This window comes from Panthera leo, chromosome D3 (assembly GCF_018350215.1).
Source record: "Panthera leo isolate Ple1 chromosome D3, P.leo_Ple1_pat1.1, whole genome shotgun sequence".
NCBI lineage: Eukaryota > Metazoa > Chordata > Mammalia > Carnivora > Felidae > Panthera > Panthera leo.
Window position 1 is genome coordinate 82347834 of NC_056690.1, and position 72089 is coordinate 82419922.

The 72089-nt window shown below is 37.3% G+C and overlaps 2 long non-coding RNA genes across 8 annotated transcripts; one reads left to right on the forward strand and one right to left on the reverse strand.

The window, feature by feature from the left end:
• Positions 1–1699: 1699 nt before the first annotated feature.
• LOC122204109 lies at positions 1700–12564 on the reverse strand. The gene is made up of 3 exons (XR_006195498.1): positions 12500–12564; positions 3824–3876; positions 1700–1848 (listed from the first exon to the last, which is right to left on the reverse strand). It is a non-coding gene; the product is annotated as an uncharacterized LOC122204109 (long non-coding RNA).
• Positions 12565–12680: 116 nt separating this feature from the next.
• Positions 12681–52297, forward strand: LOC122203570. Of its 7 annotated transcripts, none has more exons than XR_006195245.1 (7): positions 12694–12933; positions 13094–13182; positions 20556–20697; positions 21173–21252; positions 21409–21563; positions 27982–28175; positions 28263–28842. It is a non-coding gene; the product is annotated as an uncharacterized LOC122203570 (long non-coding RNA). The 7 variants fall into 7 exon arrangements; XR_006195250.1 differs by having other exon boundaries at positions 20556–20664; XR_006195249.1 differs by lacking the exon at positions 21173–21252 and having other exon boundaries at positions 12681–12707.
• Positions 52298–72089: the final 19792 nt, after the last annotated feature.

Below are 72089 nucleotides of genomic sequence, written 5' to 3' on the forward strand. Positions count from 1 at the left end.
GCAGACCCCCCTGTAGTCAGAGGCTCTCAGGGATCATAAACTTTTATGCTTGCCTGCACTTGTCCTTTAAGAATTCATTAAAATTTCATTTGATTTTTTCTAGCCGGGTTTATGGTCGCCCCCTCTCCCACCAATGCTCTGCCAAAGGTGAAACAATTTTATGTGACCTGTCTCTCTTCAGAGGGGCTTTTATCACCTTTGGAACCCAGTTCACCTTGTGAACTTCACTGTGATGGAATTTGAAAAATGACTTTTCCCGTTTTTAGGACAGCACCGATCTTCTCTTGTGGTTTTCTACCACCTAAGTACGAGCAGAACCATAAAACTTTGGGGCTTTGAAACTGCCAGCAATGTTTCTGCACCCTCCCCAGCCAGGAGGAGCCTGGAGGGAGACTAGGTGGGCTCCCCACAGGCCTCTGTGCTCCTCCAAAACTGGTCCCCAGTCTGGCAGCTGACGGTCAAGTACGTTTTGAAAGATTGAAAATTCTCAGCACAATGAATACAAAAATGGGTCCTTGCTAATAAGTGATGGGAATGATAAATGATAGGATGTTGGGAATCAGTGTTGTAAAAAGCAAACTAGTATTTATCCCACAAAATCTAATCCGTCCTCTGTCTCTAGGTAATTCCGAGGGCTTTTGTGAGGAGAAAGAAACACCTGTCACAGGTCCTACGGAGCCCTAAGGAACCACCTCTAAGTTGTCCACTGTCTTGTTGTTTGTGGTTTTCACGAGAAAAAGAAAAAGTGGTGCAAAGATCTCCGGAAAGATACATCCTCAGCCATTAACTCAGCAGCGGGGGAGGCTGGCTTGTTATTTAGTGAGTATCTGCGTGTACGTGTGTGTGCACACATGTGAACGTGCGTTGTGTAAGAGACAGAGTTCCTCATGGAATACTCAGTACCTAGTTACAAAACAAGAAAACACCTGTTAGCTTTTAAAGTGAGATACAACCCAGATTACATATTATCCGGAAACAGTTTATTTCTTCCATGGCTCTTTATAGTGCAGTGCGAATTACCATAAGTAATGTATTTTCTAAAGCAACTTTAAATGAAAACAATACTATATTATGAAATCTTATAAGCCTATAAAGGAAATAAAAAAGAGTACCCTAGCTTAGGAAGGACTGTAAGGGCCGCGGAGAGTGAGCCTGGAGTTTCTTCAAACCTTTAAGGCCAGACTCTGGCAGAAAAGACCTTCTTGTTCCATGAGCCAATCCAATCCTGATTATACCTTCTATGTGCAATTTGTTTAAAAAACCTAATCATCCTCTCCTGCTCCAGATATAACCTCTCCACCCCATGTGGTTTATATTATGTAAATGGAATCAGAAATGTAATAGCTCAAATTTGATTATCGCCGCTTGCTGCCCATGGTATCATTCAAAGTGCAGGTTGACACATGGGCTTCTAGTTTATGGGACCGCATGTCATAAGCATATTAGTTAAGGCAGTAACAGCTCCTGCTTGATTTTACACCAAAACTGGCAAAAGGCATATTTGTAAAATGTGCTAAGCGCCCTAACAAGTGACTTCCAAATCTCGGTGGCTTATGCAAGTTTCTTGTCTGCATCTCAGAGGTGGGTAGGTTGGCTGGGGGCGGGAAGGGTCCCGCAGGCCCCTCCTTGGGCTCTCCCCGCCCTTCACTGGGTCCTTTGGCTGATGAGCTAGAGGGCTTTCGCTGAAGACCTAAGAGAGGTGCAGAGAGGCCAGCCCGCTGCATCCGCGCTTGCGCACTTTCCACTGGGCACACCTGTCACATGGCCAGTCCTTCCAAGGGGATTGCAGAAAGCTGTCGCAGCACGTGATCGGGTCCCAAAGGGGTGTGGTTAATGGAGACACTTTTCCTGCAGGCCAATAAAATACAGACTTATCAGAGAAGTACCTATTAAAAATAATGTTTTACGTGGCCAGCGTTTTAAGCTTTTACCACAAAACATTGTCAAAACACAATGAATCACTAAGAAAGTGGAAAGTTGACTTCAGAAGTGGAAAATAATTTTTAAAACGGCACATAAAAAACTGTATTCAATACCTAATCCTCCAATCGTGTAAGTCACGGGGCAGTAGCCAAGTGGCAAGCAAATGAGAGATGAAAGGAAAATGCTTCCTTCTTTCTTTCCCGTCCTTGGTCCCGGGGGTAGAGTTTTCTAGCAAGTCTGCAGAGATGCTACAGATAATCACAGAGCCACTGCGGGAATTTGGAGTATTCACATCGCTACTGATCGGAGAATCCTTGAGAGCACACGTGTTGTAACCCAGTGAGACTATAAGGAAGAGTTTACGGAAACTGGCGGTAAGCACAATTGCCACAAGCCATGCAGGGCTTGCTAATGATTCACAGAGTAGAATCAGCTCCATGTAGGAGAAAAAGAACCCATTGCATCATATGTCTACCCTTAATATGAGATATTCTAGGTTTCCCATATGCATTGCTTTTTGTCGTTATTAAAGCACCCTAAATGTATTGTCATCAACATTATGTATCACAGATGATGATAGATTTTAGTAAAGGATGATTTTTTTTTACGTATTTCACCGCACAATAAATCTGAGGACACACAGAAGAGCAAAGTGTGAAATAGAATAAAATATCACTGATGATCCACTTCATGGACCCAACAGTTAGCGTCTAGGAATATAGTTTTTCAAAATCCTTTTCTCTATTTTATTGTTGATTGCACTATCTGTTGAGGATGATCTTTTGAGCAGTCCATTCATTTTATTATCTATTTCCTCTGGTAAATATATTTTAAACATTGTTAAAATCAATTTGATTTACTTTTATTTAGTGTATTACACAATTCATTAGTTACTTATCTTTACACAGAATAGACCTCTGGCAAAAAGAGGCACTGAGACCTCTATCCTAAACTCACCATTTCACAGGTGACTAAAAAAAAAAAAAATGAGTCACGTAGATCCTGAGCTATAAGGATCCACAAATGGCACCTCCCATTTCCTTAGGCTATAAAGAGCACCTAAATGCCTCGAACTCTCCCAAGTTCCCAAGAGCAAAATGTCTACTGGGCTCTTTTTTTTTTTTCTTAGAATTGCATATTTAGTCGTGTTTCTAGCAATCACGCTGTGTCATTTACAAATGGGGGCTCATAAATATTCCAGCTTGCACTGTCTTGCGTATGGAGCGTTCACATTTGATGGTGTAATTTCATTTTGGTTAAGGAAAATTTTATGCATTTGGGATCCTTTTAGTTCCCAACATGATTAAACCTAGTGTTGTAGCTAAAAAGCTCTTATGGCAATTTATCACTTGTTGGCTTAAAGAAACTTTCATTACTTTATCCCGTGACATCGTTTTCTTTCCTGGTTGCACAACAGATTTTTCACTTAAAGACACTTTTCTCTTCTCACACTCTATCTCGGTTACTGCCCACGTCCTCTTTCCTTCCAAATGTTTTGTTACATTTTCCCTTGCGCCAGATCCAAGAGAGTACTTCTACGAAGAAAGAGACAGTTTCTCCATTTCATAATTCAACAAAATTCCTTAGTCTTCCTTTTGCTATGCACGTCTTTTACTAAAATGCATTAGTAGTTACAAAAGATAATCCGCTCACCCACAAACAATTGTACTCAAATACAAACAATTGAAAATAATCTTCATTTCCCAAAGGCCTAGCATATACTTTGATTCATTTTTGGTGTTTGAAATTAATTATTTAACTTAATGTTTGTGGCTTCTAACCTAGAAGAGTGCTTATTTTAATTTATAAAAAGGAAACTGAGGATATTAGGGCTTGTATAAATTTCCTAGAGTTCAAATCTGATAAATAGAAGCAAATTTTACTTCCAGACTTGACTTACTCAAAATCTTCAACTTATTACCACCTTGCGATCTTGTCTGTCTCCAGAATGTCCTGACAGAAGTGTTGTTAGTAGAAAAAAAAAAGAGGAAAATCAATGATAAATTTAAGGAGTTGTGTCACCTATTATATCTATTAGTGCTCCTTTCTCAGACTATCACAAAGACTTGAGAGCTTCCTGTGCCCCAAATCAAGAAACTGTTTCGGGGTACAGGTAATGTAGCTTGCTGATTGCCTCATTATGATATCTATCTACTAATTTTAAAAATAGAAATGGTGAAAATATCTTAAAATATTTTATCAATAATTTTTTAAAGTTTAAAACACTTTCACAGATTCGCAGAAAAGCTCCTATGTTTTATAGTTCATTTTATCTCATTTTGTCTTTTGAGAGTATATATGGTTTTCAGAACATACCTGGTCTAGTTTGTTCTCTTCTTTAGCAGAGTTACCTTATTCATTTTAAATACAGTAGAATCTATTTGTTTGTATTTGTAGTGTACCTGTTTGTCACCCACATTGCTGATGTGACTTTATTTTTGTGTATGAAACCCCTGGCATGATTCTAAAAGAACTCTATGCGGAGGAAAGCTCTAAGCAGCGTCCCTCTCTCATCCATTTTACCCATTGTCCCAAGCTCCCTGCAGAGAATCGAGTTCATTGGGTACAGATTCAGCCTCCCTGTGTTTCTTTTCTTGCACAAATATGCATATACAGGTGTATTTCTTATCCCAACGTTTTTGTTTGTTTGTTTTTTCTTACACAAAAAGTAGCACCCGACAGATACTCCTTTGAATGTTGTGCTTACTCATATCTGGCTTTTTTCACTGCAGCCTGTGGGCCAAATAAAGCCCATCACCTGTAAGCTGAATTTTTACCTTTTTAAGCATTGTAGGAAGAAAAGAAAAAAAAAAATGTTACAGAGATTTAACGTGCCTAGCAAGCTGAAAACCTGACTATAAGTTTTCCTGCCCATGACTTAGCATACTTAATTTAGGCTCATCTGTGTTGTAGCTTATGCTTAAAGTTTATTCCTTTTTATTGCTGAATATGATTCCATTGCTTGGATAGATCACATCGTTTATCCATTTGCCAGTTGATGGGCATTCGTATTATTGCCACTTTGGAACTATGAACAACAATGGTTTTATTTCATACATACAAATCATTGTGGGTACATATGTTTTCATTTTTCTTTGGTGGATACCTAGAGGTGGAATTATTGGGGTTTATGGAAAATACATGTTGACCTTTTTTAAGAAAATCCCAAACTATTTTCCAAAGTGGCTGCAACATTTTCCATCCCTACCAGCAATATAGGAAGGTTTCTGTTTATCCATATCCTTGTCAATATTTGTTTTCTTTCTTTGCATGATTGCCATTCTAGTGGGTGTAAAATAGCATCTCATTGTGGCTTTAATATTCACTTCCCTAATGACTAATGATGATGACATTCTTCATTATTTTATTTTATTTTATTTTATTTTATTTTATTTTATTTTTTTAATGTATATTTATTTTTGAAAGAAGAGGGGGGAGAGAAGAGAGAGGGAGAACACAGAGGAGAGGCAGAGACAAAGGGGAACAGAAGATCCAAAGTGGCTCAGCACTGCCAACACGGAGCCTGACGTGGTGCTAGGACTCGAGAACTACAAGATCGTGACCTGAGACCAAGTCAAAGTTGGACACTTAACAGACTTAGCCACCCAGGCACCCTGATGGTGAAATTCTTTAAGAGCACGTTTTTTTAAAAATGTTTATTTATTTTTGAGAGAGAGAGAACATGAGCAGGGGAGGGGCAGAGAAAGAGAGAGACACAGAATCCAAAGAAGGCTCCGTGCTCTGAGCTGTCAGCACAGAGCCCAATGTGGGACTCAAACTCATGAACTATGAGATTATGACCTGAGCTTAAGTGGAATGCTTAACTGACAGAACCACCCAGGTGCCCCTCAATCTATTGGGTTCTAAATTTTAATTTTTTAATGGTTTATTTATTTTTGAAAGAGAGAGAAAGAGAGAGCAAGGAGGGGCAGAGAGAGAGAGAGAGAGAGGGAGACACAGAATCTCTGAGCTGACACAGCTGTCAGCACAGAGCCTGAAGCGGGGCTTGAACTCACGAACCACAAGATCATGACCTGAGCTGAAGTCACTCGACCGACTGAGCCACCCAGGCGCCCCCAAAAAAGAGCACTTTTAAAGTACATTTGGGCTGGATGTCCTCTAGTTCTTGAGCAGAAAGAGTTCTTGATGTATTTTGAATACAGATCCTTATCCACATTGTGTGATTTGCAGTTGTTTCCTCCCGGTTTACGTAATGGCTGCCTGCAGAGGATCCCCTGCCTCAACTGTCTCCTTCGAGCAGCTTCCATTCCTGCACCATCCATTTCCTGGAGAGCAGGTAAGAAGGGAGGAGAAGTACGTGTCTAGCCCCTGCTACCTTTACCTCCGCATATTCTAGTTATTTAGCGTCCACTTGAGTTGCCTTAGTTTTTTGTCGGGTTCTTCCATAGTCACTCAGTTGTGTTCATGCCTTGGGTCTAAGACTTTTAGGATCATGACACCCAAATTCAGGGTCGTGCGTTTTCTGTTTGAAGACTGAATATTTTCACACTTGTCCTCAGGCTATTTCCTCGCTCAAGTCTGGATTCTTCTGTTTCATGAAACTCAAAAGTATGGTAACGGTAACTGTGTATGTACTTATTTGTTAAAAATAGAGTTTTAACTTATTTTTATTTTTTGTTAGTAGGATTGTGGGAGAGTGAGTGGCACCTTTAAGAATGTTCTTCCTTGGGGTGCCTGGGTGGCTCAGTAGGTTAAGCAGCTGACTCTTGATTTCGGCTCAGGTCATGATCTCACAGTTTGTGGGTTCGAGCCTTGCATGGGACTCTGAGATGACAGCACAGAGCCTGCTCGGGATTCTCTGTCTCCCTCTCTCTGTCCATCTCCTGCACTGTGTCTCTCATTCTCTGTCTCAAAAATAAATAAACATTAAAAAAATGTTCTTCCTTGACTTTCCTTGCAAAATTTAGGAAGGAATACTTTCTCAATAAGGGGGCAGGAGATGGGGTTGGGGGAAGGGAAGAAAGAGAGAGACACAGAGAGATGTGTGTCCAATTTACTTTTTCATTGTATGAAGCTAGTTGGTGAAAAGCAGTGTCTATCAAGTTTTCTCTTCTGTGTATTTTCTCCACTTCTTGTAGGTTTTTTGTTCTACCAGAAGAAATGCAACGGTTTTGAGTCTCAGAGTAAGAGCATATCATTTTCTTACGTGGCACTAAGTATTAAATTCGCATTCAGTAGTAGACTTGGAAAGATTCTATACAGCAATAAGTCATAACGATTTTAACTTTGTTGATTTTTCCTTTAGTCTTTATTCCTAGTTTGTTGAATAAATTAAGTTTATTTCTTCTGGTAGTGATCTGTCAGCTTTAATCAATTTTCATAAGATTTGTTTTATGTGAACTCCAGGGGCTTTACCACTACTATGTTTGTAGTTCATACAACCAATTACCTTGATATTAGGTAGTATTTACTTAATTAGAATTATAATAAAATGATAAAAATAAAACAATATTTATGTGTTTAGAAGTAATATGTGTTCCTAAATGGAATTTTAGACTATATTTATTATGCCATAAAATGTCTTAACATCATTGTAAATAATAGTGACTTAGTAATTATATAGTCCCTGGAGAAAACTGTATAGTCCCTGGAGAAAAATAAAAATGAGAGGAAATTGCAATCACTTTAGTAATTTGTGACCCAATAATTTATTGGAGTTTGGTAAGATTACAGATTAATATTGTGTTTTTAGTTATTTGCAGGCAGAAATCTTGCCAAAACTATGCAAATAACAGGGGTGGTGAGAGGCTTAATATCATGTCCAAGCCTGATTGTATAGGCAATTTGAATATTAATTGGAGTAGGTAGGCGAAGTAGAACATCAATCTCATGAAGTCAGGTCACCTTGACAATGGACTTGTGTGGTTAGGAATTCTGTCTTCCAATTGATAAGTCCTCTTTACTGATTCACTTCTGTTGGGGAATATTTCTACTTGTGAGATTGATAAGAATTAGAATTTCAAACAGAGGGTTCACCTGACATTTACTTTTGAAACCGTACAAATGTAAGACTTACCACCTCTGGTCTTAATGGAATGGGTTACATTTGTAAAATATTTCTAATTTCTCAAATACTTAAAAAGTTGAACAATGCTTACTACTTGCTACCTTAATACATATTTAAATTTGTTATTTTTTTTTCAAATGGATGTTTTAGTTTTAATTTAGTTTTATTTGGTTTTTTTCTTGATTAAAAAAACACTTGAACATATAACAGTATTATATTTTCTTTTTAGATTTATCTTCTTCCAATCCATGTATTAATGGGTTAATTATCAATATCAATTAGCTTAGAACACTATAGATCATCATGTAACATGACCATCAATATTATATTAAAACGCTATTCCAATCAAATTAAATATGAAAAAGACTTATAGGACTTAGGATTTCTAGTTTTTCAGACTTATAGGATTTCTAGTTCTAATTAGTTAACTGCTAGCCCTTTCTTTGATTCCCCTCTAACATTAAACTTCCTTCATTTTTAGCTACTTTGGTTCCTGATCTGTATTTTCTCAAAATTCTACAGATTTGAGTCACTCCATTAATGGGGAGAAGAATAACCTTTGTGCATTTTCTGACAGCTTCTATCAGTCCTGTTTTTGTAATGTCAAAAAAATAAAATACCATAGAAAATCATTCATGTCAGAGGTAGATTTCAACTAATGTGGTCCAGTGATAAAACTTGGACTAGATTTTTATTTTGTAGTACGTGGTATGAATCTCAGAATAAGATTTAGTTAAAAAATATGTATATAATATAATTGTATTATATCCACATATGAGTGCATAAACTTTACATTGATATATTTTCAATAAAAGGATATTAATTTATCATGAACTAATGTGCATAAAACATAAGTTCTTCTCATTGTAATTATGTAATTTTCAGCAAACTTTTCCCTATTCATTACAAGATACACATGAACCTAATAAATAATATAAATCTGAATATCTTCATCAAACCCTGTTTCTTATCTTCTTTGGTCTCTGCATTACTGAGCCGCAGATTCTCAATTTGAAAGTCATGACAACTTTGAACACTTGATGAACATTTTTCAGATGTTGATTCACAAAAATTAAAAGAAAACAACAACAACGCTTCAGAAAAATTTCCTCTTGACTTATATTAGATCGGAAAGCTTCCTTGATTTTTCTGACAAACTTGTATTAAAAAAAAATCAGTAACCTTCAGCAGACATTCAGCAGGACTTGACAAAGTTTTGATTGAGGAAAGATTGATTCTCTAAAGTTTGAGTGGTCAGACATGCACTGAATTTGCTGCGGTTCATTGCTATATCCCAGAAAGGATTTCTAGCCATTCTCGCCTAATGAGCTTATTAGTAAAAGGCTGAAAGGATCACAGATTGTCTATCAAGGAAGATTGTCAGTCACAAGCTGTTAGCAACTCTGCTGTGATTTATACACCATGAGTAAAGAACAGAATGGTGCTAAAATGCTGCTTATTATGTCCCACAGCTTGTGCGGTAACACAAATAAAGTATGTGGAGCAAGGGTTTAAAGGGGAAAAATAAGTTCTGAAGAAGAAAATCAAAGGAGATTAGACAGAATAGTGCTTTACCACCTCCCATTTCCTTTAGTGGTAATTATAATGCAGAGGAGAAATCAAGGCAGCTGCAACAATAATAGCCAAAGTCCAAAATGACGCCATTAAGGTCGAGTTGGGGGAAAAAAAAAAACTAAACAAACTAAAAGTCTGATCAACTGCTGTTAGCAACAGGTAGAACTGAATTTTCTCCTTGGAGATATTTTTCCCCCCATATTTTTGGAATTCTCCATTCTACAGCCTTTCATTTGTGCCTTAGTTAAGCTTTAAAATTAGTATTTTGGCGATGTGTTGAGTATGATTATATATATATAATAATATTATATTATTATAATATAATAGTATTTTGGCGATGTGTTGAGTATGATATATATATATATATATAACACACATATGTATATGTAATTTGTGATATAATTATAGAACACACACACACGTATATATGTAATTTGTGATAAAAATTACAGAACACACAAAAAATTCAGACTGGAATATACGCACCAATATTTCCAGTGGCTCCCTGTTATATTTGTATTTACTGAGACTTTTAATAACTCCATATTCTTCCAGTAGCTAATGTTTTTAGATAGGCAGTACATTTTGGTTTTTTGGTAATGACATAAAAATGCCTTTGCTACATTCTGTCTTTTTTAGCTTAGCAACATTCCCATCTCACTGTGAGTTCTGTTGTATGATGTATAGGGAAGCCTGTGTAAGAGTAGGAGTTATATGGCTAAATGGCTCCCCCCCTGCCACAGCCACTAACTGAGGATTAGTAGTGCAGCTTGGTCTCATGGGACTGTAAACTCTCTTCACTGAGGGTGTTGAATTTCCTGATAAAAGAAGTCATCAACCGCAAGCACGATAGAGACAGCAGCCCAGGAGCCCTCAGAGAAAGATCAGAATCAGCTAAAGCTCATTTCTTCCAGACATTTCCATTCTCTCACCTGTTGGCCAGTGAAAGGTACTGTACTGCCCTGTCATCAGGCACTTGACAGGGATCTTTGTTAGAAAGCTCTCCTTTACATATAGTCAATGAGAGTCTATATTACTAATGCAGCGATTCGGAATTCTCTGAAATCACTGAAAAGGAGCCTGACCAACAATGAATAAATGAATGAAAAAATAAAGGATAAAGTGAAGACAGCTGATGATGCGCGTGCAGCACAGGATGTGATAACTTCATCATGGGACACAGTGGTAAATATGTGATAAAGCTAGAAAACGTTCAGGTTGTAAATGTTATCATGTCTATTATATGTGCTATTCAAGAATATGGTAGTCTTTGTTTTGTGTATATTGCCTGAAAACTCACAAATTATTGATGTAGGTTACTTTTGCAGGAGAAAACGCATATTACATTAACAGCAATCACATGTGCAATAGCCTCTTTAATTATAAATTTCTCTACGAATATAAAATCTCTGTAGATCCTGCTCATCTCATGTAAATATAAAGAAGTAATGTATACATTATCATAACATTTCTAAATTTAAAATTGGGTGTGGTTTATTTATATTTGGTAGAACTACTCTATCACCAGCCCCAGCCTCGATACTGTACAGAATGTGCTGGGAAGAGAGGACCAGGTTTAGCTAATGGACTTTACTTCTAATATCAAAGATTGACAGTAACCAGAGACTCTGCGGCAATGACAGCCTTGAAATTTCTAAAGCGGAGAGAATAGTTTGCACCTTTTCTCATATACCCAAGTCCTGACAGCATGAAGGGTTTCCTGATGGCTCTCCAAAGAGACACGATCGCCCTTCTCAAAGCTGTTAAGCTCAAACTTGTTCCACTAGAAATAAAACAAAACAAAACAAAAAACAAGGCATAATCGAAGAGAACATAAACAAAATGAATGTTTGGTGATAAAAGTCAAAGTTTCCAAAGATGATTAACAAGGTGACCCCACTTGTTGCTGATGGAGCAAATAAGAATATCATTCTGAAACAAAAGATAATTTAACCTCACTCTTATGAATTTTAAAGTACCGATGTTCTGTGTGACAATAAAAAGAATATACAGAATATAGCAAATAGGTCAAACTCCTTGAAGAAATATTGGCCTTTTCCTACTTCAAATTAATGTTTTCTGGAACATATGTCCTTGGTTGAAATCGAGTTTTAGCTGTTACTGTAGGTGTTATTTTTTTTTTCACCTATTGTATTGATATATAGCATTCCTAATGTGTTTTACATTATTAGAATTAAAATTTGTGATTTAGGTTTCCTGGTTCTCAGCCTCCTTCTTGAAACTACTTCTGAGATTATTTTTCTTTTTATACTGCATTGTTTTCTTATCTATTTTTTTTTACCTGGAATTTTGGTTTTTGAAATTCAAAGAGTCATTTTCCTAAAAGATTTTTTTCTTTTCTTTTTTTTTTAATACTGAACATTGAGGTGCTTGGGTGGCTCAGTCAGTTAAGTGTCCGATTCTGCATTTTGGCTCAAGCCATGATCTCACAAGTTTGTGGGATGGAGCCCTACATCGGACTCTCCACTGTCAGCAAGGATCCTGCTTGGGATTCTCTCTCTCCCTCTCTGTCTCCTCCTTGCTCATGCTCTCTCTCTCTCAAAACAAATAAATAAACATTTAAAAAAACACTGAGCATTGAAAATACACTACAGTTGATAATTTGAGTTTGTTTCCCTATTAACAGAACTAGCTTCATACACACGTGTCTAGGCACATTTTCATTTCAAATTGGACATTGAAAAATATTATTAAAAGATTTCTCTAGGGGCACCTGGGTGGCTCAGTCGGTTAAGCGTCCGACTTCAGCCAGGTCACGATCTCGCGGTCCGTGAGTTCGAGCCCCAAGTCGGGCTCTGGGCTGATGGCTCAGAGCCTGGAGCCTGCTTCCGATTCTGTGTCTCCCTCTCTCTCTGCCCCTCCCCCGTTCATGCTCTGTCTCTCTCTGTCTCAAAAATAAATAAAATGTTTAAAAAAAAAAAAAAGATTTCTCTAGTTAGCAAAATCACTCACAGTTGATCACTACGCATTTTGTACTGAGTTTTGTCCCTTCTAAAATTCACATGTTGAGGACGTACTAACCCCCAATGTGACTGTATTCAGAGACAGAGACTTTAGAGGTAATCAAGGTTAAGTGAAATCACAATGGTGGGGCTCTGACCCCATGGGTCAATTGTCATCATAGGAAGAGGTAGGAACCCCGGAGATCTCTCCCTGCCTGGTGAGCACAGAGAAAAAGGCCAACCAAGTAAGAACATAGTAAGGAAGTGAGTTTTGCCAACTCAAAGAGAAAAGCTTTACCGGTACTCTAGTATTGATGGACTACTGGTGGCTCCAAATCAAGTCCTTGTTGTATACTAAGAGAGAGAGGAGGTAGAGGCACAATGGAGCCCCCTCCAGTCCTGAAGGAGCTCTGGGCTAGCACTGGATTTGCATAAGCTTCAGATGTAAGTTCCTTCATGTACTTCCTGTTTTCACAATTGGAAATCATATACAAAATAGAAGAGGTCCGTTTGGGGGCAAACAGAATTTTGGAACTGTATGGGAATAGGGATGAGAGTCACAGGCCTTGTGCAGTATTTACTAAGCAATTTGGGGTCCTCTCAGGTGAAAGCTGGAGAGGGCAGTTCACCCTGCATCGTTCGCCAGCGTTGCCACAGCTCCTAGAAGAGACCCTACCGCACTCTGGGCGCTCGGTGAGTAGTTATCACATAAGTGGACTTTTGTTACTTTGATTACTTATGGGATCACACTGATATAAAACAAAGTTCAATTTGGAAATACCGCGGTCCCATTTGTGTTTGACAAAATTATCCCTAAGCCTGCGCAACATCAGTGGTTTTTCATCACTAAACCCACTTTTGAGTCCTTAAAGGACTCAAGATTTCTGTGTCAGCTTTACTTGCTTGTGAACTAATTAAGACATAAAATAAAAACAGAGAGGGAGGCAAACCATAGGAGACTCCTAAATATAGAGAACAAACTGAGGGCTGCTGGAAGGCAAGTGGGTGGGGGATGGGTCAGATGGGTGATGGGCATTAAGGAGGGCACTTGTTGGGATGAGCACCCCGTGTCGTATGGAAGTGATGAATCATTGGGTTCTACTCCTGAAACCAATACCACACTGTATGTTAACTAACTTGAGCTGAAATAAACACGTTAATTAGAAAATAAGTTAATTAATTGAGCTATGGCATTTTTGGAGATGTGTATATTTTTGTTCCCAGAGATATCTCCCCAAGTCACAGGGACCCAAGTTTGCATCAGGATGAAATCAGTGTTTTTCTCCTAGGCATCTTGCAGACATTCATGTGTGATCGCCACCTACCTGATAACTATTCTGTATATTGCATTTTAAGCGACTGCCACCAGGCCTGTTCATAATGACATCCGACACTCGTTATTGTGCAGCCCAGCTACGTTCCAATACGTCCCAAGAGTAATTACTCAAACTTAGTTAACATCTATTTGTTTCCTTTTTAGGCATAAGACAATCGACTCTGTACGCACCAAAAACTTGTGTGTTTTTAAACAGGATGCCTAAAGACCAATATAAATTTTCCCAAATGCGCATTGTCTTTTCAAAATGAAGGGGTTGAGAGGTCACCACTATAGTATGTGCTTTGTGAGAATTTGAATAGGAGTTCTTCCCCCAGCCGATGATTTTGTGGGAAAAAATGTACATTAATTAACACACACTGATGGCACAGTAGCACTGAGGCATTAATAATAGTCAACACTATGTGAATAAGTGTATATCTAGTTCCACCAATTTTCTTTTTTTCCATTGGCCTTTTACCTATCCCTCTTTTCTTCTCTTTTTAAAAAATGTTTATTTGTGTATTTGAGAGAGAGAGAGAAAGAGAGAGAGAGAGGGAGAGAGAGAACAAGTGGGGGAGGGGCAAAGAGAGAGGGAGAGAGAATCCCAAGCAGGCTCTGTGCGTGGAGCCTGACATGGGGCTCGATCCCATGACAGCAAGATCATGACCGGAGCTGAAATCAAGAGTCAGATGGCCAACCAACTTGAGCCGCCCAGGTGCCTCTATCCTCTTCTCTCCACTTTTTTTTCCCTATTTTTCTCCACATCTTGTTTACTTTTCTCATAATTTTGTTCCATAGTCCCTTTCTTGCTCAACTTTGTTTTTTAACCCATGGGCACCCATCATATACTTCTGTTTGGATTTATGAACATAAACATAATTCACATGTCTAAAAATCCAATATTATACATGGTTCCTCACACCATGCTCTGGATTGCCATTACCTCCCCACCCCCCAGATTCTCACGAAATTCTTCCTCTGTTATGATGTCTCTCCCATATCCTTGAATTCCCCTTTTCTCCTATTTTAATCTAAGACATGCAACGTGCATAAGTTTTTCTTGTTTTATTTTATTTTTAAAGGGACTTTCATATTTTATTTCTGTTGTTTTAATGTTTATTTATTTTTGAGAGAGAGAGAGAGAGAGAAAGAGAGACAGAGCATGATTGGGGGGAAGGGCAGAGAGAGGGAGACACAGAATCTGAAACAGGCTCCAGGCTCTGAGCTGTCAGCACAGAGCCTGATATGGGGCTTGAACTCATGAACTACGAGATCATGACCTGAGGTGAAGTTGGACGCTGAACCGACTGAGCCACCCAGGTGCCCCAAGTTTTTCTTGTTTTAAAGGGAAACAAAATGCAACACCCCATACCCCAGAATTTCCTTCAGCCGTCTATTCTATGTCTTTCTGCGCCTTTACAGCAAATTTCTTAAACTAATGGCTTACATTATTTGATAACACTTCCTCTCTCCCAACTCCTTCCGTTCCTGCCTCTAATCACTCCTAATCTGGTACCAGTAACTCCTGCATTACTAAATCTTTAAACATCATAATACTGGAAATTCTGACAGAGCTGACCACTCACACTTTCTTTAAACACTCTCTTGACACGGCACAGGTGACAGTCACTTTCCTGGTTTCATTCTAACTTGTTTCCATGTCACTAGAGCATTTTGGCTGCTCTTTCTTCCTTGCAAAATCCAGGTCTTTTTCCATTTGTCTCTTTGCACTCTTTTAGCTTAACTGTGCCTAGAGATACAAAGAGGCATCTCTACATCCATCATTCCAAGTTGTTACCTTGAGGAAAGTCTTCCCTTCTGACTAGCAGAATGTGGTGGCCAACTGCGTCGGGTATGCACTGTTCCTTGGTATCTCACTGGCAACCCAATCCCTAATTTATAATTCATAATATTCTTTAAAAGCTACATTTGCGTTAATGTTTCTTCTCTCCATCTGTGTTACCGCCATGCATCCAGCTACAAAAACTTGAACACTCTTCTCTTTACTCCACATATGCCATAGATCAATCAATGAATTCAACCTGTAAGTACCTCTCAAATTATCTACTGCACATGATCTCTGTACCTAAGTCCTGGTCTGCATAATGTCTGATTGAAAGCAAAAATTCTGAAGACAGTTTATTGTTTTCTCCCAGTTCGTCCACTGATCTGCGTTACGACCTTGAGCAAATTATTTAGTGTCGCTTGGGCTTCAGTTTCTCCATACATAAAAGTGATACGAGCAGTCTTTTTTAATGTTACCATGTGGAAATAATACCAAAACATTTTCTTTACACACTGCCTCGCACATAAAAATTTAGTGTTAAATGAGAGTAAGCAGTTACGATTAGAGTGCCCAAGTCATTCATAGACCATTGCTATAAATAGCTTTCTCACCAATCCACCGTGGTCGATTCTTTAAAAGAAAATACGATCCTTTTACCTCCTTTCTTAAAATATTACAGTGGTTTGCAATGTCTCCTGACACAGCAACGGAGTCCAGAATGCAGCCTGCCGATGGGCTCCAGCTAAAATGTGCTAGGGTCTCTCACCGCCCTCCGTCCCTCCCCTTGCTGTCCCGAAGCCACGTGTTTTCCTGAGCGCCACCTGCTTCCTAAGCTGTTTCCATCTAAGGCCTGAGGCACACATTGTTTCCTCTGCTGGGAACAATTTCCCCTTCACTTTCAGACTTATTTGAACATCTTTTAGGTGTCTATCCCCCGGAATAATTTAAGTACTTCCTCCGAGGTGACAGAATCTCTGTCGTTCTTCTTGTTGTCTGGGAGAGTTTATCTGTTTAGTTACTAATTTAAAGGTGATCACTCCGTCTGGACTAAGTTCTCTGAAGTCAGAGACCTTACCTGCCTTGTTTACTGCCAAGTCCCTTTGTAGAACATCCCACCAATTAAGCCATTGTATGTATCTTCTAAATGTATAAATGAATGAATGGAGGAGAGTAAGAATGAATGGATGAATCAAGAAATGACTCTTTCAGCGCTAACCTAGTATCTGCAAAACTCAATTTTTCCAGACTTTATTGAATCATAATTATGAAATGGGTATTTTAGTTGCCTTCCAAAAAATATCTACATAAGGACAATTTTTTTATTCGATTAGTTTTTTTTAATGTTTATTTATTTTTGAGAGAGAGGGTGTGAGCTGGGGAAGGAGCAGAGAGAGGGAGACGTAGAATCCAAAGCAGGCTCTAGGCTCTGAGCTGTCAGCACAGAGCCCGACATGGGGCTCGAACCCATGAGCTATGAGATCATGACTTGAGCCAAAGTCAGATGCTTAAACAACTGAGCCACCCAGGCGCCCCAATTAAGTAAGGACATTTTGTCTCAAATGCCTCTTTTCACAAATACAGTGCAATGAAAGTGAGCCAAAAAGATGCTGGGGCCAGCTTAGGGTCATAAAATAAACTCCTTCGTACATATATGATTAGTATACCCTGCTTCTAATGCAAAGTCTGAAATCCTTATTTTTATGATTTAATACAGTTACTCAAAATATATTTCATACAAAAACTAGTTAGCAACCATTTTAAGAAAAAATAGGGAACGGTTGCAGGCTTGCATTTTTTATGTCTACTATTACACATATCATATTCTAATAATTCTGGAAAGCACTATTTGAATTAGTGCTTTAGTTAGCAGGACTGGAGAAGGAAAAGAAAGACCAGCATAATAGAGGTGAAGGTTACAACATTTGTCATTTATATGGCATATTTTTTACTTCCTAAGGCAAATGTTAACACTTTCCTTCTGTTACTATTCAATGTGGGCAAAAAAATCTCTACTTTGAACATGTATTTTATTCAGACATTTTATTTGAGACTTCTTCACAACACCTTAGACGATTTCTATTTACATTTAAAATATAAAGATATAGACATAAGCAAATCCTAAAATCAATCCATGACTACATTTTGTTGTTGTTGTTTTTGGAAACCTGTTTATTTAGAAGTCCTACTGAATCAAACAGATTTTTGTTTTCTCATTTTTCTAGATCACTATAGCCTCAATAATAAATGCAAAAATCGTCATGTTGGATATTTTAAGATACTAAATTTAGCAACAGACCATTTTCCCCTTCTTCATCAATAACTCAGACATTATAAAAGTTAGGTATATGCATGTATACATGTACACATATAACTGTGACATACCCGCAAATATATATACATATTAAAATTAATAGGTGTACCTTCTATTTAAAATATCATCAATTTAGAAATTAAGGAGTAAACTGTGAAACAAAAATTTGCAACATACATGGCAGATAGGGGATTATTGTCCAAAATGTACAGCTAAAACCTGCATAATAATAAGACTAACTAAGCATCCCATTGTTAAGTTGGCAGGAATAGGGATGCATGACAAACCCATAAATAAAACACAAAAATATAATAAAATTCATTATTTATTGAAAACGCCAATTAAAACAACAAATTAAAATTCCTGAGATTGCCAAAAGCTTAAAGTTCATATCAAGTGTTGATGATTGTGGAGAAAAGGAATAATATCTGTAGTTATAAGAGCAATTTGGTTGTAACCTGCTGAAATTGGGAATGTGCATACTGTAATATACAGCATCTCTACTCATTTTGTATCCATACTACGGAAAAAAAAGCGCTGAGATATGCAGAAAAGTGTCAATAATGTTGCTTATAACAACAATACTTATAATTCAATACTGGGAGTATTTTAAAAGTTCATTATTTGGGGAATAGCCAATTCATTCATGGTATATCCAAAATTATGACCCATCAGGTGTTAATTAAGACTAACAGGGTAGCCTGTGGGGTGCCTGGGTGGCTCAGTCAGTTAAGCTTCTGACTCTTGATTTTGACTCCGGTCATGATCTCGGGCCCCTAGGCAGCTCAGTTGATTAAGCTTCCTACCGTTGGTTTCGACCCAGGTCACGATCTCATGGTTCATGTGTTCGATCCCCATGTCAGGCTCTGCACTGACAGTATGGAACCTGCTTGGAATTCTCTCCCTTCCTCCCTGCTTCTCCCCCACTCATGTTCTCTCTCTTTCTCTCAAAATAAATAAACTTAAAAAAAAAAAAAGAATAGGGTAGTCTATAACCTTACATGAAAAAAATCTAAAAATATTTAAAGTTAACTGAAAAAATGTAATAACAGTTTTTAAAATAATATTTAAACTAAACAGTTTTATGTGCATATAGGTACACATATTAACTAAATTAAAGTATGATTTAAAAAAAATTTTAATGTTTATTTAATTTTGACAGAGAGAGACAGAGCACGAGTGGGGGAGGGGGAGAGAGGGAGGGAGTTACAGAATCCGAAGCAGGCTCCAGGCTCTGAGCTGTCAGCACAGAGCCCGACATGGGGCTCGAACCCACAGACCGCGAGATCATGACCTGAGCGAAGTCGGACACTCAACCGACTGAGCCACCCAGGCGCCCCACATATTAACTAAATTCATTCCCTCCCCGCAAATCAACAGTCCAGTTTATTATTTTTATCCCCATTATGCAAGCAAGGAAATGGAGGTATACAAAACTTATGTAACTTGTCTGTTACCTATGTAAGAAGGTGTCAAGTTACTAGCCAATAGAACTGAAATTCAAACCCAAGTACACCAGCTCCAGCATCTATACTCTTAAGCAAACTATAGAATTGTAAATATACTAGGGAAATAATGCAAACCAAATGCAAACCAATAATACATATTGCATGTACCCATATTCATAAATATATACCTAAGCTAGCTAAATAATAAGAATATATCATATTGATAGCAACTGAAACCTCTGGGGGGGCGCCTGGGTGGCTCAGTCTGTTAAGTGCCTGACTTGGGGTCAGGTCATGATCTCGCTGTTCATGAGTTCGAGCCCCGCGTCAGGCTCTGTGCTGACAGCTTGGAGCCTGGAGCCTGCTTCACCGTCTGTGTCTCCCTCTCTCTCTGCTCCTCCCTAACTCATGCTCTGTCTCTCTCTCTCTCTCAAAAATAAATAAACATTAGAAAAATTTAAAACCTCTGGGAATGAAACATGTCAGAATTGGGGGGAGCTAGTTACCTTTATTATTCATGTTTTAATCAAAGACAAGGCGATCATACTCAGGTATATCTTTCTGAGTAGAACCTAATAAAAAAAAAATAAAAGTGTCAATTAATTTTAAATCGGCTTAGTAATAACGTAAGTTCATGCAATTAAGTTTCTAATTTTGAGAAAAAATTAAGGTATGTTTTGTGCACATAAGCAGAAAGTGAAAAATTATTGAGAATGTGACTTTTTAACAGGTTTTGGAGTGAAAATAATGTATCGACTCAAAATTGAGTGTTATTTTTAATGTGTATAACACATGATTGAAAATTTAAATCAATGAAGGTTACTTTTTCTTCTCTTTATAGTAGTTCAGAAAGATACTATTTACAGAATTGGGTGTTTTTGTTTTTTTTTTTTTAATTTACCAGATGCTAAAAGAGAGTGACAGTGAGTTCATAATACTGCTAATGTTGATGTACAAAATTTAAGAAAGAATGAAATGAATTCCTAATTGTTCATAAGGAAAAGGAAAAAAAATTGAAAGGATGCTTTGGGAGGAGTGAAATGATTTATTAATAGGATATCAGAAAGTTTCACAAACTCAGAGTTTAGGAGATGCATTTCGTTTTCGGGAATGAACTCATGTCAACTTACCATGTTTACTCTTAAAGCTCTTTTTTTTTTGTATTAATTCTATACATTTTTGTTTCCCTCTCTTTCTGTGTAGATGTCTTCCTGAAATTAGATTCATATACAAGGAAACACAGAGACTTATATAGCCACCAGATGGAGAAAGGGAGAGAAAGAATTTTTTTTCCCTTCATCTTAATCACAGAGTAAGGATGAAGATCCATCCATGTTTGCAACAGGTCTCTGTCCCTCTTCCAATCTATCTTGGACAGGATGCATTAGATATTGTAAACGTTTATGCCAGATTTCGTCATTTTAAGCCATAAAGATTAGGGGCTTGGCAATTTTCAGAAAAAGGAGCGCTCAGTAAATGTCTCCTACGCTTACAGAATTCTTACCTTTTAAGAAGACAACTTCTCGATCACTTTGGAAGGACAGTCAAAAGATTCGAAGGACATCCATTTAAAAGTCACATTTTAAAATTTAACCCACATACTAAAGTATTATTTTCTTTTTAAAAAGTAAATGCTTTCAAAAATTACTTCAAGAAAAATATATGACACTTTATATCTTAAACTTTACTTTTCTATTTAAAGAAAGCTTTATAATGGGGAAACATGATAACTTATTAGATAGGAAATGAGAAACAATAAAGCCCTAAGGCACTAATGAAACTGTGGCAAAAAACAGCTAATGAAATTATTGTCATTACAGGTACCATATCTGAAATTCTGAGGTTGAATTTATTCACAGCAAATGAAAATGGATCATCTCTCCACATAATGATTTCCCAGGTAGGGTGCTTTCACAGCAAGTAGTGCATTGGGTTGTGGAAGGAAAATATTAGAATTGATTTTAATATTTATTGCATATCTAACATTAGAAAGAATTTAAGCTTTGTAACATTTAATAAATGATTGACATCTATTCTCTCTTATTCTGTATGTCAGATGGTTTGCATTGCAAAGAAATTCCACAAAGAAGGATTACATGGCTTTGTAGATAATACTACTGCAGAATAGGAACAAATTATCTCATAGATTTATGCAGAACTCCCACTGCTGGCCATGACAAAGTCACAGATTCTGCATTTGCCTTCCAAAAAGTAAGTAGCAAAGTGGAAACAGTATCTAAGTTGATTCTTTACAAATATTGAACAACAGGTGGTTCAGGGTTGTGATGAAAACAATTTATAAGAACATGAACATCAAGGAAATTTATAAAAGCATGAACATCAGGGAAGAAAGAAAGAATTACATTAGTCAAAAAATAAAAACAACTAAACAGCGTAGCTCTTAAAGCTAATACCAATATTAACCCAGATTTCAACCTTAAGTCATTCATATCAAATCACTAACTTTTCACTTTCAAAACTAATGAAGTCTATTTAATCACATTGTTCATTTCAGAAAATGTTATTGATAGGCTTTGAATCATTAATATATGAAGTAAAAGGATTTAAATTACTGTGTATGAAATCCTGTTCTCCCTTTCTTAAAAGTCCCATGTTTGTATACGCTTTTAATGTGGCAAGATATTGGTGCAATGTTACATATAATGAAGACATTTTATAATTTTCAAGGAATGAGACCTGGTACTTCATTATCTGATAAAGGTGATGGTGATAATGATGATTGATTGATTGAAAAGCCCTGTGTAGCTTCGTGATGTGGACATATTTCAGATGTCCTCTCTTGCAACTATACTTATCAAGGCATAAATCATATAATGAATACACCACTTAAGAAAACATACAGAGCTGCGCTTTGAGGGAATGACTAATTTCTTGTTTTGCTTCAATTTGGGATCCTATCCAGTGGAGGGGGACATAGTAAAGCTCTCACATGTATCGATAACTTTATTTCAAGATTCCCACTTTCTCCTCTCCAAATATAGTGGACACTCATTAGCACATTTTTCATTTTCTCGATGCATCCCATTTTTTCATTTATATCAGATTAATTGGTTTACAATGTAGGAGGCCTTCTGAGCATGTTGGGACTTGAATACCATTGAGATAGTTCAAAATATTGTATTGTGTGCCTACAGGTTTCTCCCACTATCTAAAAGCAGAGTGTTCCTAAGAAATTGTTCCTAAGCCCAAATGGTGAAAAGCCAAGAAGCAATTACCATTAATTTATGTGGAAACTTTTTTTAGCATTCCTAGACCCAAAGCATAACCTATCTTGGGCTTTTCTGATGCCTTAGGACGCATCTTGCCAATGGATGCACAAAATAAATCCAGATAAAGCACACATCCTCAGAGACAGCTCAGAGCTCTGGTGACTTTTTGCTGAAATGAGGGGTGTAGTTCACGAGGGAGGAGCTGGGGTGTCGCTCTCGCTGCCGGGGTGCAGACTGCCTCTTTTGGGCTTGGCACAAACAAGCACTGATTATCTTTTGGCTTTTCGTCTTTTTTGGTTTGGTTTTGTTTTAATGTGAATCACTATCGGGTTTCTTTCCGATAGTGAAAACAGGTCCTACTGTAGGTCTTTCATAAAAGGAAAGGGGCATAATACGAACTTTTGAAAAGCAGGGGATATCTGTATTTGAAATGCGGAAATTCTGCCACCAAATTAGAAAATGTTTGGCCAAACAATAGAAGCCCTTTTATCATGGGAAGGATTGTGTTTTGCGTGTTCTTTTTCTTTTTAGCAGACAGAGCAATAATGCATAATTGAATGGCTATTAAAACAGTATTGGATTCTTGACTTAGCTTAAATAATTTTCATGTCGAAAGCTGCTTTTTTTAGTCTCTACTCTTAGTGACATTTCAAGCTAAAAGTATGCTTCGGAAACCTAAGTGAGTTGTGCGCTGAATCTCACAGCATGGACAAGCTTAATTTTCCGTTTCTTCTTTCATATATACTCTCTCTGCTCCTCTGACTGACTGGACGGTAAAATCTTTGTTCAGCCTCCCTGGGTGAGAGCTACCGGGCCATCTGCGCTGCCAATCTATAACCGATCTACGGCATGACTGAAGGAGCAAACGTTTATCCATTTGACTAAAACAGCAGCGATTCTCATCACTCTCGTACATTCTTCAGCCTGTTTCAGGCGCTGCCCACTAAGTTCATCCTCGTGAGTTCGTACTGGAGCGGCCTTTCTCCGAAGTGCATAGGCATCTCGGAAAGCCCCAGCTTCCTCTCACTAAACCGTATGCCCATCACCTCCCAGATACGTTCCCCTCCTTGAGACAAATGAAATTAACTGGGACCACACTTTCCCTCAGCCTGATGACAGGAAGAATTAAACTCCCTCCCTCCAGAGAGCGCTGATTCTATGGGAAAGCTTTCTCACTCTGTCTACGCGTGCTGTCATTTAATTCAATTAAATCCACAGCTTTTCACCTTTTAGCTTTAATGAAGTGTTACCCTTTACCTCTCTCCATACCATAATAGCTCCAGCCCAGGCTAATTCAAGACCTCTTCTCACCAGGGCTTCCCTCCAAGGGCTCCTTGATTCAGGGAAAGGGCTTTGGTCCTCGGGGTAGTCCCTCTTTCATATTCCACTTGGCCTGAGTAACACTCCGACTCTATTGGAAATGAAGGATAATAAGAAGAAAAATTATATTTCAGCGGAGCTAAAATTAAAATATTGATTGCTGTATAATTTATGTGTGAACACAGAGCCATCTTTCTTATTTCAAGTCCAAAAGATTCCAATTGACTCTGCTCTCACATACACTTCATGCTGTATTTCCCTTAAATGCAAGAATTAAGTGCACCATACTTCCCATCAACATCCTTGAAGGACACTCCTGAGAATAAACACACTGCTGCTTTACTTTGTTTATTAATTCTCTTCTTCTGGAGGGAACTGAACCACATACTATCTGTACTGCATAAGCACTGCTTTATTTTCAAACCTTTATGAGATTTTCACTTAATAAACCTTGACACATTTTGCAGTCAGTGAAATTAATAGCCACCTGAGAGCAGCTTCGGGGGGTCATGTTGGATGGCCCAGTGACTGGCAACTCCAGGATTGGTGACACTCCTGAGTGTCCCTAATTATCACACGAGCTCTTGTGAAATTCTAAAATGACTCTCAGAAGGAAATTAATTTTAACTGGCTTGATTTTTGAAAATACATCCTGTGCCACACTTTTCGTGGCCGAAATGTCCACAGTCAAACATGGAATGTGATCATGTTGAAATCCTATGTCGGGTTGCAATCAGATTCCGTGAACCTGGTTTGAGCACGCACTTTGCACAAGGTCCTGAATCCGGCCCAGTGAATGTTCAAAGATGCGTTAGAAATAGTCACTGCTATGGAGAACTTAAACCCTTGTGGGGGACATAAGCATATAAATAACTAAGTAAACCGTGAGAAAATTAATTTGCTAAATACAAGTTTTGCCATGGGAGTGCTGAGGAAGACACAATTAATTCTGATGGAACGTGCCAAAAAAGGCCTTGAGGAGGAAGTCAGCATCAAGGCTTTGAAAAGTGAACAGGATGCTAGAGACTTGGTAAGAGAGCGGAGATACTGTGAGAAGGGTGGCTATTGCTTGTAAAGGAGAAAAGGCGGAGACCTGGAGAATTTATAAAAGTATGTGGTAGAAACCTATGAGAAGATGATGATTTTGCAAAACTTGAACAATGATCTTCTCTTTTAAAATTAACATGAATTGGGATGCTTCACTGGCTCAGTTGGTTAACGTCCGACTCTGGGTTTTGGTGCAGGTCATCATCTCATGGTTCATGAGATCGAGCCCCGCAGCAAGCTCTGTGCTGATGGCAGGGAGCCTGCTTGGGATTCTCTGTCTCCCTTTCTCTTTGTCCCTCCCCCACTCACATTCATTCTCTCTCTCTCTCAAAACAAATAAACATCAAAAAACCCTCAAACATTGCAAAATAAATAAATAAGGAAATAAATAATAAATAAAACAAAATAAAATCAAAAGGAACCATGCACGGGATAATTCACAAGCAAGTTTCTTCCCCCCAACACATCTATTTAGTCAATATCCAACTTGATTGGAGAGGTTCTGAAAAGTGGGCGTTGAGTTCTTGTGGCCTGTTAGTAAGTAGAGGTGTCAGTGCCTATTAATGCTATTAAATGTATTATTACTAATTAGTTAATCATTAAAAATGTGTGCTTAGAACTTCCTGGGGCACCTGGGTGGCTCAGTCATTAGGCATCTGACTTCGGTTCACATCTTGATCTCACAGTTCATGAGTTCAAGTCCCACATTGGGTGAGCACGATCCCCGTTTTTGGGTAAAATGCAGGCCCTGTGTGAGCTCTGCTTCTCTTTCTCTATCTCCTCTCTCTCTCTGTCTCTCTCTCTCTCTGCCCCTCACTCACTTGAGCCCTCTCTGAAACTCAAAAAAAAAAAAGAAATGTGTTCTGAACACCTGCCACGTATACAGCACCATATAGGAGCTATTTATTTTAAATAAAGATATAACTCCCCATGACATCCTCTGACTTTTTGGTTCACACTCTCACACACACCTGTAAGCCCAGACTACTCCTTCTGTCATGCCTCACGCTTGCCTATGTATTTCTTCGTTCTGACAAAATATCATATTTGGTTGAGAAAGAGGACAAGTTACACTGCAAAAGGAAGGGATATTAGTTATTTATATACATCATTTATTAACACATATCATGTATGGTTGCATGTTAATTATTATGAACATAATAATGATCCCTAATAGAGGCCCATGGAAGTCTACTTTATTGTAGGGGTGTATCTGCATATTTGTAGGCATCCTGAAAATCATGGGTAGGTACAATCTCCATTCCATTGTATACATCCAAAGGAAGGGAGGGAAGTCTAGTTTGCCGAAGGAGAGAAACCCAGGGAAAACGTTCATGGTAATGTCCTTCAAACATTTGAAAGACTGCTAATGTGGATTAGGTTGATTAGGTAGCAGTCGAATAGAAACAAATTCTGGCTCACTAGATACAATCAATTACCGACAGAGCTATGAATCAAAGGTAAGTGGAATCTTGTAAAATAACGTCGCCTGCTATATACACAAAGCATAAAGCATAAACAGTCATAAGCAGATGTGTTGGACCGTGTATTCTTCCACTTTTCTCACTGGGGGGTTGGCCTTAAGTACGTGAATATGGAATTCAACTATAATGTCTCATAAATTTATGCTGTGTACCTGGCATATCCCACATTGTCGTGTATTATATGCCCATATCATTGGGATGACCATCCCCTGTGGCTGGCTTACACATATTTAGATACTCTTCTTCTTTGTCTTGCTAGCCTACAACCCAGCTTCTAAGTTGGCCCCAGCATGGGATCCATCCCTGAAGCTTCTTCCTGCATTGACTTTCATGTAATGCCAGGTTTGGGCGCATCGAGGCTTGAGTCTGTGCTCTCGCTCTAAACCATGGTTGGTGTTCTCTGTCCTGAGGATCAAATCTAGCATTCTGACTGTTTGTATAAAGGACGTTTTATCGGAACAAAGCCATTTCCATTCATTTATGTATTGTCTATGGCAGAGCTGACTAGCTACAACAGAAAGGGTATGCCCCACCGGGTGAAACGTCCTCTCTCTGGCAATTTACAAACGTGTCTGCTGACCTCTGCTGCAGACCACATCTCAATGCTTCCTCAGAAATGATTTTCTTTTTTCTTTTTTTTTTTTTTAAAGAAATGATTTTCTAATTCTCACGCCAGAATGCCGTCTGTTGCTAATGCTTCCAGATTCCCAGGAAAATTTTATTGATACTGTTAAACATGAAATTAGATAACTATGACTTATCTCCTTACTCCATCATTTGATTTTTTTTCGCTCTCTTTCTTTCCGATCCATATACTAAAATAAGCAATAACAACTACAGGGCGAACAAACATAAGTGCCCTTGGGATCTCATCACCCTGAAATCCACACCAGTGTAGGTCTCATGCGTGGAGACGTGGTTTTGCTGCTCCAAGGAGTAGAGCCCAATGCATTTTCCAATATTATCATAATTACAAGAGTCAGTTCACTTCTATAGTGTTATTTGCATCCTATGATAACAGAGGCAAAAGTTCCAGGTTGTACACTGGGTTTCAGTGTCCCAGAGATATGATAAGGTCATTATGAGTGCTTAATGAGACAAAACATTTAAAAAATGTCATAAAATATGACCAAAAATATGTCAGCCATCCTTCTTCTAGTTTTCATATTTTGTATCTGAGGTACTGTGTTTCCGTGGCAACTAGAACCGTAACTCTCTGCCCTGGGGAGTCAGAGGGACTCAGAAGCCCCCCTCTTTATCTGTGCGGAACTGGGCTTAGAAAGATTGCCAACAGTTACCTCTCAAACTCATGCAAGTTACACTTCATACCCAATTCCCGGTACCAGGGAATATAGTTGTTTATCGCATGGCCCTACTGACATAATCCAAAGTGCATGTTATTATCACATTGTGACACTCTAGAAATAATACAGAATACCACTCTGATTCTGCTGTTGCCGAATGCTAACTGCAGGTGCCGGCATGCTTCTGGAAAGGTGGTGTGTTTTCACACTAACCCGGTCTCTTCCTTCACCCCACCCCCGCCAGGCGTCCTCACCCCTAACCAAAGACTGTGAGTCCGCTCTGATAGAATGTGATGGCTCTGGGTGAGGAATGAAACCTCAAATCAAGAAATGCCGTTTAAGATGATTCTGTTCTCCCTCTGCCCGACATAAACTCAGGTGATACTTCAGGCTCTCTCTGGAGTTTTACGCTGACCTTGGATCACCACACGCAATTAGGTCAGTGTATTAAAAATAACCATCTGCCTTTTGGGATTTAAAAACAGGCCAGCACTTTGGTGCCAGTGTTTCTATTTTTTGTTGCAGTGTGATGAAGGATAATGATATTGGAGGATCCGATACCCTTCCTCAGCGAAACCTGGCTCTCTTCTCTACATGTTCATTGCAAAAGGAGAGGCCTCTTGTTCATGAGTAAAAGTGTGAAAGGAAACACTCACGGGCTTTAGAGCCAGACTGCCTGGGCTCATCTGAGGCTTGACTTTGGGCAAGGACCTTCACCCTCTGTGCCTCAGTTTCCAGTCTATAAATGGGGCGATAGGACATCCTTCCTATGTTCATTGTTACAAAGACGAAATGAGCTAACCTACCGAAGGGCTCATTCAGGGCCTGGTACTAAGTGTTCAACATAAACTATTCTTACCATTGTCATTGTTGTTCCTGTCCTGACAGAATTGTGTGTCCTTAGATCTTTTAAGCTTTGATCGCTTCGTTTCTGTAATGGGAAAAGTACACCTCCTTTGAAACAATTATTTTGGACAATAAGATCTCACCGGCTGTAGAACAAATAATCGTGTGTGAGCAAACAGCACCATAACGCTTTTACTCAGCATGCCACAAATGGTTGGAGAGACATACTCCCCGGGAAAGAGAGCAACCCCCATGTATACTCATCCTGCCATGGGAAGAAGAAATACTTCTCTCAGTGCATTAAAAAAAAAGTTTCCTTTGTGTTGACACCAATCTCAACAACTGCCACAGCAGCCCAAGAATCGATCAGGTTTTATTTAAACATTTTTCCATGTGACTAAGCTAAGAGATAAAGATGTGTCCAAATCATTTGGCATTTTAAAATGGGAACGATGTTCATTTGAAAAAACAAAATGAGTGTTGACTTGAAAAGTCAGGTGTATCAACTACGACTAGTGTTCCAAAATGATCTTAAAGGTTTCTATGAAAATGCCCAATTAGGGCTTTCTTACCTAAATAATTGTGTTTACATATAATACAAAGACTAATCATTTCTTTAAAACTTTTTTTTTAATGTTTATTCATTTTTGGGAGAGAGAGAGAGAGGGACAGAGTACAAGAGGGGGAGGGCAGACAGAAGGAGACACAGAATCTGAAGCGGGCTCCGGGCTCTGAGCTGTCAGCACAGAGCCTGACGCGGGGCTGGAACTTACGAACCACGAGATCATGACCTGAGCCAAAGTTGGACACTCAACTGACTGAGCCACCCAGGCACCCCAAAAACTAATAGATTTTTATCACCATTAGAAGGAAATCAGGACTTCTTTTTCTCCCAGTCATTATTTGTGTGGTTCTCTTGTTAGAAATTTAACATTTGCTTATCATGAGCTTTTTTTAAAAGTGGTGTTTCCATTCAGAAATCTTTTATACTAGTTCAGTTTCAAGATTCACACATACGTATGCATGTATGTATACATGTATGTGTACTTGTGCAAACTCATATTTTTTTCCACGAGTTTTTTTTTTATTCTTATAATGCTTCCTGCAGCAGAAAAAGAAAAACAAACAAACAAAAAACAAACAAAAAAAACCACAAAGAAAACAAAGGAATGTTACAGGAGGGCATATTAGCTTTACTTTACAAGAGGAAATAGTAATTAAGCAGTTAGTTTATTTGTTGTTACACCACAGAGTTACAACCTCCCTCTTTCCCACTTCCTGCTCTCTGTTCTAGGCGGATCTGCCCTTCTTTGGCTAATCAGTCTCACCAGCCTCCATCATGCCTCGGAGGTTTTTGCAAATACTTCCTCTCATCAGCCAACACTTTCCACGTCCCCTCTGTCTTTGCCTTGTACAAGTCCTACTCACCCTTCATTAGAGAAGACCCCATGACGTCCTTTTTTAGAAAAAGTTACCTGTTTTAGAAAAACACAGAGGCTGGATTTCTTCTTAGATCTTTTCATATGAATAGTTACATATCATTTGTGTCATTTCTTTTGGTTACTGCAAGGAATACGTATTTGTTAACTGGTTATATTCTTCATTAAGGAAACGTTTCTTAGCTCTCTTGGCCCAGAACCAACCACATTACTTCTGTTTACATCCCATGAGCAGGAACTATTAATATAGAACTATCCAGATGCAAGGGAGCTGAGGCTGTGAGCTATAACTTCCATTTGGGAAGCCACTTCTCACTCACTATTCCATTAGGGAAGCAAAATGAATTATTGGAGGACAGGAATATTGGGTAGCAGTTTACTAATGACCGAGATTTATAAAACCTGAGAGAAGCTCTAAGTGATAGAATTACTGCTGACCAATATAAGAAAAACAGATAATAATATCAACACTAAAATTAGGTCTTAAATTTGTGTTGGGCTTTTGCTTTTCAAATAGATTTTTCATTCAGTACCATGTCTCATCTTCCATAAAACAAGGAGGATGATTTCCAGAAAGATTAACAGCAAATCCAAGACTATTCAGCTACTAAGGTACCAATCAGGTACTTGAACCACAAGGTTCTAAAGGCAATTGTTATTATTCTTACAATGCCTCTTTCTAAAGGAATTCAGTTAACTTTCTTTCTAAAATTATTCATCATATTTCTGTACCTGGGGAATTGCAAGACGACTACTCTTCTCTGCAACAGAATAACATGAATCTACAGTATATGAGTCCATTGAATCTAGCACGGAGACAAATCCTGCCTAAAAAGTAGAAAACGAATACAGATACGTAATGTTTCTTTTCTAAAAAAACAAACAAATGAACAAAAAAAAACCCCATAAATTATTAGGAGCCACATGTATGCATTGGGAAACTGAGCTTCAGAATGCTTAACAGTCTAGTTCAAGATCACACAGTTAAATGAGGAAGTTGGAATTCAAACCTAGCAGTTTCTGATTATGAGTTCCACAGAATCCCATTATACCCAGACATGGGGGATTTATCATCCTGTATACATAAGACCAATGTTATTTTCTAAATGCTTATAACTTTTCATTTTCACTTAAGGGTAGCATTTGAGCATGGATACCTCTTGGATTATCTGTTCAGTACAGACAGAAAGATCTGGAAAAACAAATCAACTAGACTCAGTAGTAGATTTATGTAGATTTACAACATCTTCATGGCTCCATTCTTGATAAGTATTTTGGGCAAATGGAATCTCTAGTTCCATCAAATATTTTAGAGGAGTAGAAAAATGTAGAGATTCTTGTTCACTCTTAAGGATTGCAACAGTTAGTTATTCACAGACCAGTATGAGGAAGTTTACTGGTATGATAAACCTAGTGATCAATGAAATGAAATGAAATGAAATGAAATTAGCTACAGTTCAAATGAGGATGTTTAGAATGTATAATCAGTAAGTATGAACAACAGTACTGCCAAAGTCATGAGTAATCCTATCTCCTCTTTTAAAACTGTCAGGAAAGATAAATCACGTGGGCATTGGGTTTGTACATTCCTTAGACAAGGAAATCTACACAAATTTCTAAAGATAATTTATACTTGAGTAGGAACTCTGGGCTTGTTCAGTGAAAGACATTGACAATTCTAGTGGGTCTTTTTACAGATCCTCAATGATTAAAGGAATTTTGACTCTGGAATATTCACATATGGTACACCCATCAGAAATAGGAACACATCATCTCCTTCATTTCATATCAGAGAATGGGAATTTATCAGTATGAACTGAGAATGACAACAATATCAAACAAACCCTATGACTAAGATCCATGGGATAAAAGGCCTTTCTCAAATATTTTTGTTGTTGTTGATTAGACTTTTATCTTAAACTATGCTAATATTTGCCTAGGAATCAGAAAAGGAGAGTTCTAACTACTTAATCTCTGTTTTGTCATCTTTAATGAAAACACTTGCCGTGAGTTATTCGACTAATTGGAAATTATGGAAATTACAGGAGGGGCACAAACTCTAACCAATTGGAAAATCTGAGAGAGTACCAGACTATTGACTGCAATCACCGGCACCTAGCCATGATATGAAGATGGGCAGCCCAATTTATTTTCCACATTCAAGAATGCATTTTATTTTTTTTCCAGACTATTTTTTAGAGCAGTCTTAGGTTCACACAAAATTGATAGCCAGGTACAAATTTCCGATATATACCCCCTGCCCCTGCACATGCATAACCTGCACCATTATCAACATTACTCACCAGAATGACACATTGTTTACCAAGGATGAACCTACATTGATACTTCATAATCGCTCAACATCCATACTTTATCTTAGGATATACTATTGACGGTGTACATTTTATTAGGTTGACAACAGTATAATGATACATCAATAGAATATCAAAGTATTTTCACTACCTTAAACATCCTACACCCTCTGCTTATTCATCTTTCCTCTCCATGCCTAAAAATCAAAGATCCTTTTATCAACTCCATAATTTTGCCTTTTCCAGAATGTTATATAGTTGAGATCATATTGTCTGTAGTCTTTTTAGATTGGTTTGTCTCATAGTAATACGAACTTACGTTTCCTCCATGTGTTTTCATGGATTGATAGCTCTTTGTTGCTGTTGTTTGTTTGTTTGTTTTTTGCTTGTTTTGTTTGGATTTTTTTAGCACTGAATAATATTCTATTGTCTGGATGAACTACAGTTTATCCATTCACTTACTGAAGGACAGTCTCTGGGTAAATACCAAAGAGCGTGATTGCTGGATCATATGATAAGAGTACATTTAGTTTTGTAAGAAGCCATCAACCTGTCTTCTAAAATGACTGCACCATTTAGTATTTCCACCAGCAATAGATGGGAGTTCCTATAGCTCTCCCACCTCATCAGTGTTGGTGCTATCCATTTCTAGATTTTAACCATTCCACAAGCAGTGGAAAGGTATTTCATTGCTGTTTTCATGTGTGTTTCCCTGACAACCTATGACATGGTGCATGTTTATTTGCCACCACTCTATCTTCACCGATGAGGTATCTGTGAAAGACCGTGGTCTATTTTTTAAATCAGATTATTTGTTTTCTTATTGTTGAGTTTTAAGAGTTCTTTGTTTATTTTGGATAATCCTTTATCAGATGTCTTTTGCCAATATTTTCTCCTAGTCTATGGTTTGTCTTTTAATTCTCTCAATCCTTTCATGGAACATAAGTTTTTTATTTTAATGAAGTCCGGTTTATCAATTATTTTTTTAATGGATTGTGTCTTTGGTGTTGTATCTAACACCCAAGGTCATCTTGATTTTTTCCTATGTTTCGGCTTCCTTTTCATCTCTATTCACCTATTTTAATGTCCTCCAAACATTACATGACAGGGATGGAATGAGATGATTTCTATGGTACCTTGCTTTATGTATTTTAAATGACTAGGATTATAGTTCAAAATATTCATTTCCCATGAGAAGCTCATGGTGCTTCTGATGTAAGCAACAGAAAACAACATGGCTCAAGGGAAAATGAATATTTCACTGGCATGAAAAGGTTCAGATAGTCGAAGGGGAATCCATAACCAGTGGGATACAGGTGTCCACGTCAAGATGCCTCAGATCCACATGTTTTCACTCCTTGTAGTAAACTGCATGCATTGTACAAAGTCCAAGGGAAAAGTGATAGAAGGGACTTTTTTGAGTGTGTCACGTTTTCACTCCTTGCTTCTAGAAATGAAGAGCATCTTACCGATCTTCGAGTGTGACATGAAGAATTGATGCAGGGGTATTTCCTCAAATGACACCGAACATGTTAATAAAAATATATTACAACTTCAGGTAGTATATCATGTGTCTACTGCACTCATAATGACATTGTTGCCTATTAGTTTTCCATTGATATGTAGCAAATGATCTCAAATGTGGCAGCTGAAAACAATATCCATTTATTATCTTCAATTTCTGTAGTTGAAAAATCTGGGCAGGCTCAATTAAGTTTTCTACTTACAGTGTCACAAGGCCAAATTCATCATGGAATGTTCTTCCTTCCCTCCTATATCTTTTCAAACTCTACCAATATCTCAAGACACTTTGAAGTATCGTCATGAAAATTTTGGGACTTCTCTAGGAATCGCTGGTATCTTTCTTCTAAGCAAATGCAGTATACATAGTTTGTAATACACAAAGTTGGAAAGTATTAACATTCCTTTACTATTCTCAAATTTTGGCACATTTAAAAAAAACTAGAGTATGAGCTATCACAGGGTGTCTATTTTGCATAAATTTTATATCACCCACAGCATTGACCAAAGTTTTAAATACACAGCAGACAGCAGTTGTTAATTTTTACCCATATATTGACATTCCCAAGTAAAATACGAATGAAAATAAAAATCATTCCATCTGAATACTTTCCATTAAACCTGAGATATTCCCCTCCCTTTACATTCATTGAAGTACTTTTTGCAAGCTCCATTGTCATTTACTTTCTCATTCTCTCTCATTCCCGTCCATACAAATATTCCCAACTGATGACAAGGTTAAATCTTTAACAGGAAGGTTAACAATTGTAGGCACATGAAAAAGGCCTGAATATGAAGACAAAACAAAATTGCCGAAAATTCAGTATCACACAAAACTATCATGTGGATGCCTCATAACCGTCTTTCTATGCCCTGGGTGGATATATTTTGGAACAAAGCAGTTGGCTTAGTAAGAGATCTGGCGCTAAATAAAAGGTTTTCAACCTTCAGGGTTTAGCATCTGAACATACTTTTCAGGTGCCAGATTGGCCTGCCCTGGAGTTGATGGGGATTTGATGAACCTGTATGTATGTACAGCCTCAGTGGATGAAGAGGCAGGGCCTGGGAAGGAGGAAAAGCCACTGAGAGAGAGAAATGATGGGAAATAGCATCAGAATGTACGGTCATATGACAAAATTCAGTGGGTTCAGAGCCAGCCCATTAAGAAGCAAGGTTTGAGCCATCAAGCTGAGACATCTGGCCATTTTAACTTGGCCACCGATGGCGAAATAAAGGCAGGCTATCCTGGATTCAGCAATAATTAGGATGACTTCAATGATTCCTGATATTTCCATTTCAAGACTATATCTGAACAGTTCTATGTTTGGTGTCTCCTTTTCCTTTCATTTTAATCAGTTTTATATATATTTTGATGGCATGTTTTCATGAGTATAGAGGTCATCTATCAAAGAGAAAAATGGCCTTACCTTTTTCCTTGCAAGAGATTTGAAATAATGACTAAGATGGCCATATCTAAACATCTTTTCTAGTAAAACAGTTGAAACTTCCTTCACCTACGGACTGTTTGCATTTAAGTGGAAAGCACAATGGGTAAATATTGGGTGAGTGTCCTAAGTCGGGCTTATTACTTTGTGTTCTCTGAGGAGTCACTTGTCCTGTCAGAGCTTGTATTGTGACTTGTTGAGAGCCCTGACATGTTGTCTCCTCACTGAGGACCTCACCCTTGGATGGTAGAGAAAACAGCTTATGTTTTAGGATTTCTTATGAATGCAGATTCTATGGTCTCATTTGGAAAAGAGCAAGCACAAATAATTTTGAATGTTTTGGTTTAGGATATTTTAGGATATTAACATATACTATTTAGTATGTGAATTAGAGACAGCCTTTTCATGGTCAATGAGCAAAGCAACAAGAGTATTTTCATTCCTCATTTGCATGAAGTTTCGAATTTGCAACCAATATAAATCATTTAAATTATTAATGGTAAAGCACACTAGTTATTTGAGTAGACCTAAAAAAGGAAATAAGCCAATGAAATATAGCCTTTAGTTTCTAATAGAAACAAAACATCCGGCTTTGGAAGTGGATGAACTGGTCTGAAGGAAGCCTCATTCTGATGGAAAGAGGAATCTGGGGGCAGGCATCCTCAACAATCTGAGCCCAAATGATGGCTCAAGGATGTTGGATCTGTGTAACCTGCATCTTTTTTTTTTTTTTTTTTTTTGGATAATACCATAAGGCACGATCTCATTCCTTCTCTTTTGTTTCCTGGCATAAGAGCCAGAGTCCAGTGAGAGAGACTAACTGTTGGTTGTCACGAGTCACATCATTTCCGGGGAATAAGTGCTACTCTGGGAGGGGAGCAGGATAATATAAAAATAAACAGTTGCTTGTGTTTCCTTAATCCAATATGTCAAATCAGTAAGTCCATTTCCTTAGAAATAGCTCAGGCTTTTTGTGTGTGTGCTAGGTGGGTGAGAGCCAGAGAGTATTTCCTATCAGCACTTCTGGTCCTTCCCAATCCCTACACGTAACTGCAGGAAAATCCTTGAACTTCTCTATCTGATAAAGTACATGTTTACCTAGCAAAGTAGATATATATCAGTAAACTCTTATGCACCAGCATGTCAGATCCAGAATTTTCCTCATTACCCTCAGCTTCATGCCAGTGTGACTGTGTAAGTCTCTGGTTTAGGGGCCAATTCTGCCGCCTCAATCTCCTCACCCCACTGGGCAAAGCCAGTGCTTACGACTGACCTCCTGCCTTGTTCAGTGAGAGTTCTCCACTTTCTCTAGAACTTTCTCTAGAACTTTATCGTCAGTTCTACTGGAACTGAAATCTTTCTATGCTCTCCATCTCACTTGTTAGAACATTGATTTCTTAGTTAGGACAAAAAAAAAGTGACATGTATTTTTTATACTGCCAGGAATTGTGCCAAGATATTTTTGCATTTATTATCTCATCAAATCCTGAAAATGAAGTTGAGATACTAATATTATCACTGTAATTTTATCAGCAAACAGAGGGGTAGCCTCCTTAATAGTTTGCTCAAATTCCCTGGCTGCCAGATTTTGGGTTGGAGGACAGATACACAATCACCTAAGTTCCCAGTGTCCCCATCTCTGAGTTAGCTTGAATTTTAGATCACAGCAGGTCTTAAAACTGGCAAGTCTTTATAGATTCTAGTAATACTACATTTTAAAGAATGAGCTCGAATAATGAGCCTATTCTTCAACCAGTAAGGCTGGCTTAGTGGTAGGTCATCTGATGGCAAGATCTGAATGAAGTAACTGAATATATATGAAATTAATATAAATAAGAATTTTCTTCAATATTAATTAATCTATGAGAAAAATTCACAATGGTATAAATTGCATTAACATGTATTTTATAATGGCTTATTTTTCTGGAAAACTATTAGAACTGTCAGAAAATACTCCCCAGTGGTAGAAACATCATTTTCTTCCTGTTCCAATTTTTCTGACCCAAAAAGAATCACAGAAAAAATACTGATCTTGCTAATTCAGGAGAATCTCAAATATAGAAGAATCTGTATATAGAAGAATCCAGCCTCTTGTTGAGAAAATATGGCATTAAAGTCTATCTTAAATTTGTAAAATCACTTGTTAATTTTCATAACATACAATCTAATAGATTAGGAGGGGAGTGATATTTGTCTACAGCATCTTATGTAGTCATTTATCACAGCACTTCGTTGAAAAATTTATTCAACAAGAGTTAATAAAGTAACTAGTAGCTTTTAAGCAGTGATCGGTTGTGTTTTAAAACACCTAATTACATTTTATTGTACGTTTTTTTTCTAAATCTACAATTTTAAGAAATTCATAAAATATCAAAATCAAAATCATAATCAGGTTATTGTATTCTATTGTTTTCTCATCAAATTTTATCTGTAATGTATTTTATCAAGTTAATTTACTGCCTCTATTAGAGGCACCTTGACCAGGGTGATAGTGGTTTGTAGATTTGCTCATTTGAGATGGAAAACTCAGATGAGACTTGACCAAGGCTGATGCTTCATGACATTTGGAGGTGGTACTGCTTTTATCTTTTGAGGGTAGGAGTAGTCAACGTCTCAAAATTCACACCTGTGCTCTGGAAAGAAAAACAAAAACACTAATAATCAGAACATAATTTGGGTCCAAGATTCTCATACTTGGACTTTATTCCATATGATAACCTTTATTTTTCACTGTTTAACAAAACAGTTCTGCGTCAGGCATTTATACGTTTTCTCTTTTTCTTTATATCCCCCAATGCTACAAATGTCCCCAACTCCTACACAGCAATCAAGAAACTGTTGGACTCTCTTCCATTCCATGGTTGGAAGAGAGATATTTGTCACACGTTTGGGCTTCAATGGTGCTTTCCTAATAACATAGAATGATTCTAGTCATTACTGGCCACAAAAATTTCAATGTTCATTCATCCATTTCTGGTATTCATTATGTGATTTGATTTTTCACAATTCATTCAAAACACTATAAGTTACCAGTTTAATTTCAAGAAGCTACACTTTAAGTCTTATTGTTTGTTTTCAATGTGTTCTATGCAAGATCAATTCTAGAATGTTCAGTAATGCATCCTTGAAGTTCATGCAATAACTTCCTGATTTTTCCCCCTCTTTTGGCACTTGAGGATCTTCTTATAATCTTTTATTTCCTGAAAAACTTCTACATTATTTTATATAAAAATAGATATTCCTTTTTTCTGATTATTTAGAAAATGAATTGAATTTGAAGGTGAATATAATAGACATTGAACAGAATTCCTAGAATATAAGGAGAAAGAAGATAGGAAGTCAGACCACAAAAGACAGAGAGTCCAAGGTATTCCAACCCTGTGTGCAGAAAAAGAGCTGTTTGATTTTCTTATCAATTTTTACACTTCATTTTTATAGACTTAGTGTTTCAAAACCCTCCTACTGTGCTTATGCATTAAAAAGTTGAGTTAATAATGCTGGCATTAGAGTTAGAGAAGAATATGAATTTAAGTTATTCACAAATGTTAAAATTGCAATGCAACCAGTGTATACAATGTAAGAGAGTTATGCAAATGAAAATAATGCAAAACCACTTTAAATGTTACAAATGAATATTTTCGTGGCATTGATGAAAATGTCCAAAGTCCAATATTATTTATTCTTTCCTACAAAGTCCATTTCTGGCAGTGAGAATTCCAGGAAATTACAAAATAATATCAAAGAGTTTTTAAAAGGAGTTACAAGTCACATGAGCTAGTATCATGAATACCAATTTTAATTATAATATTCCCTATGAGATAGCCCAGAGATGAACAAAGAGAGAGGCAGGAGTTTTAGAGGGAGGATAGCAGTTTATACAGTCACCTCACAGCAGGTACCTCTTGTATCATTGTCCCTCTTTCTCTCTTTTTCTGTCTCTCTTTCTCGTCTTGGTTGTCCGTACTGGAAAGGGGGAACCTCTTCCATCCCCCAGCACCAACATCACCAACAAAGTACCATGCATAGGTTACATATTCCAAGGCGGAGGACTTAAACCTCCTAGTCTGTGCAAAAAGAGCCTGTCGGTTCTATGATCACTAGCAAAGTTCTGCAAGTGGAGAGTTTGTGCAGAAAATCGGTTTTGGTGTCAAATCTCCGAGTATTACAAAAAGTCACTCTGCTTGCTCTAGTTCTGTTGTGTATGCCTTTCTCTGGCTCCTCAGGAAAGGCTGAGACAAGTCTTAGAACTAAAGATTTAATCAATCTCTATTACCAAAAATATGACTCACAAGAGCACTGGAAATTGAGATACTCTTGAGTGGTTTGGACAAGTCAGCTTGTATCACTGGCTTTCAGTTTGCTCGTCCATAAATGACAGTTTAAACTCAGTGATGTCTAAAGCACTTATAGCCCTAAAATCCTTCTAATTTCTTCTCTCTCCTCTCTGTTATGTTAGAAAGTTTTCTCTTTTATGTTTATTTCCAAATGTGTGTTGAATCAAATTTCCATATGCTATTATGTTGGCACTAAAATGCAACACAGTCAAACTGTATCAGTTTGCACAAGCAAAATAATGGTCACCAGGAATTTGCTAAGAAGTATCTGAGTAGAGACTGCCATCCATATTTTCATGGCAATTGGGGCCCTGCATTGTGGGGTATAGGAAACGGTAGCAAGGGTAGTTGTGCATTGCGGTAGGCTGTAGAAATCCATACTAGAATTTTTGTCTTGAAATTACTTTTGATGGCTTAAAAAAAACCAAACTTTGGTTTTTGTGCCATTTGCAAATAATGTCACATCTCTCAGTGACATTCAAAATCCAAAGAGGTTCATTTCCATTCAACAGTAGCATGGAAATAATTTCAAATCAACTTTGGGACAGCGAGAGCAAAATGTTGTTTGGAAGTCATTGTGCATGGAGAATCATGTCTTACGCCATCTGTTGACAAAATGGAACTCTGCAGCCTGGATGCCTCCTGAATAAACCCAAGGAGGGTATTCGTGCTAGAAGCTAATTTAGAGAGGAGAAAAACAACAACAACAAGGCAGCAACAACAAAAAGCCATGGGGTGTCCTCATAAAAAGGCAAACAAAAGAAAGATCAAGAAGTACAAACCCTGAGCTTAGATGCTTCTTTCTTTGCACACATCTGCTTACTGAACACATTCCAATTTAATTATATAGCCAAATTACCATCCCCTTACAGAACTATTGTCATGGTTTTCAGATTCTTCCAAGTGTCAATTTCAGTGTAACTCCCTGTATATTTCAAAACAATGCCTGGAAATTTTCCTCTCTCTGCAATTATGCAACATTCAAAGATACGAGAATTTCTTTTCCCCCACCTAATCAAATTTTTCATGTTAGCTTCCTAAAAAGCACCTCCCTTTATGTACTATCTGCCTAAGTCATTTGTCTCCAGATTTTATTTAGACAATTAAAAAAATCGATACTTAATTTTCAGAGATGTTAGAGATGTAGGATATGTATTTCCTTTACTTCAAACTTAAATGAGCTAAAATTTCTGCCTATATAATAAACGAAAACTTAAAAAAAACCCTAATCTACTCACTATGATTGTTAAATCTCTAAAAGTATTATGAAAAGGTTTTGTTTTTTACAATAGTGGTGTCTATATTATAAAAGTTTTTGTCCAAAAAAGAAATTTCCACGGAAGCCCTATGCCATCAGAAAAGGAATTCATTTGGTTGAGAAGTTCTCTCATCATGTGCTTCTCAATGAAATGTACTTGTTGTCTACAGTGACATAGACTTAATTAGAACAATTATTGAGGCTTTAAATATATGCCTATAAAAATGATCAGCTTTACATAGAAAAAGGAACAACTTTATTTTTATCAAAGATGACTTTATATTCTTTGAACTGATTGGTAGAATATAAGATATAAAAACTAAGAAATAGTCCAGAAACTATATAGTCTACTTATAAGACTAATTTACTAAATCAGCCACCTATTTATATTCATCAAGCATTTATTAAATGTGTACTTTGTGCCAAGGAATATGCAAGATGATTTTTATATCCATTATTATATTAAGTTTATACATGAATCTTTTAAGGCAAATCCTTCCTCCCTGTGGCAATAATTCACTCAGTATTCCATATTTTAATTATCAATGGTTTGGATGCATTATGTGAGTATTATCGTCACTTTTCATTCATAGTTTGGGGTCTCTCAAATAGAATATAACAACCAAACTAAAACAAATCAAGTTGCAATACTAATAGGATTATGAGGACTTTGAATTCTGTTGATATTATAGGAGTTTGACTTGCATTAGCAGGAACAGAGGCGAATTTTGTGTGGCCTGAAGTTTATATAATTTTTAGTCTTTCTAAGCTTCGTCTCCTTAGAGTAAGTCCTTCTCTGTACATCACTCCTTTCCTTACTCAGAAATATATTGTTCCTAAATGTCACAACGTGCAAGAAATCAGCATGATTTTTAAATCTTATAAAAGACAGAATAAGTCTGATGGAGATCTGAATGATGGTTAGATTATTGCAAAGACTACATGCTGCCCTGAGGTGCTGGGGAAAACAGCCAATGGATCCAGGCAGAAGCTCATCCATTTAGCAAATAATTGGTTTCTCCAGTGGAGGCAGCTGCTTTGCTGCCCTTCTGGCTGAAATGTACTGGCAAAAGGTCCCTATGGATGCAAAGGAGGACAAAAATATTGGTGATACAGGAAAGATCTAACAAAATAAGTACCTAAAGCCAAGAGAAAAGCAGTTTATAACAACCTGTTTAGGAAACTGGGCCCAGATCTGTGTAGAGAAATGCCAGTTGCCTTGTCTTCCTTCAAATGCCAGTTGCCTTCCTTCCTCCCTTTCTAGTCTTCCCAAGCTAGTATTTAAAAGTATTTAACCATGAGCTCTCTTTCAATAACACAGGGTAAGAAGGAAAGCTGCTCTTCATTGATTCAGTCATGGATAATTGTTCAGAAAGTAGGAAGTGCTTCGGTAGAGAAAGAGCACCCCTCATTGATCAGCATGGCAGTTCACTTTGTCAGCATTTATATAAAAGCCATCATCCATAAAAATTTCTCAGAAGAGTTTGTTGTAGAACCAATTAGTAATTTGAACAAATGAGAGTGAATGAATGCCAAAACTCTATAATGTTCATTGTACTGTCTCGTGTATGACTAGGTGATTCTGAGAGTGATAAAAATTATTTTTACTTATCTAGAGCCAGGATATCATGCCAGAAATATTTTTCTTTTTTTGTAAGTATCTGGTTAAAAAAAATTAGTTGTAGATACTTCATTGTGAGGGAAGGCCTCTTTACTGGGAAGGACAGAAGAATGTTCATAGAATGTGTAGTCTCTGAACAGGAAAACAAAGATATAAATAAACAATAATTTAAAAAAAAACATTGCATACCAATACTGTAGTACTGTAGAGGTGTATTCAATAAATTATCTCCTTGATTCTGACTCAGGTGAATTCTTTCACCTCTCGTGCCATTGGCCTCCACCTGATTGTTGCCCCATATTTGGGAGCTCCTATATGATTGAGAGACATTCCATTTAGACACCACAAAATCTAAGTTTTGTTGCAGGATTTTTTATCTCAATACCCGGGGTTCGTTGTCTCTCCACTTTGAAAAATGAAGGGGTGGACACAAAATGAGCAGCAGGCAAAAGTTTATTAGAGTATAAGATCAGAAAGAAAGAATAGTAGGGAAGCTCTCTTTACAGAGAGGGGTCATTCGAAAGTGAATGCCCATCCACAATAGGCAAGGATCCTTGTTTTGTAAGGTTCTGGTTGCCCAACCTCTCCCTTCCCCCTTTGTTCCTTCTCAGGTCCTACCCTTATTGGCTGGACAACTCTAGGTCCTGGGTTGTCCATTCCTGATTGGCTTGTTTTCATTATATGAGGGGTGGTGTGTGGCCAAATTGTTCCTTGTGGGTCATACATTTTATGGTGTATTTATTTTTAGTTAGCTCGTGTGTCAAATTCCTGATGGAAACCTGAAGGGGTGTAGGTGGGGTCTGTTATATTATTAAGGGGAACCTTACACCTGAGGGGTTCTGCTCTAGTCAGACACTCCCAACATTGTTCCAAAACAGGTGTTTTTCCCCACCCAGGATCCTCAGGTCCTAATCTTCCTCCCCCTGCCTATTTTATCCTATTTTTTCCTATCATAGTTTGACTCTCAATAGTGCTTGACCATGGATTCAGACACATCTAAAAATGTCTGGATGACATATGTTGCACACTGACCAAAGATAGATCTCTTGGTATAAAAGGTCTAGGAACCTCTGTGAGCAATTTGTCCTAGGAAAAGAAATGGTTGAAATGTATGTGGTAGTGATTAGAGATCTCACCTAATTCTTCTCTTTCTGGCCACAGGATAATGTAGCATGCATGTGATTTGCTTTCCTAATGAAATATGAGTGGGAGAAATGTCTCAATTCCTGGTGAAAGACCGTGAAAGTTTGTTTGCTACTTGCCAAGTTCCCCACCCAATCTCAGCCATGGTGGAAGCCTCTGTTGAGAGGCCGATTCTGACTGTCAGCTCCCTGGGTGACCAGTGACCAAATCCTCTTTGCTATTTAGCTGGATGCGTCTTGTGAATGAGTATACCCTTAGGGGTTGCTGTATCAGTAATCTCAGTGATCCTTCTGGGACCTTGAGAACTACAGAAGAATCCTGGGTGGTGCATCCCAGGCGGGGCAGGAACAGAACAGGGAATCCCAGTAGAGAAAAGAACATGGATTACACCCCTGTAGGATTTCTAAAAATATTACAGTGCACTTTAAATAGGGGCTAGACATGTCTTAATTTCAGCAAGTCCGAATTCCAGGGAAACAAAATTTACTGGTAATGTGACCCAATAATGTACTGTATCTCTTCAGGGGATTGGGTTGTCCAGAAAAACCTGGTTACTTGTCTCTTAATTTCAATTACTGCCTCAGATATTTCTGTTTTAATGTGAATCCTTATGCTCTTCCTTCTTTTCTTAGCTATGATCATTCCAGAAGCCATAACATCATATATAAGTTTTTGAATCTTTTCTGGTAAAGACAGGGTGTTTGATATATTTTGATCATATTGATGGTAACATGATAACGTAAATTTAAATACTTAATTACAAACCAAAAACTGCTATGAAATAAGAGTAAAAATTGTAAAATTGACTCAACTTCAGCTGGCCCCAAATTTGAGCTTCCCCAAAACAAAAATTCCATACTGTCAACTCAGAATCTCAGAAATTGCCCTCGATCTTTGAGAGCTTCAATATTCTGCACATTTCAGAAGAAACGAGGCAAAATAAAATAATCGTGAATTAACACAGCTTCACAGAGCTTTCTATAAACCATTACAAGTATGCAGTCACAAAATATTTTTAATTTATCCTATAATTCCGCTTAAAATTCTCTAAGTGATCTAGTTGAACACAATGTAGTTTAATAATTATATTGCAGGTTATTAATACTTTAAATAAAATGTCTCTTCAATTAAATAGTTCCAAGTGTTTGATTCTTCAAATTGTTTAAGATTATTTTTTTCTCATCTCCTACTAAATTAAACTAATTCTCTTAGGAACTAAAGAAATTTTGGATACACCTTGATATTAATGTAGAAAGTATCTCATTGGAAGAAAATATCCTTTGGCTCTGCCTAAAATCTTGAGTTCTACTCATTGTTTTTTGTTTGTTTGTTTTGTTTTGTTTTCCTTCCTTAAATGATTGTTTTCCTATCTGCATTAATGCAAAGTCCCCCTTAGTAATTTGAAATGGTTTTAGTAATAGGAATTATACAATGCTATGGAAATATATAGTATGGCCACTGAAGCACCCTGTAAATAAAGTTATCAGAAAACGTTAATTGCTATTTCAATGCAAGCCCAAGTTCAGTAATGCTATTCACTCTTTCCCTAAGAGATTTGTTGCTATTAGGAAGATCTCGGAATCTGAACCTTCGTGTGACAAGTACAAATGGTAAACTTCATGAAGTTTTTCCTGTCTCAAATGAATAAAGCATAATAGAAAACATCCTTTGGTTTCATTATAAATATCTGGGAACAACACCAGGCAGGCCAGCCTGAAAAAGAAGCAGAAATGAACAGCAACAAAGTTAGAGATGCACAACAGAAGCCCTGATCAAATTGTACCTGAAGCTTGAAGTGTCTGTTTATATTGCAGTTTGATGGGTCAATAAGTCCCATTTTCTTGAGTTGAGTCATCTGTTACCTGCCACTGAAAACATAATAACCCACGCATTCAAATACGAATCCCTTAACACTTCCATTAATTTGTAAACTCAATAAACTTTGAGTAATTGTTGATTAAATGACATTTAATTTGTATATCCACAAATTCTATATAAATGCAATGACAGTTTGCCAATCAAAAATACCATCAGTTATACAAATGGTATGTAATGTGTCAGTCATTTTGACATTTTTGCTTAAATGAGTTTTTTAGCGGATTTAATAGATCTAATAATAAAACACAGGAGTATAACATCAAGCTTTTTTTAAGTTAACTTAATAACTTGACCAAAAGCCAACAAAAGGGGTAAAGTTCTGAAGAGGTAGTTACTATAGAAATGCTAATTAAAGTAAATGATGGTTTGAAGTGGTTTATTACATTGCCCAACATATGTATGTTTGACTATGATACAGAAACTGAGCATTGCCTCACACAGCAGGATGGGAAAGAAATTGGTCCTAATTTTATGTGGAACAAATTGAAAAATTGTGTCAAAAAATACTAAGAAATGTATTCTTTTTTTGGTTCATTGATTTGACTTCTAAAATTTGTCTTATTGAAATAATTGACTAGTGTACATATATGTTAACATAACTTTTTTTTTAATGTTTTTATTTATTTTTGAGACAGAGAGAGACAGAGCATGAGCAGGGGAGGGGCAGAGAGAGAGGGAGACACAGAATCTGAAGATGGCTCCAGGCTCTGAGCTGTCAGCACAGAGCCCTACCTGGGGCTCGAACTCATGGACTGTGAGACGAGCTGAGCTGAAGTAGGATGCTTAACCGACTGAGCCACCCAGGCACCCCACATAACAGTTTTTTATATGACAGAAAATATATTTAAACATATCAAAAATTAGGATTTAGCTTTAAAAATACGTAACAATACAGTAATTTATAAAACTGGAGAAGTTCCTTTTATCGTGGCATTGTGTCCCAAAAACTAAAATAGGAAAGAAACTGGAGAAGTGAGTTGAATGCAGCTGGAGAGGGCTTTGTATGCCTGTCCTGGAGCTGAGACTTAACCTAAGGACAATGCTGAGGTGTTGTAAGGAGTAAATCAGAAGACTGACATGATCATATGTGCATTTTTTTTTCAACTCACTCTAGCCACAGGCAGAAAAATGAATTGTAGGCTATACGTTTGTCATTGGAGAAAACTGTCAGAGAAAAGAAAAACTCTCCCATTTAAAAATAATATTTTTAACACTACTCAACTATTTAACAATCATTTCTTGAGCACATACTATATGTCAGACATAGTAGGATACTGACGTAAACAACCTAAGACCTCCCCTATTAAAATGTGCATTGATTGAAAATTGATCATTTATTTCAAGTGTATCTGTAAGTCTCAAGGCAAAAGGTAATGCGTGTGCAGCAATATTTGGGCACATTTTGCTCTACTATTTTGTAATATTACAAGCAATGATCTATGCCATATGATGTGCAAATGATAAAGGTTTGGTGCATATGAAAATAATTTTGTTACAATAAAAATCATCTAAACCTCTCAAAAAAGTAATTTACTATGTTTATAGATATATTAGGAAAATATTATAGAAGATTATTGCAGAAATGGTACATTTAGGTGGATTCTAAAGTGTATCTTTTGGGTCACAGTAGTAATAAGCTATGTAGATATAAAAATTAGAAATTAAAAATGGAGAGGGAGAGGGAGAAAGAAACTTGGAAAGAAAGAAAGAAAGAAAGAAAGAAAGAAAGAAAGAAGAAAGAAAGAGAAAGAAAGAGAAGGAGATAAGGAGGGAAGGAAGGAAGGAAAAAGGAAGGAAGGAAGGAAGGGAGGAGGGGGGGAGGGAAGGAAGGCACAAGGAAGGAAGGTAAGTAGGAAGAAGGAAAGCAAAGAAAATATTGGTGTCCAACATGAAAGCCACAACTGATATACGAAATCTGGTTCTTAACAGTAGTAACGCTGAATTCTTCTTATTTCCACTGAAAAGCAATCTTCGAATTATCGTTCAGTTACTTTCCAGTCGGTAACAAGAAAGAAGCACCAGAGACAAGTGTTAATAGGAATGGTCCTATCCAGCTTTGGAGGACATGTGGCCAGTTATTACATGGCTCCTTTACCTTTGGAAGCAGATTTCTCAGTTGATGGGTGACATAATTCCTTAAAATCCTAAGCATTTCTGTCCTTCTTGCTTTTGCTATTCAACTTATTTAATCACGCCCACATGAGGATTTACTTTGTAGAAGCCACCTAAATGGGACACATCAAGGAAATTCCTGCAAAATGATGACTTTTATACACAGGATTGAATACACCTTGACTTGTATGGATGCGTATGGATGATTTTCGCACTGAAGACACGAAAGACGGCAGACTGCCCACACTGACACTTGCTCAGGTTAGGCTGAAATATCTCAAGATTAATAACTTGGAGATATTTTTGAGGAAGGCCTTGGGCCTTAAAAGTGGACTTCCCCTCTACGCCTTTTCTTACACTTGGCTTGTTCAGTTTTCTGAGAATTAGCTATTGTTAGGGAGTAGATGTCTTTTGGAATATCTGGGCCAGCTGCAGCTTATCCAAGGTCCAGGTCTTAGTCCAATAAATACACAGGACATTGAATCCAACCAAAAATTCCCATTATTTACCAAAGTGGATTAAGAATGAGGTTAACGCAAAGCTGGCCATTAAAAGGGCATGCAAAAACTTCAGATCTTAGGGGTAAGTTGTGTAGTATTTAGCACAGCGGTTAACTTGGAAACGTAATTGCCGGGTATGATGGTTCCAAATCAGTGCAGCTTTTACTGATATTAAGATACACCCTTCGGGATATATAACATGTCCCAAGAGTTCAAACTCAGACCATAAGAACATTAACTCTCCTGTATTTTTATAGAGGTTATAGGGCCAGGAAGTTGCCAAGATGGTTCAGAACAGGGAATATATGACTCTATCTCCCAGATTTAAAACCACAGCCTGGTATCTAGGAGATATTGGAGAGGGACTTCATGAAGCTGAAGTATTTAACCCAATAGCTGAATTCTTGGGCCTTGTCTGAGAGCACTTCCCTGAAGCATTTGCAAATATAAAATTTTGGATAATAGTAAAAGCTAATAAACTTCAACTTATTTCAAAATTTACTAGCCTAGACCATATTTTTTGAGATACTGATCATTTAAATGAAGCTAAACCTTGAACAAAGAAATAAAATATAAGCCAAGATTTACATCAAATTTTGGAAATCAGACAGATGATAGATAGATAGATCTTCTAAACAGAAGACATACTGCCCAGTAGTTTTCTCTTTTCAAGAACTTTTCTTTGTTTTCATGACCCGATTTTACCCCCTGGTGCCCCTTCTCATTGCTGAGACTCTCTTTCTATAAGTGCACTTCACTTACAAATTTTTATTTATAATCTCAGAATAGTTCTGGTGCTGAGGATATATACATTAAAAAAACACACACACAAGATCTCTGACATTATCCTGCTAATGTTATATGGAGAGACAGCCAGCAAAGAATAAATAAGTAAACCCATAAACAAAATTAATTTGGTAAGTGAAGACGATTTAAAAAGTAAAGCAGGGCAATTGGCTGCAGTTAGTCTGGGAGAGAACAGAGAGAGAACATCTGACATTATCATGTAGGGGTAACATGATAGTCTCTTCCTTCTGTTCTTTTTCATTTCATCCTTTGTGCTTAGTTGGTCTTCACTGTACTTAGTATTTTGCTTTTTATATTTTATGTCATCAAGGTCTGTGGGTGACTTAATCAGTTAAGTGTCCCTCTTGATTTTGGCTCAGGTCATGATCTTGGGGTCATGGGATTGAGTCCTGTGTTCGCTCCATGCTCGGTGCGGAGCTTAATTGAGATTCTCTCTCTCCTTCTCCCTCCGCCTCTCTCCCACTACACTCTCTCTATCTCATGCACTCTCTCTCTCTCTCTCAAAAAAAAAAAACAATTATATTTTATGTATTCAAGAAAGTGTTATCAATGAATATATGAGATCAGATCACTAAATGCAAGTTTTCATTTTCTCTCTTATTTTTGTAACGTTCCTGAGCAGACCTGGAAATCAAAAACAGAGGAAGCTTTACAATATATATTATATTCACTGGTTGAAAGAAAATACTATTAAATGTTTGGGCTTTCCACCCCCCCCCCCCCCACATAGCCCAAATAAAGGAGTAAGTGATGAAAAAGCAATTTAAGACAAAAGGAGATATTACAAACTGTACTAAGACAGAGAAAATGTTCCTTAAATGAGCTTAGCATTTGGGAACAGTATTGAGTTGATGCTTTTACTATCTAAAGCTGTACATCAATATCTGCTGGAGGGTGTAGATGTTCTACTCGAGAAGAAATTAGCACAAACATCCAAAAACATGTGACCGCAGCACAGAAATGTAGAAACATAAAAGAGCATTTACGTTTCTGCAAAAACAATTTCTGCATGTTAAACAGGCATAACATTTCTAATCCACCAAAACCTAAGAGTTGTTTTGTTTGTTCGTTGTATCTGGTGTGCGGCGACATACTTACTGATTGGGGGTCCACGCGGGTCCCCTACAAGGACAATAGTAAGGCCCCTCACGCACCCCAACTCTCCACACCGGGGTTCTCTCCTTTCATGCAAACAATAGCTTATAGCACTAACCCGCACAGCAGCCTGGCCCATCGTAGGGACCGTTTGCTGTGGAGCTCCGACTCTGGGGTCGAGAGCCCGTGTTCAGTCAGTGATCACAGCTCTAACACTTGACTCTTGTGTGACTTTGAGAAAATTGCTTAACCATGTGTCTGGTTTTCTTGACAGTCCCAGACGGTAAATAGTGGCAGTACCTCGTATCGTGGGGTTGTGAGAATTAAGTTAGTCAATGCATATAAAGGCCTTGGAACAAGGTTTGACACGCACACATACAAAAACCTTTCCGTAGAAATATATCATCATCATCATCATCACCACCATCATCATCATCTATTTAGCTTCCATCAGTCTTTCTCTACGTTATTTTCTCAATTTAGTCAGAACTCAGGGGGAGGAAAACAGACCATTATCACATATCACTATTTGCAGAATGGACCAGGAAAGTTGAAAAATAAGACTGGAACTAAAACTTAGGGCTCAACAACGCAACTAGAAGATTTAGTAAGGCCTGGGAACATAAGGTCAGAGATTCTGACCTTGGCAATGGAAAAAGATACTATGGCATAAAATACCGCTGTACGTGGAAAAATTCACACAGGCTAAATTTTTAGCAGTAGCGCCGGATGACCCGAGTGGACTTGATCTGTGAGAGCCAGCCAACGAGTCAACTGGCCACCGGGGGTGCCTGGGAGACACCAGAGGCTCACGGAAGCGCCTGCCGGGCTCCCTGATTTTCTTTCCTAGGAGATGTCATACTTCTGGTTTTCCCCAGGCTTCATGAATAGAAATCAGTGGGTTAGAGAAGAAAAACCAAGGGGTTGCAGGAGGAGAACACTTCCTTTCCCAGTCTGATGCTTCCTGGTGAGAGAAGCCAACGTGCTCCCCACCCCCCCCACCCCCTCCCCCCTCGCCCCGCGACCTGGCCAGCATCTGGGGAGTGTCCACTGCCAGGGAAAACGCAGTCACCTCTCTGCAGGCCTTTCCCCCCTCAACCCATCCCCCACCCCGCCCCGCTTCCTGAAACCCGAAGTTGTTCACTTCCCTTAAGGGAATCCAAACTTACAAACACAAAAGTATGTACAGAAGTGAATATTTGGTTTGAATGTGGAAAGATATTACAACAAATTTTAAATTTTAAAAGGCTGGCAGTTAATGTTAACCATCACAAAAAATCCAAAAACATGAAAAATGTTTTTTGTTAAATAATGGCCTGCTGTCGCTGTAATGATCCCTCTCCCTTTTCTTGCCGTATTGGTTGATTGCCTCTTTATATGGAAAAAAAAAGCCTAATATTATTTTTATAGACTTAATAAAATGATAGCTTTGCTATTCTTCTAGCGTATTTATTTATAAATAAAAATGCGCTCTTACTAGTTTTGGAATATCAGTTGCACATTTACAACTTGTAGAATGATGTCATATGTGTTTAAAGTTATTTTTTCTTTAAAAATTTTTTCTTAATGTTTTTTTTATTTATTTTTGAGAGATAGAGACAGTGCGAGTAGAGGGTTGACAGAGAGGGAGACACAGAATCCCAAGCAGGCTCCAGGCTCCCAGCTGTCAGCACAGAGCCCGAAGCAGGGCTGGAACTCACAAACCACGAGATCATGACCTGAGCTGAGTCAGATGCATACCCGACTGAGCCACCCAGGCACCCCTGCAGCTCTTTTCAGTATGAGAAAATCTCTGACATGTTTTCTCATCAATGTGCTGTAAGATTTAAAAGGATTTTCTTGGGGCTCCTGGGTGGCTCATTTGGTTAAGCGTCTGACTTCGGCTCAGGTAAGTTCGAGTCCTGCAAGGGGTGCTTGGGATTCTCTCTCTGTGCCCCTCCCTGACTTGCGTGGAGACTTGTGTGCTCTCTCTCTCTCAAATAAATAAATAAACTGAAAAAAATAATAATCATAAAAGAATTTTCTTCAGGTTGAATTCCGGCTCTCTATATTTCAAACTTTGTTTCCTCATAGGTCTGGCTTTGGGTGCCATGGGCTATGATATGGTCTCTGACCCTGCATTTAAAATATCAGAATGCCATCGGAATCACCACGGTTACATTCCTCCTTCTGTACGTCCAGCAACAACATAATTGAGCATGAAGTGAGCCACATACTTCATTCCAATAAACCCAAGCTTGATATTATCATCGCCAGCTCAGTTCCTCATTTGAAAACTGGTTCGGATCCAAAACCACATTCATATTAAGCCAACACTACCTAGCCCACGAGTATGTGTGATGGAGGGAAGGCAGCGTGGAAGGACACATTTGTCTATGTCAAGGCAGTTTAAACACTTTGTTTTTGCATTTTTTACAAAACGTTAGACTCCATTTCTACAGCCTACATTGCCTTTTAGGGTAAATGTGGGAAAAATAAATCGGGTGTGCTTATCTGAATTCCCTCTCTCCTTATGAGGAGAGAGCCTAACTGTCCAGAACCAGAGTTCCCTTCTGTTTTCAACATACCGAGAGTCCCATCACCATCTCTACACCCACCCCCCATGCCCACCCACACCTTGTCACACACACACGGAGGGAGACCCAGTCTATCCTGAGCAGGACTAGGTGTTAAGGCTGCTAACTCTGGAGCTGAGATTCCATATTTACACGGATTTCACAGTCAACATCTTAGGTACACACATTTAATATTAAAAAATAAGTTGATAGCTGGGCCTCCAATTGGCCTGATATTTTAAATATCTCAGTATGAATAAAAATTGAGAGAGAGAGAGAGAGAGAGAATATATCTTAGCAGTCTCTCCATGTGCAATCATACGTTCCCCATTTAAATTAGCGTAGTGAAGAATTTTTGGAAGTTACTCCTTGGACTGTCGGACAGCTCTGTAAAATTGTCCGATTTCTCACATCTCTTATTAAAGTCTTCATTTACTCTTTAATTTTGCTTACTTTCTTTTTAAAACAAATTTTTTTTAACGTTTATTTATTTTTGAGACAGAGAGAGACAGAGCATGAACGGGGGAGGGTCAGAGAGAGAGGGAGACTCAGAATCTGAAACAGGCTCAAGGCTCTGAGCGGTCAGCACAGAGCCCAATGCGGGGCTCGAACTCACAGACCGCGAGATCATGACCTGAGCCGAAGTCGGACGCTTAACTGACTAAGCCACCCAGGCGCCCCATGTGCTTACTTACTCTTTAATTGTTAAAAGACTTTCCCCTGATTGCTTTAAAATGACGTTCTGGGAAAATTCAGGTCTGGACCAACACGACAAATCTGTTGTGTGGACATCATTCGTTCTGTACCCATCGCTTATGAGGTAATTTGCATTTGAAAAAAAAGTGCACTGTGTAGCACAGGACAGACTTTTAGGACAGAGATGATTCTATACATGGAGAAACAGAATTTTGGCTTTTCAAACTGTATGAAAGCCAGCCCCGTCCCAGACACCTGAGTGAGTCCTTTGAAGAAAACTTGAAATAAGTAAAAATGGAATCGATTTTGACTAAAGTCCCTGTGCATTTTCCAAGACAAACAGGTAGGCTTTACTGCCTGCTCACCACAGTATGAAGGAAAGATGAGTGACTTTTTTGTTTTTTTATTGTATCACATTTAGATAGAAAACAACAAGAATTTGGACAGAGGAAAATGCAAACAGGAGACAGTGGTATTTAACAGGGACGATACAGCTACTCAGGAGAATGTGGTTCAGGTGCAATAAGGACTGTGGTGGACAGTTTGAAGCTTCTAGAAAGAGATACCATACTCACATTTGGGGTCAGAAGAGAGGCAGGCACTGTTCATAAATGGAGTCAGTGGACAAGTTCTTATGTACAGGAGCCATTTGGGTATTCCAGTAACAATAGGGTGTGAGAATTCACAATTGGAGACTAGAGTCAGCAAAAATACAGACTATTATAGTTTATTGTATAATAGACAATTATAGATGTTGCTGATTCATGATAACTGGTCCTTTCTATTTTAGAGGAAGAAACCTTCAAAATAACCTTTCTACCTGAAGCTAGAGCTCAAGTTTTTCTACTAAATGCTCTGTCTCCTGAAGAATATTCTCTCAGTCTGGATGTTATGTCTATTAAAGTGTTCAAAAAATTCGAGGAAAATTTAGGTAATGGTAGGAGATGATGGATAACCTGAGAACTATGACCCTGCTATAAGCAGGAGGTCAAGGCTTGACTTCTTCCATAAACTTTAAGCTCCTTATAGCCCCAAAGCAAAACATTTGTCCACAACACAATGGGAGCTTACGACATAATTGTTGATTGGTGATTAAATATAGGTCATAAAGTTATTTCTAAATTTACCCTTCAATTTCTTCTTATTCATAATATATACATAGAATACTTAATTTAAACTATGAAAGAATGTTTAAATTGGAATATAATTATGTGTCATTTTAGTTAACTGAAGAGACCCTATTGAATGACTCACATACTCATGAACGAAATATTCAAAAATAGGTTCTAACTTTAGATAACTTGTGAACTAGACGTACTTTTTCTTTTCAGATCCCAGTGACTGTTTGTTTTTTTTTTTTTTTTAACATCAAGGAAATATTTTCCACATGATACACCTCATGCTTGTCCTTTTTGACATTCTTTTTGGTACTGATAAAATGATTAAAATATATCCATTACTATTTTTTAAAGTAGTAATTATGGGTTTATAATGGCTTAAGATATCAATTTACCTACAGAAGATCTTTTCAACTTATTAAGAAAAGACATGAAAGACAGAAAAAAGCCTTAAGTGATAAAATAACGAAGTCAGAAGTGTATGCTAACTGCACTAAGCACATAGCCTGACATGCCCTCAACAGGTGATGGTGTCTTCCACTTGCTCATTACTACATTCTGGAAATATTTGAATTGCCAATATCTTACAGGTCTAATAGTGTCCCGTAGCCACTCAACGGGATCTCACACACATATTTCACAATAACTGAGCACTAAATAATCTGACAACGGCTGATAATCATTAGCGTTCCCTGGCCTCCCCTGGGTCATCTATGGAATCTTTACAAAATAGTTCTAAATGGAGTTTTTCCCCCCAATGTTTATTTATTTTTGAGAGACAGAGAGAGATAGAGCACGAGCAGGGGAGGTGAAGTCATGACCTGAGCCAAAATCAGACGCTTAACCGACTGAGCCACCCAGGCACCCCGTTGCAAAATAGTTCTATAACACTGGCAAGTTCTCTTAGGTGGGTTAGGGATTTGTAGAAAAGTTTTCATGTCTAGCTTAATAAAAATATGTTGCTATCTTTTCCTTTAATTTGAAATGTTCTCTAGAGAGGCAGATTGAAGATTTCCAGCATCTGGGATCAGAATGTAGAGAAACAGTCACCAACTGTTGACCTTGCCCTTTGTTCCTCATCTTGATGAGTCATTGGAGTGCACCGGTCGGTTGCGTTATCTTTCCTTAAGATTCTACAATTCTTAAATTCCTTCAAATGAAGAACTATGGCAACTCAAAAATTAACAAAACGATGCTTCTTGCTTTACCTGAAACATGACCTACCAAGTATGGAGGTAAATAACAGATTAATAAAGTGAAACCTTCACAATACCCTTAGATCCAGCTTTCAACACACACTTTCAGTTGTGTTCTGGAAAAAGATTGTTTTACGGGTATAGTGTATAATATGGTAACTCAAATGTCAAAGTCTATTTCTATAAGCGGTCAGCAATAATGACTGTAATTATGAGCCAGTGTTTTATTTATAAAACGTTGTTTTCCTTCCCATCTAGAGTTTCAAAGTGTTTCACTGGATGATATATGGATGATGATGTTGAGCTGTGTGCTGTGTCTCTGTTGGCAAGAATTCGACATGGTTGTGTGTGCAAATGGCAATGAACCCCAGAGACAGGGAATGTGTACACCTTCCTCAGTGTATTTGTACATCCATCAGTTTCTTTCCTACATCAAATTACTTTCCCTTTGCTGTTTTCCTCTAAAAAGCTATATGATAGATCTAAAAGCTCTAAAATATCTGTGTACAAGATATACCTGTAATTTTAAATGTTTCTCTGGAGAGGTTAGGAGTACACTCACAGAAATATTCTATTTACTGTTTATTTCTATTGCTGTTATGCTCTTGTTTATAATACTTGTAATTTTAATCATCATTGTAGTTTGAAAATATTTTCTTAATGTGCATATTATTTAAATTGGCATCGATGGGTTATTCATAGACCTAACAAGGGCCCCAAAATATATATTCTAGCTGATTGTTAGTAGTTATGCTCCTTTTACTAAAACTATCTATGGCAACATTAGTCACGAGGCCTAGAATGCAATTATTTCTTTAAAAAATATTTTCTTGGCCAAAAATTGCAATAATGGTAAAAATGACCAAGATCATACATTATTTTTAAAATAGATCTTAAATGTCATTTGATCTCTGAAGTAAGCAAAAGGAGAGAAACCTACCAAGTGGTACAGTCTGTGGGCTGTGTTGATAAATCCAACAGAAAGAGTCTTGGGAAAAAAAGACGACCTTTATTCACTGCCTGATTTTGGCCAGATCTTTTCGTGCCCGTTCATATAATTAAACCATCTTAAAAGTGGTGTTTCTTATCATAAATATTTTATAAAAATGACAGAGAAAATATTAGTAGTTAGAATAGCTGGAAATTTCTTTGACCATCTGTGTTATATATTGTATGTGTGACTCATCCCATACCCAGCTTATATTTTCATAATTGGCTCTTTAATCTAAATACCAAATGATCAACCATGGATGCCAGCTTGACTGGGATGAGAATTACAAGCATATGTACAGTACCTCGGGTTATTATTGTCAGAACACTACAAAATATGTTTGTGACTCTTGTATATAATTACACCCTGGACTCATTATAGCTAGTAATAACGCAGTCTTTTATTCAAGTCAGGATTACTCTGGACCCAGTGTAAATGTTGCTCAGCTATATTAAGTCATTCAGAACATAGATGACACTGCTGAAGGTTGTTTGGGAACAATCACAACTAAATTGGCAGATTCAATAGCACAGGAGAGCTGAATCCAAATGCTGGGTTGAGAAAGGAAAATGCACAAAGTGGCTTTACCTGGTCAGTGACAAGACTCATCACAATGTGTTCCCAGTTTTCTTTCTACAGATAGAGACAGTTCCTGTGCAGCTGATGTCTAATGTGTTGATGTTATTTATCACAATAATATGATGTAGCAAACATTTGGTTTTAACAGTGATCTGGAAAGAAAAACGAGCAACAACTCACACCATCTAGATTTTGAATGAGTTTACTATAGCTGTGTTTGGTAGGATAGGATGCAATACTGAAATTCTTTTTTCTATTATTTTAATCATCTACAGTTGGCAATTTCAAAGTAATAGAGAATGCTAAATTACTGACTCTCTTGATGAGTTAGAATGTCCTACAACCCAATCTCCATTACGATCTAAAATTTGTTCTTGCTGTGCTTTAACTCACCTCTTCTCATGACTGGCTTATCTCTGTTCAAACAACACCTCCTCCAGGCCCCAAGTACACCATATTGTTTATACTTCTTATGCCATTTATCTATCTATCTATCTATCTACTTATCTATCATCTATCCATCATTTATCTATCATCTATTTTTATCTATCTGTCATCACCTATGGCATTTACCTATTTATTTAAATACTAATTTGTTCAGTCTTTCCACAATATAATGTATGGTTCCTTACATAAAGGCAGGGATCCTTTTGTCTTGATTACAGTTATATTCCCAAGTCCTAGCATGGGACTAGACATATTGAGTACTCAAAAAATATATTGTTAAATGAATAAATGCTTGAATAGAATACAAACCATTTGAAGAAAATTGTTTGATCCTAAAGAGTTGGATTGATCTTATTGTTGTTATGATGATAGATAGTGTATTAACAATACCTATTAACTTAGCTCGAAGTAAATCCTATATCATTGGATTTACAGATTGAAAATTTGTTTGGGCATTTTTACAAAACTGAATATTATTGCTGTATTCAAGATTAACTTATTGCTCTGAACCAGACAGGGACATTTAGAAAAAATTGCTGATTTACCTTTAATTTCACCCTTATAATTGAAGGAAGGTTTCCTGGCTTCTTTTTCTTACCTGGAAAAAAATGAGGGTGGGGTAAATTTGATACTAGTTCAGCTTCCTTATCAACTTCCTCATAATACTTAATTTTATCCTAAAGTCTGTAATACTGATTTCTCCTAATCTTCATATCCAGAACCCCAGGAGATAATCCATTCGATGGATCACCTTTGATTGTTCTTGGATCTGATTGTTAGATAAATGATGATGACATTAATGTTTTAAATAAAATATTCTTCTTTAAAACATCAGGTATCTCTTTACATTTTTATAGGTCATCTCTCATAGTATGATTACAATTGTTTTAGTTATTCTCAAAAATCCTACTTTATAAAACAAACAAATTACACGATCTCTGACAAATAGAGTTGAAAGAGATCCTAGCCACCTGGACTGCTTTTCAGATGAGAAAATGAGAAATGCTTTTCAGTGTTATTTAATAAATTACTCCAAGGCACAGAGATGGCTGGTGGGGAACTCAGGGTGAATATTCCAGGGCATTATGTTCTTTCCATTAAAATAGTATGCTGGTTTTAAATTATTACTTTAAAAAATACATCTTCTGTAGAGTATTATCTATTCTATTAAGAGACAGAGAAGTACACAAACAGGGTAAAATATTACAGCATTTCTGCAAAAGTATCTTCCTCCTTTGAGTTTTATGACTTTGTATGTGATACTTGGATTACCTGCCCCATCATGTGCATTCAGACGTCTTCTATTAATCCTGGAAAACCCTGTTCAATCAGGACCATTGTGGTGGGAGGTTCATTGAACATCCTTCCTCCATCCAACAAGAGTTACAACCCTTTAGAATGAATTTGTGTATACCTCCCACATACTACAACTGCAGGGAGTATTACTTGTAATTTAGTATACACAATGGTCCAAACATTTTCAAATATATTAATTGATATTTATGCAGCAGAAGCAGTAACTGGTACCATATTATATCTCCACTTAGTGCCCAGAAAAATTGCAGAAAATTACAAAAAGTTTCATAAGAGGAATGCATGGTTTGTGGGAGAGATCTAGTCCTGTCTCCCTCTAATCATAAATGTATTCAGTACAGTTAGTTTTTGCCTGAGCTTGAATAGAAACTTAATTGAGCTCCATGAGTCCGCTGTTTAATATTTTGTAATAAAACATTATACAGCCATTTTAAGTCACAGAACAGAGCCTGAATTCAGTAATTTTAGTGCTTAATAATGATACAAACTCCAAAACCATTTTAAACTTAAGGCTTTACCTATTCTCTCAGCTGCACCTGCCTTCAAAACGTCAGCTTTTAAAAATTGAGGTGTGGTCAGCATGTTATCTTCTCTTTCTGAGCTTCAATTTTCCCCTCTGTATCTTGACAGTCCCCAAATTTCCAGGGATTGGAGCAAGTGGGTTGGAGAAGAGGGAGGGTTTTTCTCGAAAAGCCCTGACTTGGGAAGATGGCACTGATTTGCCGCATACCTTGGAAATAAATGTTCAAAGTTGAATCTTCCTCTAGTGGTCATGTTTGCGGGTGGCTTGGAGTCTACTAAGTTGCTGGGAATCTCTCCTCTGGATATACTTCCATCAACAACTGCAGAGAAATCCTCCTGGGGGACACAGAGACACAGAGACCCAGAGAGGCAGAGATAAACGTGTCTCAACCAAGGGAAAAAGGAATGGGGGGATTTTATTCATATGCCATTTTTGGTTGAAACTTGCTCTTAGGAGAACGTGTAGAAAGACCTAGAGCAAGTCCCTGTGATCAGAAGTATGTCTTCATCCAACACATAATAGCTGTTCCCACTAAACAACCTTTAGCTCATGAAAGGTATGGGTGTGGTCCCCAGAGCCTCATCTGCTGCGCACACACTGTTCCATGAAAGTTACTATGGGGAGAAGGGACATTGGATTTGCTGAGTTCCCTTTATATCAATGACAGATGCCCAAGTTATTAGAGAAAACTCGTAACAGAAAATATATATAAATATGTTACCATAGGACCAAGTATGTCCTTATGTATGCTTCTAGCACATTTTTCTCAAATACGGTATTTTTATATTACAGTGAGAAAATTGTTTTAATGATGTTAAGCTAAAGTGTAGAGATGTAATCTTTGTGAGTTCCCTGGCTTCATATTATTCATTTAGTAGTTTCTCAAACACGGATAGCTGAAGGTTTATTAATTTTGTTGGTAACATCAGTGGTCAGGGAGAACTTAAAAGCAGACAAATGTGAATTGTCATAAAATTTGCTGGTCATGGATTATTAACCTTGAAAATAATTAACTAGATTTTTAAAATAATTTTTGTTTATAATTTGAAAATAAGATAATAATACAAATAATAAGATTTTTGTTTATAATTTGATAAAAAAGTTAGGTCTTGTCTCGGTTCTGAAGTTTGTGTCAATGTCGTATAAAATTCATCTCAAATGTTACCTACTTAAGAAAGCTATTTCTTACTATGGACCCGAATAGGATTAACATCTCACCACCTTGCACTAATTCTGCACCCTCTCCATACTTCAAGACTGTCATTATATGTTTTTATGATTTATTATTTAAATCCAGTTTCCTCTGTAAAAGCTGTGACTGCATATTGACTCCGTATTTCCAATGTCTATCTCAGATGTTGAGACATGTTTTGCTTAAGCAGATTACAATTCAAAGACAACCAATTAGAAACTAAAATAGACACACGAGTATATATAGAAAATAGATTACCCTGGTACCAAAGAAAAGTAAACAATATCCACAGATATTATATAAATATAAAAGGTCAGTTTTTTAATTTTATTTTGGGTCCCAGTCCATGCGAGCAATTATTGAAAATGTGGCTGTGTAGTTCTAGAACAATAGTAATGCCAATCCTTTCACTTTCAAAGGCCAGATAATAAAGAACAAGTGGAAAAATAGAAATCACCTTTGGAAAAAAGAAACACACACATGACAAGCTACGGTTTTTCAATAAGGAGCTGTTTTGTTCCTTAGATGAACATAAGACAAAAAACAGACTTGCATTCTTATAGCTATATCTGGTTAATGGAACATCTCACTAGATAAAATGTTTTTGACGATCAATGTAAGACTTTGTTTATAAATCAATACTTTTCCTTAATTTTGTAATTTCCCACTTTATTCTCCGTAGATAAATAAATATTTGACTTCTCAGCATCAAATATTTTCTCTTTTGAATGCTCTTTGCTATCAAAGTTCATTACGTAGTTACCAAATAATTTTGTCACCTGAGCCTTCTCCTTTGAGTAGTTTAAAGTGGGAAAATATTGCACCGATTCCAGCATTTATTTTATATAAAAATTGCAAATCACAACATAATGCATCTGGCCAGAAAGCGTCCCTAAGGAAATAAAGGAAAATAGCAATGGTTTCAAAAGAATCCTCAAGGCTTGACCAGATGCCATTTGAGAGATGAAGAGGCCCATATATTTGACCAAATAGTAAATAAAGTTTGCAACTCTTTGGCACATTATCCTTTATGTATATTTATTTAAATAAAGCTAATATTTATGCTCATATGAAAAGAGTGATGCTCCATATCAGCAATATTTGGGAATAGCTGAGTTCATCCAAAAATCAAAGCCTGCTGTCTGTAATTGAGGAAACAAATACTTAAAAGTCTCCATTTGCATCTGTACACGTTCAAGTTTCATTAAAAGCATTCCTATGGTTAATAAATTGTCTAAATAGATCAAGGGCAGACAGTCCCCCAAATGGCAACACATATTTCTAAAAATGACATAGAAATGCATTTGTCTCATATTTCGAAAAATGGCAACTCGTAGTTCACATAATCTTTTTTTTTTTTTTTCCTGTAGCTCACTTTAAATACTGTTGGCTATCTCAAAAAAATGTACTCACTCACTAGTTCACCCATTCATTGGAACATTTAATCTTTTCATTGTTTTGCCCAAATGTACATTATGATGAAAGGTATCGAATGTCTTGCTGAAGTCTGAATGCTACATGTGTGCTAATTTTACCAGCTGCCAATCATAAATCCGCTGACAAAGCTATTTTGGCTTCTAGTGAGCATGAATTTCTTTTCTAAGTCATTCAGAAGGCATCCAGCTATTATATTACTTGGTTCTAGGATCTTCTCTCTTGTTATCATTGGGTGAGTTGATCTCCTTTGACTTTTTGTGAACTTCTCTGCTTTTGGCACCTCTGTGTTCCATGAGGTTCTTCAGAAAAGAAAGCTAGATTGGAATTGTAGTAGATTTCTCAAAGTCTTGAAAATATAATAATTGTTTGTATGTATGCAGACTGATCTTGCTCATTTTGACATTTCAAATAAGCCCTATTTAGGCTCTTTGGTATCTGAAAACATGTAGATGTGCTGGATTACTTTTTTATGTATTATAAAATAATAGAGAAATAGAGAAATAAATTTTATTTATTATAAAATAATAGAGAAAACACATTCTTTTGACCTTCTGCACTGTCACGTGGATGCTCTGTGCTCTATGCAGAGGCCAAGTTCTACAGAGATTATTCTAATGTCATTATCTAGAAGGAGGGACACAGGAACACCATTAGACACATACATGGCTTTAAGGAGACATATGCCTGAGACTATTATTTCCAACTTGCTGACATACTGAAGTTCGGTTAACCTTCACCAGGAGGCAGGAGTGCTCGATTTGGTGGTTCATATTTATACAGATTTTTTTCAATATATGGTGGGGTTCCATCTCAGCAAACCCTTTGTGAGTTGAAAGTATTATCAGAGCTTGGCCTAGCCTTTCTTAATTGTGCTCAGAACACTTTCAGCAGGCTGCAGTTGGGCGAAATCATAGAACACAAAACCTATTTGTCAATCGAGTGTTGACTATCTTGTCTAATGTATTGATTACCACACTGAAAGGGAATGAGAGAATGGTGTGGACACGGATGGTTGTCGGTGTGTTGGTGGTTGACCCTCACTGGTCACTGGCTGACTGGGAACCAAGGTGCTGCCCTCCCACCCCCCAGCATCATGGAAGAGGGCCACGCCACTTATCACTGGCCCGGGGAGGGATCTACATTCAAAATGCCAAGTGCAATTTCTACTAAATGTGTATCACTTTCACACCATCACGAAGTTGAAAAATCCTGTCAAACTATCACAAATGGGGACTGTCTGTAATGAACTATAATAAATATTAGCATATTTTACCTTCCATTCTGTTCTCCCCAAATCAGGCATCTTTTTTTAAATTTACCAAAAAAATTTTTTTACTTTTATTCTTTTCATTTTTTGATATTTAAATTTTTTGAGAGCAAGACAGAAACAGAGCACAAGCAGGGCAGGGGCACAGAGAGAGACACACACACAGAATCCGAAGCAGGCTCCAGGCTCTGAGCTGTCAGCACAGAGCCCAACCCAGGGCTCGAACCCACAAACCAAGAGATCATGACCTGAGTGGAAGTTGGATACTTAGCTGACTAAGCCACCCAGGTGCCCCAGGCATCTTTAATAGTACTTCTCTGTGGATACATTTTAGAAAGTAGAAATAATAGTCTTATTTTGCATTATATAATTACCAGAAAAAATATAAGCTGATTAAAGGTTAGATCTAAAAAGAATCTGAGTGACCACGTAGGCGGAGCTCCTTGTTTTTCCAGAGAAGATCCAGAATGATTAGAGTGCATTATCCGATGGCAAAGTTCGAGGATTCTGCAACTGTCAAATCAATATTTTACACAACAACTCCCAGTGTTGGGCATGGATCACGTCCTGTGTAGGTCTCAGGTTGGAAGGGAAAGTGGAAGTCTCTGGGTACTCAGCTATCTTTTAATATGGAGAATTATGGAACACCTGGGTGACTCAGTCAGTTAAGAGTCTGACTCTTGACTTTGGACGAGGTCATGATCTCACAGCGTGGGAGATGCAGGTGGTTCATGAGATCAAGTCCCATGTCAGGCTGTGATAACAGCACAGACACTGCATGGGATTCTCTCTCTCCCCTCTCTCCCTGCCCCTCCCTGGCTCACGTGCACGTGCTCGTTTTCTCTCTCTCAAAATAAGTAAATAAACATTAAAAAAATAGAATGGAAAATTAGGAAACAGGACTGGCTCTTTCAGACACTCAAACTCCTCATTTAAGTCTTAAAAATTTATAGCTATCTAATGGTTAAAAAACACCGTATTTAAAAATCTAGGGGCACCTGGGTGGCTCCGTTGGTTAAGCGTCTGACTTTGGCTCAAGTCATGATCTCACAGTTCATGGGTTCCAGCCCCACATCGTGCTCTGTGCTGACAGCTCAGAGCCTGGAGTCAGCTCTGGATTTGGTGTGTGTCTGTCTCTTTCGGTGCCCCTCCCCCGCTCATGCTCTGTCTCTCTCTCTCTCTTTCTCAAAAATAAACATTAAAAAAAAATCTAATCATGTATTCTATTACATTATTTGTTTTGATAAATTTTCACTGGGTCATATTTTCTGTCATAGTTAATTCAGTACTAATACTTGGAAAAAATAGAATAAAGAAGATATCGAGCTATGAACTAGTGTCTACAACATTTGTCTATCCCAGACCTCTTCCCCAAGTTCTAAGCTTTACATTTAACTTGCCAATGGCCATTTCCACCTGTATGACCCACACTTTCCATAATTTCAAGATGTCCAAAATTAAAGTGACTATCTTCTATCAGGAAATTTTGCCTTTATGATCATGTCACAAATTTTATCATCATCAACCTTGACCCTGAAATAGAAAGTTTTTGTCAGTATCACATACCTGATAAAATAGCTTTTGCTATCAGTTCTATTTCCTTTTATCTCTGTCCCTTCTCTACCCCATGCCATTTCCTTTGTTCCGATTCTTAATATTTTCACCAAGATTGTTGCAAGAACTCCTAATTGTCCCTTTGTCTCCATCCTGGACAGCTTCAATTCATTCTTCACAATGTAACACACATGTTTTATGTAAAGAACAAAAGTAATCATTTAGTTCCATTGTTTGGAATATTTCAATGACTTTTAAGAGCCTTTATTTAAAAGGCGAATATCTTTCATAGGGTGGGTGAGCTGTGATCTGGCTCTTACTTTCCTGTAGAGTTTTCACACCCTCCACATTCTAGATCGTCATCATATTCTAGGCAATGAAACACTGTAGTATATGAGATCCTCAAAGAACCTTCTCCCTTTTTCCACAGAAGCTATTTTTCTATCAGCGTTTTAACTTTCTGTCAATCTCTATTTTTCAAATGCTTCATTTTGTCTTATTCGTCTATTCTTGAAAACACTTAGTACATAATTCTCTCAGTGCATGTTTCACACTTCATTGAAATTATTTGCTTAGCTATTTATCTTCCTGAGAAGGCTGTGGGCTTCCCCATCAGTCTCTTGAACTTAAAGGTTATGTAATCCCATTGACTGGCAGTTGCCTTACTTAGAGTGGACCTTCTATGGATGCCTGCCCACTTCAAGTGATTTTCTGTCATCTTCCAGATATTTCTGGATGCATTTTGGAATCTTTAGTATGTCAAGGAAGTCTATCATCACCAGTCATACAGGTCCTTTAAAGGTGTCACCTTTAAAGGTGTTAATGACATTTCCTATAAAATTTGTCATTACACACACACATGAAAAGAAATCAAACTCAGTAACTGGAAGCAAGTATTTTAATCTCTCTTTTATTTTGATCTCCAGTGTTAAGTCATAGCTGTACTTGCTTCAAATAGAAATTGTGTACCGGACCTAGAGGTCAGGGGAAACGACAACAGCAACAACAACAACAACAGCAACAACAACAACGACAGCAACAACAACTTTATGTAGATAATTGTAAACCAAAACTCTTTATTCAAAGTTATCCCATAGTTTCCCCTCATATTCTTTTTTTGTCTTGAGCATTTTACACTCTTTCTACAAACTTAACGAAAGATCAACATTTTGCTATGACACTCTCCTTTTTGTCCCTTGGTGAATAATTAAAACTTGCCCTTAGCCATGGCAGCTTGTGTTTGAAATCAGTTCTACGGAATAAAAAAAAAAAAAATTGTCACATAAGACATGTTACTGATTTAAAGACCTCCAAGCAACACTCCAAAATGACCATGAGTGGTTTTCTAAGGTCAGCAGATGACAGGCATCCCTAAGGACTGGTGTTAGAATAAGGTCCTAGCTTGGTATCAGAAAGAAGAATACAGTGCTGCTACTCTCCAGAGCTGAGCTGCCATCAAAGTCAAGTTGTCGTAATTTTTTGTGATTATCAGATGCTCTATGGCACTTTCTAAAGTAAACTGTAATCCCTGGTTCTTTATTTTATTTTATTTTATTTTATTTTATTTTATTTTATTTTTTTGTAATCCCTGATTTTTGATGGGCATTGTATGTGACTCACTATTTTCCAGGTTGTTTCCATTGTATGCAAATTCTTCCATTATACATTTAAAAAGGTCCTTAGGTCTATCTATGAGTGAACCTTCAAAAAAAAAAAAAGTCCATGCATGAATCTGCCCAAAGAGAATAGTAGTACACACACTTGAACATCCAGATGGGCCCTTTCGGCAGTCTCTAATGTAATGAAGACTATGTTCTTAAAAAAAAAAAAAAAATAACAGGGGCGCCTGGGTGGCTCCGTCGGTTAAGTGTCCGACTTCGGCTCAGGTCATGATCTCACGGTCTGTGAGTCCGAGCCCTGCGTTGGGCTCTGTGCTGACACCTCAGAGCCCGCTTCAGATTCTGTGTTTTCCTGTCTCTCTGCCCCTCCCCTGTTCATGCTCTTGTCTCTGTCTCAAAAATAAATAAACATTAAAAAAAATTAATCTAAGAAAACATAACCAAGTACAGTCAAAGGTGGGCACATTACATTGAGATTACAGGTATTAGAGCTAAAGAGAGTTTTCACATTTACAAAAATTGATGTGTTTCTGTGGCTGTATTTACATTTAAATAAAAAGTATATTTTATTTCCTATTCCTTTTTTCCTATAATCAAGAATTAGCAGCATACAGAAAAATACATTAAAACAAAGTACACATACATACATAATATATACATAGACACACACAAATATACACATATTTAATAAGAATATATTATAAAATTAATCATGGGTTTAAAGAAGAAAGAATGAAGATGTTAGAAACTTACAAAGATAAAATTCTCAAAACTCTACTGTCCCAAAACTGTTGCAAATATTTTCTTTCAAAAACCTGTAGTTTATCCTTTTTGATCTTCTGTTCTGTTGATCTTTTTGTTTGTTTATTTATTTATTTATTTATTTTTAATGTTTATTTTATTTTTGAGAAAGAGACACAGAGCGTGAGCAGAGGAGGGGCAGAGAGAGAGCGGGACACAGAATCCAAAGCAGGCTCCAGGCTCTGAGCTCTCGGCACAGAGTCTGACGCTGGGCTTGAACTCACAGACCTCGAGATCATGACCTGAGTCGAAGTCGGTCGCTTAACCGACTGAGCCACCCAGGCTCCCTGATCTTCTTCTTTTAATTATAGGTATATTAGATAATTGATATTAAATGTATACACATTTTCATATTATTAATTTTCATACATTATTGAAAAATATTAATTTACCATTTTGTATTGTATCATTCTACATAATAAACTATAATTTATTTAGTGCAGTTAGAATATTGTTTATTTTATAAAAAATCCTGTATGATCATTGTTATATATTAATTTTGACATGAAAATTTACCTAAAATTTCTCTAAGCCATGGATCACTGGGTCAATGAAACCTGAAATTTTTAAGATTCGTCAGACATATGAAAGACTATTTTTCTAAGGAAGGTATGTTATCATAGTTGTCTTCCATTTATAAGCATGCATTTAGCATGATACTTTTAGCTTGGTGTTTTAAGCAAGATCTTTTTAGTTTCTGTATCCATTTTTGTCTAAGTTTTTAAATTGATCTTTTATTAATGATTTAATGAATATTTTTTATTGCTGGTAACATGTAGTAGTTTTGAAATACTCATAAGGTATATCCATTTCTCACTTTGCAAAATGTCTTCACTGACATGCTTTGCATCGATTGGATTTTTAATATTTTCTGAGTTCCGAGTTCCATTCCGAATAAAGAAAGGTATTAATCCATGATTTCTTCCAGTATTTAATGGCTTTATTTTCACACTTAAACTGTATCCATTCATATATTATTTATATCAATAATGTGAGTTGAAAAGCAATTTTTTCCCTGTAGCTTAATTTTCACGGAATAATTTATTTTTATGAAATCCACTATATATGTAGTCTATTTCTGGCCTTTCAATTCTTTTTCAGAGTCATTACCTAGTGATAATATTATTATTGGCTTAATACTATTTTATAAAATCTGCTAGGGTACTTGTGCACATTGTTACCTTAATAGGATATTTCCAAAACCTAAAATATAATTTGTCAAGAATTAACATCAGGCTGGTGACCACTCTTTTTATTCAAGCACTGACAGTGCCTCTCACTGTATTTAGTTCTACTACAAAGTCACATATCACATGGTAATTTCTTGGTTTACTACACTGGTCCTGTATTTGTCTTGAAGAATATTCTTCAAGTTTCATATCAAGTTGCTATTATGGTAGGAGATTGCATTAATTGTAAAAGAGAGAGACGGCAAAAGACAGAGGGAGAGAAAGAAACTGACTCTGAGTCTTCTAAAGGCATTCATTAAAAGGCATTCATTGACATGATTATAAATTCACAGAATTTTCTGGAATGTTGGTGGACTGGGCTGAGATAATAGAAGCAGGAGCTGTTAAGAATCAGTCATGACTGGAGGCAAAGCAACATCACAGAAACAGTCTTGATCACAGGTAGCCACTGTCATTAATATCGGGATGCCTTAGGTGGCACTGTTACTGCCACGGGCAAAGGTGTGTGACATTGGGGATGCCTACTGTGTACACCTGAGTCACAGCTGCAGGGTGAGCTGCCTATTTGTTTCCAACACTGAGAGGTATCTCTCACAAAGATCCTGGTAGAAGGGAATTGCAAATATAAAAAGGGAGTTCAGATTCAAAATTTTTACCTTACCTACTCAGATTGTCTTGAATCAGTTTTCTATTTTGTGATGTAGAATTGTAGGATTTTTATTTGTGTCGCTTCTAGTCTCCTCGTGATCAGTCACTTGAATCTGCTGGTGGGTCAATCTCTTTTGATTAACCTTCAGTCTTTGTTGCCTAATACCTTTATAACTACTTGCATCTGCCAATTAAGTGCTGCTTCTTGGCCTTTGTCACTCTAGAACTACCGTATCGTCAACGAAATCCATGAATATATCACTAAACTCTTCCCCTGATATGTCAGTTATGTATTGAGACATAACAACTTACTTAAAATTTAGTGACTGACCATAGGTGATAATTCAGTAACTACATTTAACACTGTAATTAATAGGTACAGGATTATCCGTGCTCCATTCTCTAATACTAAACAGGTTTCATTGCACATAAAGATAAGTACGTTTGATAACCAAATTTCCATGTTTCCATTTCTTTGAGTGTTGTCTATACTTTTGGCCAAAAATTCCATCTTTGTCAGCATTTTGGGGGGAAGATTGTAGGACCCACTACAGCCAGAGTGGGTATTGCATGACCCATAACCTCACTTAAGGTCCTAGAGGAAAGGCTCTAGGCTGAGCTTTCAGGATCAGCTTCGTGAACCACATGTCGAACTGTCGTGACGAAGTAGAAGCTGACCTTGGAGCCATGCTATCTCTGCCATAACTCAAACCAACAAAATGAATATCTCATAATGATTTCTTCATGTAGCTCACTTCTGAATCAGGGTCTCATGCAAATGTGTCTTGTTGGCAGAAACAGCCGTATGTTTATGACCTAGCATCCACTGAACATCAGATACATAATTTCTGTGTATTTAACCTTGAAAAGCTAAGTTTCACAAGGTAATAAATTATCAAAATGTAGAAATGTGTTCAAAACTTTCAAGTAGACCAAATGGCATGTGACCACTACGGGGTTCAGTCTTTCTCCCCATTCTTCCTCTCTTGTTCTTTCTCTCTCAGTTTTAATTTTGGATATCATATTTACTTAATATATTTTGAAGCTATGAAATTTGCCTGTTTATATTATCCAGATGAAATCATCTTCCCATGTAATAGTTTTATTTGATTATGATTTGAGATTAATATCGTCATCACTATTTTCTTTCATTGTGTTTGTCTAATATAATTTTGACCCTCATTTTATATTTATGCTTGATGTGTCATTTTTTAAAAACATCTTGTAAACATGAAGTCACTTACTGTTTATTTTTTAATCCAATCTGAGAGTCATTTGAGGGAGTTATTTTCCTAAATGAAGCTTTCATTTATAAGCTACATCATTAATTCAAATTCCTTCAAAGTTTAATCTGCTAGTTGCTGCATCCATCAAAATTTTAATTCCGAAATCTTATTTTTCCTCCCCATTGAATCCTTATCAAAACTAGATTGTCCTTTTTCATGACATGCTGCTTTGATTTCATAGCATCCTCTTGAAAGTTGTTGAAAACACAAAGTCATTTTTCAAAATTGTGTTTCCCTTCTTGCAGTAAGTCTATTACAGAAAAGTCATTATGTCAAAATTTGAAGGAATTGGATACTGACCTTATTTTGCACTGCAGAATTCCTTCATATTTCTCTATTTTCTGCCCTTATTATTGTATTAGTTGGGACAAAGGGAATTAGATCCACTAAACTAATTAGATATATGGAAGAGGTGAGAAAATAAACTGTGTACAGGAAGGTGACCCAGAGAGAAGCAGGAGCAGGAAGCAGGATCATCCTGTATTGAAAGGAGACTTGGGTGGGGGGTGTCACTAGGCCTGAACCACCACAAAACCTGCAGAACAGACATGGTCCTGCCAGAGATGCCCCTTACAAGGGAAAGAGAAAAATATTTGAATTCTCCTTTCCTCATGCTCCCCATTTGCTTTCAATACCTCTTTTTGGCCAAAACAAGTGAAAAGTAGTGACACAGGAGTCTGGGAAATGCAGCCAGAAAGCTTTATCTTTCCTTTTGTAAGAAGAAGAGCAGAGAAAAGGAGGAGGAAAGAGATAGATAACACACAAGGTCAAGTAGGCACTACCCACCTATTTTACTAGTCACAACATTCTCCATTGGTCTATCAATTTTATCATACAAGACTTTATGCTCCCCACTAATTGGAGGCAACTTGCTGCCTTTAAAATGCAGATACTTTAATCCTCTTTGTAACAAGAAAAGACTCAAAGTCTCAATAATCATAATTTTCTACTTCTAGTAATGGCAAAAACACTTTTAGAGTTCTACACATTCTATCAAGAGTAACATAAAACTAAACAAAATATCAAAAATCTGTTTGAAGGCATTAGAGACTTAATAGAGCAGCACAGACTGAAGGGGCCTAGGGAATAGATAAAAAGGAAGTGAAGAGAAATGAACCTGAAAGTGTCACTACTTTTTCTCCCAAGGAAGTTAGTAATTCTCAAAAGAACAGAGAGTCCGAATAAATAAGAAGAGTTTTCAACCGTCTTATGAAGCTGGAGGGTCAAAAACTCCACCCAAGGAGTAAAGATCCTTGAAAATATCTTAAGTTTTTAACTTTCTTTCTTTTCTTTCTTTCTTTCTTTCTTTCTTTCTTTCTTTCTCTCTTTCTTTTCTTTCCTTCTTTCTTCTTTTTTTTTAAATAAAGAGCATGAAAAAGTACAGCCAGCCTTCATACAGCCTGAAGCCCTGTACCATAATAAAGGAGTCTCTCATCCATTTTGAATTCATTTTTGTGTGTGCTATAAGAAGGTGGTCCAGGTTCATTATTCTGCATGCTGCTATCTAGTTTTCCCAGCGCCATTTGCTGAAGAGACTGTCTCTTTTCCATTGGATACTCTTTCCTGCTTTGTTGAAGATTAAGTGATACATTTGTGGGTCCATTTCTGGGTTCTCTATTCCGTCCATT